General features: G+C 41.5%; 2 protein-coding genes across 4 annotated transcripts; both read left to right on the top strand.

Moving 5' to 3' along the window:
• Nucleotides 1–18183: 18183 nt before the first annotated feature.
• MFAP5 (microfibril associated protein 5) lies at nt 18184–36699 on the top strand. 3 transcript variants are annotated; one of them, XM_079775952.1, is made up of 12 exons: nt 18184–18322; nt 18872–18931; nt 20308–20340; nt 24404–24433; nt 24754–24786; nt 28168–28203; nt 28538–28570; nt 28991–29026; nt 31580–31606; nt 32809–32896; nt 33438–33511; nt 34798–36699. In XM_079775952.1, exons 2-12 carry the CDS (start codon nt 18874–18876, stop codon nt 34908–34910), a joined length of 561 nt encoding a protein of 186 aa, XP_079632078.1. In that variant the 5' UTR covers nt 18184–18322; nt 18872–18873; the 3' UTR covers nt 34911–36699. The 3 variants fall into 3 exon arrangements, with proteins under 3 accessions (XP_079632078.1, XP_079632080.1, XP_079632079.1); XM_079775954.1 differs by lacking the exon at nt 28168–28203; XM_079775953.1 differs by lacking the exon at nt 28991–29026.
• An 11398-nt stretch (nt 36700–48097) lies between these two features.
• Nucleotides 48098–56693, top strand: AICDA (activation induced cytidine deaminase; the record flags this gene model as incomplete). Its single annotated transcript, XM_079773836.1, is given in 6 exon segments — nt 48098–48184; nt 48187–48212; nt 53568–53715; nt 55496–55766; nt 56045–56160; nt 56640–56693. Coding segments are annotated over 6 exon segments (702 nt in total).
• Between the last annotated feature and the right edge of the window lie 672 nt (nt 56694–57365).

Raw genomic sequence — 57365 nt, 5'->3', positions numbered from 1 at the left:
TAAGAGAAAATTTTTATTTAGAAAGTCACAGAGGTAGAAGGAGTGAGCCTTAGAAGTAATGGGCTCAGGAAACAAGTTACACAGGCACAAGAAGGGCTCTTGGAGCTTAGGAAAAAGAAGCCAGGAAGCCATGCCTGGGAGGCGGGGATGGGGAAAGGCATGGTGAAGAGCGAAAGCCACCTGAAGCTGAGTCCTTCGTCCTAAGGGCTTCTAAGGGTAGAGGATTTTATGGAGATCCCAAGGGAGGATCTCAGTAGAGTATTCATCAGCTTTCCAGGTATGTACTTTTAGGGTTGTGGTCTCCACTGTCAATGCAGCTGGCCCTGATGTCAGCCATGGTGTGGCATTGCTGCTCTTCTAGGCCTGGAGCAGAAACACAACTGAGGCCTAGGTGTTATCCCGAGAGGTTAATGCTTAAGGGAATGGTCATGCAAGGGCCCCCATGGGAGTCACATGAGGCCACTCTTCGGCCCCTTGTTCTTCCTTCAAGGGGGTCTACCACATGATTATCAACATGCCAGGGGAGGAAAGGTCAGGAAAAGGTCAGAACCACATGACCAGCCAACTGCTAGGGGAGGAAAGGCTACCCTACAATAGGGGTCCTTGTTTTCCCAGTTTTGCCCATTACTAGGCGCCCAGGGCTTTCAGCCCTGTTGACCTTCTGCACCAGGCCCTTGTCCTTGCTCTGCTCATGCCTGTCTAACTGTCCACCACAATATCCTTTGCACCCTCTGGGGGACTTCTCTTTCGTCCATAAGGTTGTTCAATATTGGCAAGGAATATTTACTGTTTGTACCAGCTGATATTGGAGAACAAATTTTTCTTAATGTAGCTCCGTGGTCAGAAGTTATCCCAATTGGAAGCTGATATTCAGAGCCTGATAGGAACTTTTTTAAGGCCACGTTAATATGAAACTATGTACCCAGAGGGAAAGAAAAACATTCTGAAGCCATTGTGGGAATATTTATAAAAACATTCCAAAGACACAGAGATCTAAATCTAGAGTATAGAAATCTTAACTTCTATCTTATTTGGAAATCTTCCTGATAAAGAGAAGCAAACTGAAAATAATGTAGTTGGGTGGGTGAGTCAGCCTCTCAATATCATTTAGGTTGCAACCAGTTCTTGGAGGAATCAAAAACAATTGTACTTGCCTTATAAATCAAATTTTTATTTTTTTATTTTTATTTTTTCCAGGGCCACATTAGAATTTTAATAGAGAAAAGTAGGAGTACATAAACATTACATATGAAACACAAATTGACATAGCCTAGAATGAAAATGCCTGAGAGAACAAAGTACAAATTCAAGCTTAGAGATTTAGGTACTGGTACTTGATGAAATCACATTATTTCCCAGCAATTCAGTTTCCTCATTTGTGGTTTAGAGTGATAATCAAGTGAGTCAATAAATGAATATATGTATATAAACATACATAAATAATAATATATAAAAATTCTATATACCACCCAGAGCTATTAAAAATACAGATGTTCTCTTCTTAATTTCTTTCAGTCACGTTTCTTTCTTTTGAGCTTTCTCTTATATTTTCGCTTATACATTTCTTGTTTGAATTTCTTTCTCTTTTTTAAAAACCATTGATTTACCTGTTTCTCTGTCATGTTAAATTCAAATGCAAGCGATAGACTAAGTCCTTTTGTGGGGCACTTGTTTAACTTGAATGTTGCCCAGAGAGTGTCCATGAGGGGCTTACTGACTAATCTTTTCTCCAGATATTCTTCCTCACATTCCACTTTTTCTCCTTTTTTCTCTTCCTCCTGTTCCTCTGCCAGTTTCTCTTTTCCATCCTTTTCCATTTCTTCTTCCTTTTCTCCTTCTCCTTCTCTCCAAGTTTTATTTTTCCTTCTTTCATCTTTACTATGACTCCTATTGGATTGCTCTGGATTTTTATCACAAGGCATAACTGGTTGTTTCTGTATAGCAAGATCATGTAGATGGCAAAATTGCTTAAAGAGCAGAGAGGTGGGAAAGGCCATTCGATTTCCAAAATGTGTTTCTTTCTATCACTCCTAAAAATGCTGAAGAGACACACTATGAGCCAAATTAAATAGTATGTCAGTAGCCAGTCTTCTGAGAAGGCCCTCTGGCACGGCTCTGCCTCTTACTCTAGCAGACCACGTAAAGGGGGCTTTCACTTGCTTCTGTCCCAGGGAGCCAGACACCTTCGCTACTTTCGCTCTGGTATCACAGAAAACAATGTGTATAAATCAAATTTTTAAATGAACAGATATGCAGTTCTATGAGCAATATTATGCCTACCTATCCTTTTCACCAATCCCAAAACTCCCCTATTCATCTCAAAAGGCTTGCAGATATTGTAAAAGATCTGGGTTTGGGAAACAAAAAACCTTCTGGGAGAAACTTATATTCTTTATAGGTGGCTTTCAGATTTAAAAATCAACCTGGTCTTCTCTAGGAATGCAGATTTACCTCTTTGAAATGTAACATTCAGATATTTAATGTTAACTATAATTTTTAAAAAATGAAATGCAAACTCAGGGAGGTAATTCTTTTTTGTTGTTGTTGTTTTGTTTTATCCTCACCAGAGGATATTTTTCCATTGCTTTTTAGAGAGAGTGGAAGAGAGAGGGAAAGACAGAGAGAAATATCAATGTGAGAGAAACACATCGATTGATTGCCTCTGCACCCGCCGGGGCTGGGAGGAGACTGCAACAGAGGTACATGTCCTTGACCGGAATGGAACCTGGGACTGGCTAGGGCAGGGAAGTAATTTTTATCAGAGGAGAAAAAAAGAAAGCTATCTAGAAATTAGGCAAATTTTTAAAATCTTAAAAGTCTTCCCCACAAATTTAAGTAAAAAGCTTAAGCCATCTGCCCTAGCCAGTTTGACTTAGTGGATAGTGTGTCGGCCTACAGACTGAAAAGTCCTGGGTTCGATTCCGGTCAACGGCACATGCTTGGGTCGTGGCTCGATCCCCTGTAGGCGTTGTGCAGGAGGCAGCAGATCCATGATTCTCTCTCAACATTGATGTTTCTCTCTCTCCCTTCCTCTCTGAAAAAAATAAATTAAAAATATATATTTAAAAAAAGATAAACATAAAAAAAAAACCACCTTAAGCCATCTGATAAGTACTCTTAACTTATTCCATCAGCCAGAAACACAATTTCGATCCAACTGTTCTTTTATTAAACTAGTGAGTTTGGCATTAGTTTACCGGTCTTATGGCTAAAATTTTAAAACAAAGTTGTAAGATCTCTGTATCTGTCTGTATTTTTATGTATATCACTATAAATATGTTATAAATGTGTGCTTTTTTTTCTATCTTCAAATGGTGTGCAAAAAATAATTTGTAGAAAAGTGTATTTAATTGACTTTTAAAAACCAATGCTTACATAAAATAAATACAGACTTACCTAAGTGTTTTTTTAACTCTCATGTAATCTAGCATAATTTTTGGTAAAGAAAAGTGGTTTTAAGTTTGTTGTTTAATTAAAGCACACATGTTGCCCTGGCTGGATACCTCAGTTGGTTGTCCTGATATGGCAAGGTTAAAGGTTCAGTCCCCGGTCAGGACACATACAAGAATCAACCAATGAATGCATACATAAGTGCAACAACAAATTGATGTCTTTCTTTCTGTCTTCCTTCCTTCCTTTCTTTCTCTCTCTCCCTTCTTCCCTCTCTAAAATCAATAAATACATTTTAAAAAGTAAAAATAAATAAATAAATAAAGCACACACGTAACCATGCAGACACTTCATTTCTTTAATATGACCTTTTTTCACTTCTTTCCTTTTGATTCAGAATGGCCTCATCCAGCACCCTGACCACCTGCTTCCTTCTCTCTTGCATATCCACTCCCTTAATCATTAAGCCCTCGGGACAATGAAGCCTGGTCAGCATCAAACAATGTTGAAACAAAGTCTGGAGCAGGGGTCCTCAAACTTTTTAACAGGGGGCCAGTTCACCGTCCCTCAGAAAGTTGGAAGTCGGGACTATAGTTTAAAAAAAAACTATGAACAAATTCCTATGCACACTGCACATATCTTATTTTGAAGTTAAAAAAAAAAAAAAAAAAAAAAAAAAGGCAAAAACACCTGCATGTGGCCCAAGGGTCGTAGTTTGAGGACACCTGGTCTGGAGTCTAGTGACCACAGAGGAACATAACATCTAGGCTTCAGTTGTGTTTCAGCTCCAAACCCAGGAAAATGGAACCTCCTATTGATCAAATCCTTGCAAAACCAAATAGAATGATACCATGGCTGACAGCAGGACCAGATACAATGAACAACTACCCCCTACCCTAGCACCAGCCAATCAGTAGACACCTTGATCCCCGTCACCACGATTAATGATTTTTCCGCTACATAACCCACTCCCTGGAAGCCATTCAGGAGCCAGACCTTTTTGTACTAATTCACCTGTGACTCTGGGTATGGTGCCACTTCCTCAACTAGTAAATCCTTTCTTTCTCTGCTGCAAGCTCCACTTTGTGTCTTACTGGACTTTGATGCACACAGGCAAACAAGCTCCTTTAGTTCTGTAACAATCTATATATATATATATAAAGCCTAAGCCACCAAACGACCAAATGACTGAACGACTGGTCGACCGGTTGCTATGATGTGCACTGACCACCAGGGGGGGCAGACGCTCAATGCAAGTCAGTGCACTCTCACAGCCAACCTCCTGTGGCCAGCCAACCTTCTGCAGGTTCCTCCCCCGGCCAGCAGGCCCCAATTGGCCCCGATCAGGATTGGGCAAGACAGCCCCAATCCACCCTGATCATTGGGTAGGCTGAGGAACCCCACCCATGCACAAATTTGTGCACTAGGCCTCTAGTGTCTTCATAGTTTTCAGCATTAAAAAAATGCAGACATACAACATTTATTCTATTACCTGGATATACTAATCATAAATTTATGTTATCAAAATTTGTCGCCCTGGCCGGTTTGGCTCAGTGACACTATCTACCTGGAGTTAGTTACTGTCAGATCCCACAAGTTAAGGGCTCAATCCCACAAAATGGCTTCTATTTCAGATGCCAATTGTAAGTCCTGCCTCCCACACTTCTGACCAGCTGGCATAAATCCAGGGCTCTTACAACCCCCTCCACGAGTTCAATAGTTTGCTAGAACAGCTCGTAGAACTCAGGAGAACACTTTATTTCTTATTACCCATTTATTATAAAGTCTACAACTCAGGGACAGCCAAATGAAAGAGATGCATAGGGAAAGGTATGAAAAAGTCTAACACATACTGTTTTATTCCAACCATATATATATTCTGGAAAAAGACAAAACTACAAGGCAGTAAAAAGGTCAGTTGTTATTAGGGCTTAGAGGGGAGGGAAGAACACAGAGTATTTTTAAGTCAGTGAAACAAGTATTCTATACCCTATCTAATAAAAGAGTAATATGCAAATCGACCATCACTCTGCTACATCCACAAGCCACGCCAACCAGCCAATCAGGAGCGAGTATGCAAATTAACCCAACCAAGATGGCTGCAGCCAGGGAGTGAGCAGGAGGCTTGGGTTTCCCTGAAAATGGAGGAAGCCAAGTTTCCGCACACCCTGGCAGGCCCAGGCCTCCCACTCAAGTCTACAAAGTTTCAATTATAGAAGATAAATAAATCCCAGATATCAGGGCCTCTGCTTGGGTCGCTGGGGGGCATGGCCGGCCTGCAAACCACCACAGGCCCCTTGCCCAGGCCACCCCACACCCCAAGGGAACCCCCACCCTGGTCTGGGACACCCTTCAGGGCAAACCAGCTGGCCCCTACCCGTGCACCAGGCTTCTATCCTCCTATCTAATAAAAGAGTAATATGCAAATTGACCATCACTCCAACACACAAGATGGCTGTCCCCATGTGGTCAAAAATGGCTGCTCCCATGTGGACACAAGATGGCCACCACAAGAAGGCCAGCAGGGGAGGGCAGTTGGGAGGGACCAGGCCTGCAAGGGAGGGCAGTTGTGGGCGATCAAGCCTGCAGGGGAGGGCAGTTAGGGGTGACCAGACTGGCAGAGGAGGGAAGTTGGGGGAGACTGGGCCCGCAGGGAAGAGCAGTTGGGGAGACCCAGGCCTGCAGGGGAGGGCAGTTAGGTGCAAACAGGCTGGCAGGGGAGCAGTTAGGCATCAATCAGGCTGGCAGGGGAGTGGTTTGGGGGTGATCAGGCTGGCAGGCAGAAGCTTTTAGGAGCAATCAGGAAGGCAGGCAGGCAAGCAGTTGGGAGCTAGCAGTCCTGGATTGTGAGAGGGATGTCCGACTGCCCGTTTAGGCCCGATCCTACCAGGATCGGGCCTAAACGGGCAGTTGGACATCCCTTGAGGGGTCCCAGATTGGAGAGGCTGCAGGCTGGGCTGAAGAACACACCCCCACCCCGTGCATGAATTTCGTGCACCAGGCCTCTAGTATATATATAAAAGGCTAAGTGACCGGCTGGCCAGTAGCTTTGCACTGACCACCAGGGGGCAGACATTCAACACAGGAGCTGCCAAGTGACAGCAACTTTGCAGAGTGCCCTCTCTCACTCCAGGACTCCTCGGGGGATGTTGGACTGCTGGCTTCGGGCCTGATCCCCGCAGGCCAGGCCGAGGGACACCATGAGTGCACGAATCTGCACCAGGCCTCTAGTGATACTATAATGGTGGATACATGTTATTACACATTCGTCAAAATCCATAGAATGTACAACAGGATGTACCAGAAAGGTACATTTATTATAACAGTTGAACCTACGGTGACACATCATTACTACCCAAAGCCTAGAGTTTACATTAGGGTTCATTTTACTGTTGAACATTGTATGGAGGAGAATGTACATAGATGGGGCAGAGAGTACTAACTAGTATATGGGGATTCTCTGTGCTTTCCACTCAGTTCTGCTATGAACATAAAACTGCTCTAAAAAATAAAGTCTATTTTAAATGAAAGGGGGGAAAAGCAATAGGCTTCAGGGGGGCATGCTTCTCCAGCCATCCTAGAATTGCCTGGGTTAGAATTTGCTGTTTTGGTGGTGATCATGCTTTTCAAACATGTCAATCATTTAGGAGATCCTAAGTTTCTATTTTACTTGTACCCAACAGCTAACTAACTTCTTCATTGTCTTAAGCAGCCATTGCTACTGATGAAAATGGGTTAAATCACTTGTTTCTCATTTGTCAGGGAATAAAGAAAATTCAGAGTCACTTTCCTTTCCCATTAAAGTCTTGATTCCTTGAATGTAGAAACTGTTTCATCTTTTTAAAAATTACCAATACCTGGGGAAGTGCGTGGTGTTGAGAAATGAATGAAATACAGTTCTAAGTCATTAGGAATCTTCCATCCTGTCAGGTATAGCTCAAGAGTCCTTCTAGTTATGAACCAGGTAAACAACAGTCAGTTGAAAGAGTAAATGGGATGTAGGAAAAAGCAACTGTTAAGTACAAAACTGGTCTAGAGAAGTTATTTGTTGCCCTCTTGTGTCCAGTTTTAGGAAATACAGCCTCTCCCCTCTCGCGACGCATCTTTCTGGTGCACAGTGTGTGAGTCTCTGTGCTTGCTTTGGGGTATACAGAGGTAAATAAAGCATCAGTCCACAACAAGCCACACATCGCAGTGGAGACCCTCTGGAAAGTACTCCAAAGGGGATATTACCTAAGATGGATTATAAAGGATGAGTAGAAATTAGGCAGCTGAACAATAAGGATTACGTGGAAATAAGCATTATGGTGGAGGTGTTGCAAATAAAATGTAGCATCTCTAATGACTTACAAGCAAACAAGAGCTTAGAGCTTTTTGCAGAACTGCAAACAATTCATCATGGCTGGAAATCAAAGTGCGAATGTATGGATGGAGTGAAGAGAGTCCTGGTGAAAAGAAATAAAAGTATTATAAATAGCTATGTGTGCCATACAAAGGAGTTCCACCCATATCCTAAAAAGTCTTTAAGACTTTTTTAAAATATATTTTTATTGATTTCAGAGAGGGATGGAGAGGGAGAGAGAGATAGAAACATAAATGATGAGAGAGAATCACCAACTGGCTGCCTCCCGCACCCACTGGGGATCGAGCCCGCAACCCAGACATGTGCCCTTGACCAAAGTCGAACTTGGGACCCCTCAGTCTGCAGGCCAACATTCCATCCACTGAGCCAAACCGGTTAGGGCAAGTCTTTAAGACTTTTAAGCCAGAGAATTATGTAATCATATTCATGCTAGAAATCTTACTCTGGCAATGGAAATAATGAAGAAAATGGACAGATTTGAAAGATAATGAGGTAAAATCAATAGGATTTTGATGACAAGGAGTGAGTGAGTGTGTGTGTGTGTGTGTGTGTGTGTGTGTGTGTGTGTGTGGTGAGGGGGGGGTGCCTAAGGTGAGGGAAAAAGAGAAATTGAGGAAGCTGAATCATATATTTCAGTTGGGTAACTGGGTAAATAGTAGTACCATAGTCCTGGGGTTGGGGGCTGTGCAGGGAACATGATGACTCAATTTTAGACATGCTAAGATATTATAATTTAGCTTGCTCAACATTTATTCAAACTTCCTTCTTGTGTACCTTCCTGCATTACAGAGAGTGGAAAACTAAAAACTACATACCCTTGATTCTACGATAGCTGGAGTTTTTATGTGAATTAGGTTCCAGCAGCCATGAGCACATTCATGAGACTTCATTCAAAATCAAATTATGTGAGGAGAGAGGCAGGGAGTGAGGATCCATCTTGCTGGTATGGATTATAGCAGAGCCAGGGTGGTTGTTCTAGAGTCTGAGTGGAGACATCTCAATTTGGAAGGTGGCCTCCAGCTGGTAGGAGGAGCAATTTAGTCTCTTGATAGCCACTCTTGGAAGCTCAGCCTAGAGACTGTTCTTTTGTTATTGTTGTAGTTAATATATTTTTATTGATTTCACTGGGGAAGGGAGAGGGAGAGAGAATCCTTGATCGGCTGCCTCCTGCATTCCCTCTACTGGGGATTGAGCCTGCAACCCGGGCATGTGCCCCTGACTGGAATCAAACCTGGGACCCTTCAGTCCCCAGGCCAACGCTCTATCCACTGAGCCAAACCAGCTAGGGCTTAGAGCGTGTTCTTGAGCTTTCTCCTGTCTGCTTAAGGATTCTACTCTCTATAATTAAGGTTTGACTGACTCAAGGTGCCTATGGACATCCAAATAGAAATGTGTTCCTGTACATTCTGACAGAGAGCTCAGGAGATCTTGGTACATATCTTGGAGCATCTATACATACAAAAGCCTAATATGCAACTTGTCCCCACGGGAGTTTGACCAGGAGACCTATCGCTTGCTCTGACATGCGCTGACCACCGGGGGGTGGTGCAGAATGAAGGAAGGCCCTGGCCGGCAGCCAGAGCTGGGGAAGGGAGGCCGGCAGCCGGAAGGCCCTGATTGGCCCTGATTGCTGGCCAGGCCTAGAGATCCTACCCGTGCACGAATTTCATGCACCAGCCTCTAGTAAACCAATAAAAAGTAAATAAAGACATCGGAGTGGGTGTGATTAATAAGAATGAGAGCATAGCCTGGCTTAGTGGTTGAGTGTTGACCTATTCCCGGTCAGGGCACATGTCTGGGTTGTGGGCTCAATCCCCAGTAGGGGGCATGCAGGAGGCAGCCAATCAATTATTCTTTCTTATCATTGATGTTTCTATCCCTCTATTCCTCTCCCTTATTCTCTCTGGAAGAAAAAGAATAAGAGTATAGTCAAAAGAGAGGTGGCCAGGGCATGAACTTTGAAAATATCCACATTTAAGTGTAAACAAGAAAAAGAAATGTACAAGAACATTGAGTGAAGCTAAGAGGAAAACAAGGGTGGTGATGTGATAGATCTCAAGGGAAGAGGACATTTCACAAAGGAGGTATTGATCAACAGTGCTTAATGTTGCAGAAAACAAGAAAATAAGACTGAAATTTATCTATAATATTGAGCGTCAAAGAGGTCCTTGTGCGACCGCTTTTCTTAGAGTTGTCAAGAGAAGTGAATTAGGTTTCAGGGTAAGGGCAGGCCACAAATGCCCTTGTTTGGTACTTATCTAGTCCCCTGAAGATTCAGTTTAACTTCAGAGGCACTGTGGTGGATTTGTGAAGGCGATTCGGGGTGGCAACCTAGGTCTGTGCCCAGTCAAACCTGCTTTCCAATGCATATGCATACAAGTCTATATTTAAGCCCCAAACCCCTTTCCGCTTGTGTCCTAGCTAGCCTTGCAAAACCTATTTCCCTGAATGCTTATCTTAACAGGAGCTATAAACCATACACAGCCCCACAATGGGGTCTGACTGCCAGCGCCAGACAGGGTCTTGTTCACTATCTCACTTCCCCCATTACAACCGTCACAGGGGCTGCAAAAGCCGCAAAAAGTCCAAAAGCCTGGTCCATATTTGGGAGACAAAGAAACTAGGGGGGATAAAAGGGAAAGCCCCGCTGCATTTGGTGCTCAGTTTTGGGAACTGAGTCCCCTGAGACACAGCACTGGAGCTCCTGCAATTAAAGTGCATTTTCTGGATCTTCCCAGTGCCTGTTGTGTGTCTTCCCACTGCCTGGTAACTTCTGTAACAGATTAAGGATGCTACACACTTTTTGCCACTCCTCCCATCAAGAGGAGGCATCTTTGTCCTGCCCTTAAATTGGAACTGACTCGGTTCACTTATTTTGACCAATAGAACCTGGCGGAAGTAATGCTAGGTAATTTCTGAGGCTGAATCTTTTTTCTTTTTTTTAATATATTTTGTTGATTTTTTTACCGAGAGGAAGACAGAGGGATAGAGAGTTAGAAACATCGATGATAGAGAAACATCGATGATAGAGAAACATCGATTAGCTGCCTCTTGCACAACCCCTACTGGGGATGTGCCCACAACCAAGGTACATGCCCTTCACCGGAATCGAACCTGGGACCCTTGAGTCCACAGGCCGACGCTCTATCCACTGAGCCAAACCGGTTTCGGCTCTGAGGCTGAATCTTAAGAGATCTGCAGTTTCTTCCCTGGCTTCTTGGAATGCTCCCTCTTTCAACCCACAGCCATGCTGTCAGAAGGCCACGTGAGTCAGGTCGAAATACTACATGGAGAGAACTCTGGCCAGCAGTCCCATCAGAGATTCCTGATGGCAGCCAGCACCAACCAGCCACCTGAGTGAGGCCACTGTGTATCTTTCAGCCAATACCATGAAAAGCAGAATTTCTGCCTGACTGGCGTACAAAATCATGGAAAATAAGAAATCCGTCTTTTAAATCACTAAGTTTGGGTGTGGCTTGTTAACACTATTAAGGTAATTGGGAAGAGGCAAAGATATCAAAGGTTCATGATAACCAAATGGTATGTAGTGTTTGAAAAAGTAACACCATCACCATGTTCAGAACAGCTCTATTAGCCTTATTCACTCATGCCTGAAACTTCACACGGTGCAGGTGATCCAACTAAACAACAAGCAAATTCCAATTTCCCTGTGATGAAATTCAGTTCCAACCTTTATTAATCATCCAATCCATCATTCTGTTTCTAGAAATATATCAATGCCAAATCACTAGAGAAAAAGTCTATCTCCAAAGAACTAATTCCTTAGAAAATGTAAGCAATATAAAAGTGAAATGTTGTCTACTTTATTTCTGCTATATCCCAAGTGCTTATAATGGAAAGGCTAGAGTATAGAAAGTTTTACATGTTTGTTGAATGAATAAATGAATTATTCATGGTTATTGATTCAGGAAGTCACTCCAATGTATAATTTAAGCTCCAAAATAAATTTATTTTATTTTTAAACCATTTTTAAAATTTTTCAATTACAGTTGACATATAATATAACATTAGTTTAGGTGTACACCCCAGTCATTAGACATTATATAACTTAGTGACAATCATGATAAATCTCAGACCCATCTAACACTTAAATAGTTATTAGAATATTATTAATTATGCTGCACTTATGCTGTGCTTTACTAAATTTATTTTATTCTGTCCTAATATTTGCAGAAGCAGTAAATATTATTAAAGTTTGATTCATAGTGAATATTAAAGAATAATTCTGTGGTTTCTACGAATTCTAGAACTTTCTCTCCCTCCCTCTTTTTTTCATTCTTAGTGTCCATGTCTCTCCCTTCTCTCTGTCCTTCTTCCTTATCTCTTCTTTCTTTTAACTTCTCTCTTTTTTCTCTCTGCTTTCCTCTGAATGTACTAATTCCAAAAGGAGCATAATCATACTTATGCTCAGGACCTAGCATATTGTGTTTCATAAACATTAGTTAGTTGTTATTATTAACTAGTATATAATAACTAACATAATTTATAGTCTTTCATATTAATATAATTATATAATTATAACATTATATGCTAGTTATAAATGTATACATGTTATATTTATATAATAGTTGCATAATTATGTACAGTATTATAGTTATAGGACATACTAGTTATCAATTTAGCAGCTTAAAAAAGCAAACATTTATTTTCCCAAAGTTTCTGTTGATTAGGAATCCAAGTACAGTTTAGCTGCATACCTCTGGCTCAGGTTATCTCATAAGGCAACATAAGTCAAGATATTAGCTGGGAAAAGCAAATCTCTTTTTTTTTTTAATTGAATTTATTGGGGTAACATTGGTTAATAAAATTATATAGGTTTCAGCCCTGGCTGTTGTGTTCAGTGGTTAGAACATTGGCCCAGACATCTCTGTCTCAACCCATCCCTTCCACTCTCTCTCTAAAAATCAATGGAAAGAATATCCTCAGGTGAGGATTAACAACAACAAAAACAAATTATATAGGGTTCAGGTGTACAATCCTGTAATACATCATCTGTATATTGCAGTGTGTTCCCCACCCCAAGTCAAGTCTCCTTCCACCACCATTTATCCCCCCCTTTACCCTCTCCTACCTCCCCCCACCTGCTTTTCTTTCTGGTAATCACCTAACAGTTATCTGTCTCTGAGCTTGTTTTTGATTTTTGTTTTTCCTTAGTCCCTTCACCTTTTTCACTCAGCCCCCCAGTCTTCTTCTCCTCAAGACCCAACAGAGAGTATCCACTTCCAAGTTCATTCACATGGCTTTTGACGGGCCTTAGGTGCCTTTGGTTTTATTCTTACCACACGGGCGTTCCTATAGAGTAGCTCACATTGTGGCAGCTGGTTTTGTTCAGAGCAAACAAGCAAGCAAGGGATCAGGAGAGAAGCCCAGAACTAGAAGCCAGTCTCTGTTATCTAATCTGGGAAGATACACCACATCGTCTCTGCTGCATTCTATTTGCTAGTGGTCCCTAAATTCATCCTGCACTCAGGGGGCGAGAATTACACAAGGTGGTAAAGAATAGGAAGTAGGGATCATTGTGCCCAGCACATATAATCTATACAAAATATAAATATATACTAATCACATAAATGTACTGAATAATTTTGATATAATTTTTGAATAATTTTATTAGCTGCTATTATTATTTCTTAACAATTATACAGAATTAATAATTATGTAAACATAAATTCTCCTGGGGTTTTTTTTCTCTCCATATTTGCAAATTCCAGGCTTTCTGTTTTCGTTGGTTTGTTTATGAGTTGCAAGGGAAGGTGGAGATTTTCTTCCTGTTAATGAATTTATAGTATTTGTCCTATTTTGTTTGTGTGTAGCCAGTTTTATCAGTTATTCGAAATTTTTGTTGTGGGTGCTATTTCAGGAACCTTAAACAGAATCCTTAACTTGGACCAAGCATTTTACATTTGCATGGTCAAGGGAATGTGGGTGTAACAATGCAAGACCACCAGAAAATGTACACCATGCAGAATGAGACAAAAGCACTAATTATTGCCCTAGCTGGTTTGGCTCAGTGGAGAGAGTGTCAGCCTGCGAACTGAAAGGTCCCAGGTTCGATTCCGGCCAAGGACACATGCCTGGGTTGCAGGCTCGATCCCCAGTAGGGAGCGTGCAAGAGGCAGCCAATCAATGATTCTCTCACATCATTGATGTTTCTATCTCTCCCTCTCCCTTCCTCTCTGAAATCAATAAAATATATATATATTTTAAAAAGCACTAATTATTGCAGGTATAAGTTAACATATGTTTTACATGCACTGATTTTAATTACAGCCTTCGTGCTAAAATCCCTTGGTTGAAAAAGAAATAAATAAAATCCCGTTGTTCCTGGAATAACTTGCTCACTTCCTCTGCCTAGTTCCCTTCCTTCTGTTCCCCTCCTATCACACTTCAATGCGTTGGCTAGTTGTTCCACTTGCTGTGCTCTCAAATTACTTTCTTCTTTAGAACTTGATCCTCTACTTCTTTGCATTTGACTCAGTTTTTGAATGTTTCTGTCTCGAAATAGGAAGTTACTATTTCAAGTCTTCATCTCAACTCAATTCAAATGTTGAAATTTTGAGTTGTTAAGTACTGATCGTTCTGTCAGCTAGAGATGAGTAAAACTGAGCCTCTGCTATCAAGGAACTCTCAGTCTAATCCGAAATACGAATATGTAAAATCTATATAATAAAAGCCTAAGCAACTGTTACAGCGGAATGACTGGAACGTCCTGTCACTATGATGCGCACTGACCACCGGGGGCAGACGCTCAACGCAGGAGCTGGCCCCTGGTGGTCAGTGCGCTCCCACAGGAGGAGCGCCGCTCAGCCAGAAGCCGGGCTCACGGCTGGCGAGCACAGCAGCAGTGGCGGGAGCCTCTCCCGCCTCCACAGCAGTGCTAAGGAGCAGTGAGCCCAGTGGTAAGGAGCCAGCAGGTGGGTGGTAAGAGCAAGGGGTCCCAGACTGCGAGAGGGCACAGGCCGGGCTGAGGGACCCCCCCACCACCACAGTGCACGATTTCGTGCACCAGGCCTCTAGTAAATAATAAAGCTGATGGCATAATTATAAAAACAAAGAGGTCCCTCGGTAGAGGGGATTGTTAATCCTTCAGAAGCAAGGAGGTCAGGAAAGGTTTCTGGGAAGAGGCAGCACTAAGCTGGGTTGGCATGTCCATATAAGCATTTAGTGACCAGAGTTGGGAAAAGGATATCACAGAAAGAAAGGAACAGAAAGTGTCATGTTCAGAGGCATGAAGAACAGTGTGTTATAACAGGTCTGGGGTGCTAAGAAGCAGAAAGTTCTCCCTTGCCCAAGTTTTCTGAGGACATAGGTTGGCTGCCTCTAAATCCTGTGGTGAGTCCATCTTTTAGGTTTGGCTGTCTCTACTCTGTTGCTTCATTCCTCTATGCACACTGCTTTCTCTCCCCTCCCTCCCCCTCCCCCACCTCATATAAACCCTCCTCCCTTCTTTTCCTTCCTTTTATGGAATATTTTTGTGTGTCTGTTTGGGCCCTGGATTTAATTTAGTTGGATTGGACTGTAGTAATAACGTTTCTGTACATTTGCCCAGAGGCCTTCAACTAATGGGTGTATTCTTACAGGCCAATAAACAGATGAATAAATCCAGTGTGCTGTCTTGTATCTTTGCCTCCCTTCTCTTCCTTTGCACTTTGCTCCATCTCCCATTGCTTGGAGACCTTTTTAGAAAACTAAAATTTTCCTAGGTGACGCAAACATCAGGTTGCCTTCATTAAGTCACTTGTGCACCTGCCAGTCATTTCCGTGGAGGACTTCCCTGTTGCTGGAGAATGTGTTCTCTGCCCATTAGAGACCCAGCCTGTGTCTAATGCGAGTTCTGCTGCCCCGAGGCCTCTTCCCCAGTGTCAGCGAGAACCTCGGAAAATTGTAGGTTCACATCTGTGAATGGCAGTTGCTCATTTTTGACCACTGATGCTGATTATCATGTAATTCCATGATAAACTGATAATGTGATAGAACAGAGGCTGACCAGATCACCTTGGGCAAAGTAAATCGGAGGTTCTCCGAACCTGGAGATCCAAGCCTGGGCTCTAAAAATAAATGGGGAGCTGCCATGAAGGGGGGAAAAAATTTAGCCAAACTACTTTAAAACCAGCTGCACTTCTGCATGCTGATTAAGCCCAAGAATAGATGGGGGTTTCTGTTCTTCAGCCAGTTCTTGCCTTGCTTCGTCTCCTTTCCCTTTCTCCCTGTCTGCCTTCTTCTTCTGCCCTGCTCTAAACATTCTGTTCCATTTTCACTGACCTAACTTCAGACTCCCTCCCAGGACCCCAGGAGAGTGCCCCCTCCTACTGCCTGGGGAGGCTTTCCTGCACTCCAGTCTCTAGCTAGGCCAGCACATTGAGGTCATTGCTCTCCCTGCCAAATGATTGGCCTGAGTTCAGTTTCTCCATCTGTCTGAGCTTCATGGAAAACATGATTGTTGCTCTAGGCTCTTTATTATATGACCTGCCTCAGATTGTCTGCTTTGCATCTGCTTTTTTGTTTTTCCCCCCATCAACACCCCCTGCCTTCCCCCCCCGTGACTCTCCCCAGACTAGAATCACATCTGTTTTCCAGCCTCTGCACCCTCACTGCAGAGCAGATGGAAGGAGAGCAAGTTCTGGGCCAAGCAGATGAGGACAGAGCTGGGTTTGTACTCAGATTTGTTCTAGGGACTCACCAGAATACATGTATCTCAAAAATGACACACAGTTCCTTCAGAGGAGTCAGAGGTGCTATTCACTTATTTCTCATTATATCCATTGCTCTCCCTTCCTTCCAGCTAGACAGCTAGTTATCTTTCTTCTTTCTTCGCTCACTCCCTCCTCCCTTCCTTTACCTTCCTTTCCTCTAGTCTGTAATTTGTTAATACAATCTGCTCTGTGTCCATCCGTACTCTTCTCTAAGTTAGCTCATCAGAGAGATACACAGTGTAGACTACAGGAGTTAACAGATGCCTTGACATTTGACAATTCTAGTGCACATAATATTAACCACTCCTCCTTTTTGAGTTTCTATAATTCAAGTTGATTCTCTCTAAAGTGGAGATATTTTATGGTCTAACCACTAGGGTTTCTATGAATAAGAGCAAATACAAAAGTTTTTAATAAAACTCCTGGATCTGAGAAAGTGTTATCTGTGGGGAAGCATGGGACTTGGTTGGAATGTCTGTAAGGAGGATTCTCTGAAAGGCCGGGGGCCTCTGGGGGGGCCTTGCCGAAGGTGGCAGCCCCTATCTTGGCTTTTCCAAACAAGTTGGACCCCCCGGGGTGTTTTGTTAGAATCTCTATGTTTAGTCTTTAAAGACCGGACCTTATAGAAGCATATACTTTCTCAAGGATACTTACCCTGCTGATTGTATCTAGAAGTTAATTTTAGTTCAAGCTGTTGTGGCAATAAAAGCCTAAGAAGGCAGGCGAACAGGACTGCTTTTTACTTCTAAAGTAAAACAGTCCCTTAGCCCTCTCTTTCATAGAAACGTGTGTCAGAGCAATCTGTTCATCCATCGCTCAGGGTCTGCTGGTCAGCCCTGGCAGTTATCTACATATTACATGATGTGAGGAAAAGCACTGGTGGAGAGTAAGTCAGGCAGAACAAACATAAACTTGGCCCTCGGTTTTCTTTGGGCTCCTGATGGCATTTTGTCCTTAAGATTCCAGACACCAAGATTCTTAGCATAAACTTAGACAAAGCCAAAGACCAAATACAGCTGGCATCTCCTCCCACAGAGCTGCTCCACATTCCAAAATGATTTAGAGGGCACTGTTTCCCTCAACTTTTTCAAACCCTAAGACAGACAGCCCTCCTCTTGGACAAAACTCATGTGGTGTCTGTTTTGGCTTGGATGTGGGAATAAATGGGATTTCTAGAGGAATAAAACAACAACAACAAGAGTCTGAATGAGTGGGTCAAGAAAGAGGCACAGAAATAAGATAAATATAGGGATACAAAGGAATTTGTTGGTCTTTTAGAGATGAATGTCCAAAAAGAACAAAAATGAGAAAGGAAGATGCAAAAATGATTCAAACATGGAAGAGAGTCAGAGATAGGAACATTTTCTGGTGATGTGCAGAAAAACATTCCAAGGATGAGATAGAATCGATTAGGTAAGAAGGAACCCAGGGAATGGGGTGGAGGGTGCCAAGGCCAGATTGCGAGAGGGAAAATAGGCTCCTGGAAGAAAGGCATATGTGGGCTTTGGCCAACCCTTCTAGGGAGCAGCAGTATCTATCACCAATGTGGTAATAACCTTTGGAATGAGGGTGTGAGTGACTACAAATTCCCATCCCCCTTCTCATTTCAGCCTCATTGCCTCATTACACTCCTCTAGCCTGCCTCTCTCTCTCTCTCTCTCTCTCTCTCTCTCTCTCTCTCTCTCTTTCTCTCTCGCTCTCCCTCATCTCATTGTTTCAGGAGGCCAAATTTGAAGTCCTTCCCAGGGAGTGGCCCTCTTCATCTTATTCTCCAGCCAAAGTAGGAATAGCGTGAGAAGGAGAGACACAGTCAGCAGCCAAAGGACTCGGTGGAAAGAGCAGAGGACCATAGACAGTGAGTTGTTTCATTGTATAAAACCCTAAATAAACAGAAGGAGTGTGTATGTGTGTGTGTGTGTATACGTGTGTGTACGTGTGTGTACATTGAAGGGCTGGAGGGGAGCAATTGGGAATCTCATTGGACAATTTAAAATTGAGCAGACATCTCAATTAGCCACCAAATTCAAATGAAAGAAGACACCAAGGTGAGCAGATGACATAATCAAGTCACAGATACCGAAAGAGAAGGAGATCAGACCCTAGGGGTGAAAGAGACCACCGGGCAGGGGCAAACATGGACCATTCAGCATATAAAATGTCCTCTGACTTGGTAGAAAAGAGTAAGGAGAGTGAAAATAATGGTAAGTGACCGAAGAATAGAATTCGAATTGAGAAATAAATGTCAGGGGAAAGATATGAAGAGGGAAAGGGTTTGAGGGATATGGGAGACCAGGAAAGATCCTGGGAAGACAGAGATGTGGGCCACAGACATCCTTTCCTGGAACTGAAATGCTGATGAGTCCCTGAGCGTTACAATCTCTCCTCTCCCCACCGTCCCTGTTAGATATGCTGCTCTTTGGACCCAAGGTGCTGCTATTTCTCACTGCACTCATCATTCCCTCAGGTGAGTCCCTACCTTTATTCTTTTCTCCCTAAGATGCTAGCTCCTCAGCTCTACACATGTCTGGAGGTGTGTGTTACAGAGTGGAACGGAAGGAGGTTGGAGGGGAATTGGGAGAGAAATGCTTGCTCTTGAGTTCTAGAATTGCTATGAAAGAGAAGAACGGAATAGATTTGTGTGGGTTTTTTTAAAAGGCAGAGATATGGAGAGAGATGACCTCAGACTTAGGAAAAGGTATCCTGAGAGTTATGAAATTAAGGTGAAATACATACAAATGCATATTAACCAAAAGAGGCTCACACAGTAAATGCCCAAGTACACAAAAGTACACAAATATCAAGGGAAAAAGAAGCTGACACACACACACATGTACAGACCACCTAATAATGAAGTAGACCAAATTTAAACCCTGTAGAAAAACAGCAACACATACCAAACACTAGCACCAGCATACACACAAGTATATTCACTTGCACAGCAAAAATATGTGCCAAATCTATATACAAAAGTAAAATGATCTTCACAGATTTCACAGAAGCTGGCTAGAAGTTTAGTCATGGAAAATAAACCTTGGATTTAAAAAAAGAATCCTACTCTATTTTTCTCATTCTGCCACATACAGACTGTGAGAAAATAATCTTTTTGGCTTGTACAGTAGTGTAGCTAGTGGTATGGCTGTGGGCATAGAAGGACAGGACAGGGTAGAATTGCTACTGGCTCTCTCTGTGGAACAGGACCCCATTCCTTCTGGCTGGAAATGAGGGCAACAGGGCATGCTGAGTCAGGGCATAACAGAGCAGGGGTTTGTTCTCAGGAATTTGTTGTCTTGCTTAAGTGTTTCCACATTTGTGTGTAGCACTAATGATCTGAGTAATTTTGTATTGAACCATATAAAAATAGAACACAAAAAGATAAAGTACAACCATTTCCCCATCATTTTCTGGTTCATTTTATAAAGGCTTTTTGGGGCCCTAGCTGGTTTGGCTCAGTGAATAAAGTATTGGCCTGCGGACTAAAGGGTCCCGGGTTCCATTCTGGTCAGGGGCATATGCCCTTGTCCAGAAATCAATTTTTTAAAAAAAAAATTTTAGCCCTAACCGGTTTGGCTCAGTGGATAGAGCGTTGGCCTGCAGACTGAGGGGTCCCAAGTTCGATTCCAGTCAAGGGCATGTACCTTGGTTGCGGGCACATCCCCAGTGGGGGGTGTGCAGGAGGCAGCTGATCGATGTTTCTCTCTCATCGGTGTTTCTAACTCTCTGTCCCTCTCCCTTCCTCTCTGTAAGAAATCAATAAAATATATATTTTTTAAAAAAATTAAAGCTTTTTTGGGGTATAGAGCTGGAGTCACTCACATCCCTTTTCTCTTTCCTTTGGTACAGACTGGACACCTCCAGGGGTCAGTGGTCAAGAAGGTAGGTGAACTTTTGGATCTGGGCTTTGTTGAGGTTATGTAAATGAATGGTCAGAATTAAAGAATCTGTAGTACAACAGAGATGTGTTGCCACAGTGTAGGAGATAGGATCTAATTCACCAGTTTCCCTAATCCTATCATCCCATTCATAAAATCTTCTTGTCTTTTTTTTTTTTTTAATCTATGGAAACACTTTTCCTAGGACCTCCTCTATACTCATCTCTTGCTTACACTCTCCTCTGTATACCTCTTATCTCACCCAGAAAATGCCCACTAATCCTAACAGAAAGCTTTTTCTTATCCATATGACAATGAAGAAACTAAAATGCAAAGACAGGATTAGAAATTATCTCAGTACTATAGCCAAGTTGTGGCGCAAGTGAACAGAACTCAAAAGTTTTGGCATCCAAAGGACCACTTCCTTCACCCTAATGAAGGAAATTCCAAGATATTCAACAAAATTATAATTTATCTCTTACTATTCCCAAACCTTGTGAGCACAGCAGTATGTAACTCATTAATGGGTCATAAAATCAAATGAGTGGGTAACAACTGGTATTTTTATAGAATTAGGGTAGACTAAAATAAAAATAGAGTACATGCAAGTCCATTGAAACAGTAAAGTATTATCTTTAAACTTGTTTCAGTTTTATGTGTGCACTGAGGCATGATATAACTTCTTATATCATGAGTTCTGGATGGAAGATAAAAATATAGAAATAAAAACTTCTCTTTTCTGTTGTGAGTAAATAGGTCTGAATCCCTTAATTTCTGAACCTATATCAGATTTCAGTGCTAGCAAAAGGAAAAACCTGGATTCATTTCTTTGGCCTGGGTAAGGTCCAGTCTTGGACCTTATCTTATAACTAGAGGCCTGGTGCACGGATTTGTGCACTGGTGGGGTCCCTCAGCCTGGCCTGCACTCTGTTGCAATCTGTGACCCCTCAGGACATGTTGGACTGCTGGTTTCAGCCCGATCTCCAGCAGTCTGACATCCCCTGAGGGATGTAGTAGTTCGAAAAGTGGCAGGTGGCCAGGGAGGAGCCCGGGGCTGGGTACCTGGCCACTCCCGCTAATCCCAGCCCTGCTGCGCCTGCTGTGGGAGTACACTGACCATCAGGGGGAAGCTCCTGCATTGAGCGTCTGCCCCCTGGTCACTTAGGCTTTTGTATATATAAATATTTATGACTTTGTTTTGTTTTTCAATCAGAAATATTATAAGATGAAAATGTCTCCTTAAAGATTTCTTTCAGAGAACATAAATTCTAGATAAGTATTTATATGGTGATAGCTCATAGAAAAGGGGGGTAAATTGAGGAATATGCAGAGAAGCAGTATTCTGCCCTGAAATCCTGAGGCAGCTGGGATTCACTCTCAACACCCTTGCCCTCACTGCTTCTCTTTGTTTCTGTGAGTGGCTGGACTGGAATATGGCTAGAGAGAAAGGAAACAGGGCCAGATTGGGCTACACCCCAGAGGTTCCACTCCCCTTATAGTCTCCGGAATGATTCAGGTCAGTGGTTTTTTAAATATTCTGTAGGACTGAAAGAAACCTGGATTCCTCTTATCAAGAGTTGCTCTAAAAGAAGAAAGTTTATACTGAGCAGTAAAGATAAAAATGCTCTATTGTCAGATCTGATTATTCTTCTGTCTGGGATTTTTTTAAATGAGGTAAGCTGTTAGCAGGGGAAATTCCTTTATAATGCTTTATTTGTGTTTTTCCTCTACTACAATGATCAATAACTCTGGTGTACTTTATTAAAATGCTATTCTCACTAACTTTAAATCTGACGTTTAGACTCTGAAGTTAAAAAAAAAAAATCAAACCAAATTATGTGAATTTGCTGACCCCTGGTGGGTAAAATAGATTATGACTATAAGCTTTCTACAGTGAAGGATCATTCTAGCTGGGATATTTGCTATTAGATATTAACACTGCTGTGTTATTTTTTTAATCAAAACAAGTTGTTCTAGGAAATACTATTATCTATGGTTTTAAATACAGTTTCTTTATTTATAACAATAGATTCCACCTTAAGACCTGGACCATTTTTATTCCTTCTCCTCCTGCCTGTACTTTTCAATGATCACCTATGAGGCATTGTCTACTAACACAGGCATTTCCCCTCCCCTCCCTTCACCTCGCTTCTCACTGAGCATCATAAAATTACCAACATCACCTTTTGTAAACACGCTTGTACATAAGCATATGAGCAGACTGATATCCAATTACATCAAAGTTATAAACAACAAAATCAGTGTCTTTGGTAAAGATAATTTTCATTTTGAGTAAGCATTGCAAGAAGGTCACCAATCCATTGTACTTATGAGCAAGCTCTATGACCATGTGTAAATTATTTATTCTTCTGGTGCTCAGTTTTATCATCTGTAAAAACAGGGACTTAAACAGTGCCTGGCACATACTTAACTTAGATTATGTAAATGTACTAGAGGCCCCGTGCACGAAATTCGTGCACGGAGGGGGGTTGTCCCTCAGCCCAGCCTGTACCCTCTCCAATCTGGGACCCCTCGAGGGATGTCCGACTGCCCGTTTAGGCCCGATGGGGATCGGGCCTAAACGGGCAGTCGGACATCCCTCTCACAATCCAGGACTGCTGGCTCCCAACTGCTTGCCTGCCTGCCTTCCTGATTGCTCCTAACCGCTTCTGCCTGCCAGCCTGATCACCCCATAACCACTCCGCTGCCAGCCTGTTTGCCCCCAACTTCCCTCCTCTGCTGGCCTGGTCACTCCTAACTGCCCTCTCCTTCAGGGTTGATCACCTCCAACTGCCCTCCCTTGCAGGCCTGGTCCCTCTCAACTGCCCTCCCTTGCAGGCAGGGTGCCTCCCAACTGCCCTCTCCTGCTGGCCATCTTGTGGTGGCCATCTTGTGTCCACATGGGGGCAGGATCTTTGACCACATGGGGGCAGCTATATTGTGTGTTGCAGTGATGATCAATCTGCATATTACTCTTTTATTAGATAGGATAGAGGACTGGTACAGGGGTGGGGGCCAGCTGGTTTGCCCTGAAGGGCGTCCCGGATCAGGTGGGGGTTCCCTTGGAGTGTGGGGCGGCCTGAGCGAGGGGCCTGTGGTGGTTTGCAGGCCGGCCACACCCCCTGGCGACCCAAGCAGAGGCCCTGGTATCTGGAATTTATTTTCCTTCTACAATTGAAACTTTGTAGCCTGGAGCGGAGCCAAGCCTGGGGCTCCCTCCAAGGCCGGCAGCCATTTGTGTTGGGGTTATAATTGAAACTTTGTTGCCTTAAGCGGGTGGGCCCGGCCAGGGTGTGCGGAAAACTTTGCTTCCCCTGTTGCCGGCGGCAACCCTGGCCTGCTCTCTCAAGCTCCATCCTGCCGCCATTTGTTTGAATTTGTTTACCTTCTATAATTGAAACTTTGTAGCTTGAGTGGAGGCTTAGGCCTGGCAAGGGCAGGTGGAAAGCTTGGCTTCCTCTGTTACCTAGGAAACCTTGCTCTCTGTGGCTGTAGCCACCTTGGTTTGGGTTAATTTGCATACTCGCTCTGATTGGATGGTGGCCGTGGCTTGTGGGTGTGTCTGAGGTATGGTCAATTTGCATATTTGTCTATTATTAGATAGGATTATCATCTCTTAGGACAATAAAAATAATAGAAATTATTCCTGAAGCCTAATGCTTAATCAAAGTCCAACGGATAAAGGGGTGTCTGTGGAAGATTATCTGATGGGCATGTAGTTTAACTTATTCATTCCTCTATAATACAGACAAAGGAAAAAAGACATTTTAGGTCAAGGACTACAAGAGTATATTCATGAAAATAGGAAAGTGAGGGTGGGGGGGGCAATGGTAAGATATGTACACATATAATACCTTAATAGAAAAGAAAATAGGAAAGTGACATTTGTTTGGGTTAGTGGGGAAAGGACTTAGAGTGGGAAACAAACAAAGAAAAGCAATTGTGGAATATTTACTCTGTGTTGGCCACTATGCTAGACAATTTCACTTACTGGGAGGGGTAAAAAGGATGCTCAGGGGGGAAAAAATACTCAGAAAATGTTTTCTGATTTTTTTATTTCGCTCCAGCAACTCCAGAAGCATTAACAGAAGATCCTAGTAAGTTTTCCTTTGTTTCTTTCTTTGCTTTCATATTGGGGATAGAAGGATTGACGCTGCAGTCTGTACAAAGAAAGCCTAAAGGAGAGGTTGGTGGGCACTCTGAGTTCATGCAGAGCTCCATTGTCTATCTTAGATGCCACCGATGCTGTAAGCATGCCCAAACCTTTTCTCTCCTCCATTTCCTTCTGTGAAAGTCCCTTACATTTGCCCCCACAGTCCACATTCTTTCACCTCAATCTTTCTTGCCTCCTTTTAGACCATCATCCCGTATCCTGCTTCCCTCGCATTTTTCATTCTCTGTGTTGTTACCATTGCAGGTTTGCTAGTTGGACCCTCTGCAGATGAAACAGGTAACTTTTACTACAGTTCTTTTCCCAGGACCTCCTCTATACCCATCTCTTGCTTACACTCTCCTCTGTACATCTCTTATCTCGCTCAGAAAATGCCCACTAATCCTAACAGAAAGCTTTTTCCTATCCATGTGACAATGGAGAAACTAAAATGCAAAGACAGGATTAGAAATTAGTTCAGTACTATAGCCAAGTTGTGGCACAAGTGAACAGAACTCAAAAGTTTTGGCTTCCAAAGAACCACTTCCTTCACCTTAATGAAGGAAATTCCAAGACATTCAACAAAGTTATAATTTATCTCTTCCTCCAGACATTCAACATATTTATAATTTTATCTCTTACTATTCCCAACCCTTGTGAGCACAGCAGTATGTAACTCATTTTTTTAAAATATATTTTATTGATTTTTTACAGAGAGGAAGAGAGAGGGATAGAGAGTTAGAAACATTGAAGAGAGAAACATCGATCAGCTGCCTCTTGCACACCCCCTACTGGGGATGTGCCCGCAACCAAGGTACATGCCCTTGACTGGAATCGAACCTGGGACCCTTGAGTCCGCAGGCCGACGCTCTATCCACTGAGCCAAACTGGTTTCGGCAGTATGTAACTCATTAATGGGTCATAAAATCAAATGAGTGGGACACAACTGGTATTTTTTATAGAATTAGGATAGATTAAAATAAAAATAGAGTATATTCAAGTACATTAAAACAGTAAAGTATAATCTTTAAACTTGCTTCAGTTTTATGTTTGCACTGGGGCTTGATATAATTTCTTGTATCATTAGTTCTGGATGGAAATAAAAATATAGAAATAAAAACTTTTCTGCCCTAACCGGTTTGGCTCAGTGGATAGAGCATCAGCCTGCAGACTGAAAGGTCCCAGGTTTGATTCCTGTCAAGGGCATGTACCTTGATTGCGGGCACATCCCCAGTAGGAGGTGTGCAGGAGGCAGCTGATCGATGTTTCTAACTCTCTATCCCTCTCCCTTCCGCTCTGTAAAAAAATCAATAAAATATATTTAAAAAAACAACAACAAAAACTTTTCTTTTCTGTTGTGAGTAAATAGGTCTGAATCCCTAAATTTCTGAACCTACATCAGATTTCAGTGCTAGCAAAATGGAAAATCTGGGTTCATCTCGTTGGCCTGAGTAAGGTCCAGTCTTGAACCTTATCTTATAACGAGAGGCCTGGTGCATGGATTTGTGCACTGGTGGGGTCCCTCAGCCTGGCCTGCACCCTGTTGCAATCTGCAACCCCTCAGGGGATATCAGACTGCAGGTTTCAGCCCAATCCCGGCAGTCTGACATCTTCTGAGGGATGTAGTAGTGCGCGAAGCAGCAGGTGGCCAGGGAGGAGCCCGAGGCTCATCCCAGCCCTGCTACAGCTGCTGCTCCTGCTGTGGGAGTGCACTGACCATTACGGGCAAATCCTGTGTTGAGCATCTGCTCCCTGGTGGTCAGTGCATGTCATAGTGACCAGTCGATAGGTCGACCGGTTGAACAGTAGACCAGTCACTTAGGCTTTTATATATCCTACCTAATAAAACAGTAATATGCTAATTGACCATACCTTCGCTATGCCCACAGCCAATCAGGGCGCTATGCAAACTAACCCAGTAAACATGGCGGCCCCCACGTGCTGCCCTGCCCCCCATCACCACGGGAACCAGGGCCGGTGGGAGGCGCCGGCCAAGCCCCAACCCTGAAAGAAGGCGGAAGGCAGTGGCCAGAGCCAAGGCCTGGGTCCCCAGTGCCAGTGGAAAACTGGTGCAGGCAGCCAGGTGATTGAAGGTCTATTGCACGAATCTTCGTGCACGGGCTTCTAGTAGATAGATAGATAGATAGATAGATAGATAGATAGATAGATATTTATGACTTCGTGTTGTTTTTCAATCAGAAATATTATAAAATAAGATGAAAATGTCTCCTTAAAGATTTCTTTCAGAGAACATAAATTCTAGATAAGTATTTATATGGTGATAGCTCATAGAAAAGGGGGGTAAATTGGGGAATATGCAGAGAAGCAGTATTCTGCCCTGAAATCCTGAGGCAGCTGGGATACACTCTCAACACCCTTGCCCTCACTGCTTCTCTTTGTTTCTGTGAGTGGCTGGACTGGAATATGGCTAGAGAGAAAGGAAACAGGGCCAGATTGGGCTACACCCCAGAGGTTCCACTCCCCTCATAGTCTCCGGAATGATTCAGGTCAGTGGTTTTTTAAATATCCTGTAGGACTGAAAGAAACCTGGATTCCTCTTATCAAGAGTTGCTCTAAAAGAAGAAAGTTTATACTGAGCAGTAAAGATAAAAATGTTCTATTGTCAGATCTGATTATTCTTCTGTCTGGAATTTTTGTTTAATGAGGTAAGCAGTTAGCAGGGGAAATTCCTTTATAATGCTTTATTTGTGTTTTTCCTCTACTACAATGATCAATAACTCTGGTGTACTTTATTAAAATGCTATTCTCACTAACTTTAAATCTGACGTTTAGACTCTGAAGTTAAAAAAAGTCAAACCAAATTATGTGAATTTGCTTATCCCTAGTGGGTAAAATAGATTATGACTATAAGCTTTCTACAGTGAAGGATCATTCTAGCTGGGATATTTGCTATTAGATATTAACACTGCTGTGTTATTTTTTTAATCAAAACAAGTTGTTCTAGGAAATGCTATTATTTAGGGTTTTAAACAGTTTTCTTTATTTATCCCAATAGATTCCACCTTAAGACCTGGACCATTTTTATTCCTTCTCCTCCTGCCTGTACTTTTCAATGATCACCTATGAGGCATTGTCTACTAACACAGGCATTTCCCCGCCCCTCCCTTCACCTCGCTTCTCACTGAGCATCATAAAATTACCAACATCACCTTTTGTAAACACGCTTGTATATAAGCATATGAGCAGACTGATATCCAATTACATCAAAGTTATAAATAGCAAAATCAGTGTCTTTGGTAAAGATAAACAGACTTAAACAGTGCCTGGCACATAGTTAATTTAGATTATGTAAATGTATTATCATCTGTTAGGACAATAAAAATAATATAAATTATTCCTGAAGTCTAATGCTTAACCAAAGTCCAACTGAGAAAGGGGTGTCTGTGGAAGATTATCTGATGGGCATGTAGTTTAACTCATTCATTCCTCTATAATACAGACAAAGGAAAAAAGACATTCTAGGTCAAGGACTACAAGAGTATATTCATGAAAATAGGAAAGTGACATTTGTTTGGGTTAGCTGGGAAAGGTCTTAGGCTGGGAAGCAAAGAAAAACAATTGCGGAATACTTACTCTGTGTTGGCCACTGTGCTAGACAATTTCACTTACTGGGAGGGGTAAAAAGAATGCTCAGAAAATGTTTTCTGATTTTTTATTTAGCTCCAGTAACTGTAGAAACATTCACAGAAGATCCTAGTAAGTTTTCCTTTGTTTCTTTCTTTGCTTTCATATTGGGGATAGAAGGATTGATGCTGCAGTCTGTACAAAGAAAGCCTAAAGGAGAGGTTGGTGGGCACTGAGTTCATGCAGAGCTCCATTGTCTATCTTAGATGCCACCGATGCTGTAAGCATGCCCAAACCTTTTCTCTCCTCCATTTCCTTCTGTGAAAGTCCCTTACATTTGCCCCCACAGTCCACATTCTTTCACCTCAATCTTTCTTGCCTCCTTTTAGACCATCATCCCTTATCCTGCTTCCCTTTCTACTTTTCCTACTTGCATTTTTCATTCTCATTGTTGTTATCTTCGCAGATTTGGTAAATGAACCCTCTACAGATGAAACAGGTAACTTTTACTACAGTTCTTTAAAAATGGTATGATTCTCACAATATTTATTCCAGTTCTTGAGTTAATCCTATATTTTTTCTATCTCTGGGAAAGGCATAGAGAAATTGTGGGCATGTTGTTCAGTGACAGTGGGATAAAAAGAGGTCCCCTAGTTCTCTAAAAAGAGGAAACAAAGTGGATTAATAGTTAAAGTAAGTCATGAATGATAAAGGCTCCCCCATATTAGTGTAATGTCAATAGGACAAATATTCTTCAAAAATATTCACAATTACTTCAATTAACTCTATTTCATTGGACATAATACACAAACTCAGCCATAGCCTTGACCTTGACCTAGTATTTCCATTCTCCTTAATTCTGCCTTCCCCCTTGCCAATTCAAAGCCCTCCTCACACCTGCTGTTTTGTGCCTTTTCAGTTCTGGCTGATATCGTACCTTCCACAGATGACCTGGGTGAGTTCAGATCTGGGGTCCCAGGGCCACCGGGGCCATTCTGGGCTTTCCCCAGAGCCTATGATGGAAGGCATTACAGCTGGTGAAGGATCCTAACTACACAGGGTTACAGTTTATTCAATTTAATGACTTTTTTTGATCCCCTAACAAGCATAACTCTGCCAAGTGTTTGATGTACAAAATACCAACCCATGATCTTTTAATGTTTCTAAGACTAAATGAGTAAAACAAAATATATAAACAAAGAAATGTAAGGGGAGATAAAGAAGAACTTTCTAGAAGTAATGGTCAAACTGAATCTTGAAAGAAGAATTGGAGCAAGCCAGGCAATTATGGAAGGGATGTGCGTTCCAACCAAAAGAAATAGCTTTTCAAACATGTGAAAGCAAAATAGAGCTTGGCACACTGGAAAAACTGAGATTTTTTTTTTTTTTTTTTTTAGTGATTAGGGTCAAACCCACAAGGAATAAGTGGTAGGACATGAGAAAAGGAGATCGCAACTAGCATTATTTTAAGCAAATATTTACTGAAAACCTGCTATGTAGGTGCCAGGGATATAAAGGTAAACATAACTAATTTTCTTCTACTAGACATTTTTTGTCTAATAGACAAGATAGACAAGTGAACAGATAAAAAAGAGCCCTTGACTATATTCAAAGTTGGGGGTTAGGAAAGGCTTTTCTAGAGAGCACATTGTCTAAAATGCTTCTTGGAAGACAAGTAGGAGTGAATCAAATGAATAGAAGGGGAAGAGGTAATGAAAATAAAGTGGGCAAAGGCTTAGGGTGGAAACAAAAACCAATCATAGTTTATGCAAAGGAAGGTTCAAATCAGACTGATGAATTGGAAAACCAATGAGGATGACGTTGGGGTAGTCTAAATACTAATGTGTTAAAAGATGGTGGCCTGACTGGGTCGGCATGGCTTAGTGGTTGAGCTTCGATCTGTAAACCAGGAGGTCATGGTGATTCCCGGTTGCAAACTCGTCCCCCAGTAGGAGGCGTGCATTTGATTTCAGAGAGGAAAGGAGAGGGAGAGGGGGAGAGAGAGAGAGAGAGAGAGAGACAGAGAGAGAGAGAGACAGAGAGAGAGAGAGAGAGACATCAATGATGAGAAAGAATCATCGATCAGCTGCCACCTGCACACCCCACACTGGGAATAGAGCTCACAACCTGGTCATGTGCTTTTGACTGGAATCCAACCCAGGTCCTTTCAGTCCACAGGCCAACGCTCTATCCACTGAGCCAAACTGGCTGGGGCTGAAATCAATAATTTTTTTTTTTTTAAAGATGGTGGCCTGAACTAAGGTAAAGATAGTGAGAATTGGATGTGAGCTGCAAGGGGGAGGAGACTGTTGTCATGATGTTCAGCTTTCCATCAGGTAGATGGTGGCTATTGTGTGGATGGTACTACTATTCACTGAAAAACAATTTGAATTGGAAAAAATAATTCCAATTGGGCTGGATGGATTTGAAAAACCCATTAAGTCTTTTATAACATAGTGGCTAGATTTATAGGTCTGAAGCTTAGAAGAGAGATCTGGGCTAGAAGTACAAATCTGAGAATTCTCAGTGTATAAACTTGGAACTGAAACCATGGTATAGATGAAATCACCTAACACACTTCCTATAATATCCTATTAGCAACTCTGCCAATCACATTTTTTACTGATAACTCCCAGTTAGTTAATTCCCTCAAGGTCCATCTTGCTCCTTAATTTGTTCTCCATTCTTCAAATTAGGCCCATATTTAACCAGTGCCTAGGTTAGATTAGGCTATGGCCATGAACCTTGCTATTCTTTATTGAATAAATTTTATCAAAGAATACATGATAGTGTATCTGATTTACAGAGAGGAAATTTTCTTTTTTGAAGAGCTTCTACAGCAAAAATCTTTTCTCTTTTTAGCTCTAGGATGGAACTCTTCTGAGCATGTGGCTCTTTGTTGTGTCTCTACTAAATTTGTTTATTGTCAATAATACAAAATCCTCTCAATATAATAAAATTTTCAACTCCCTAAGAAAGGCAAAATCATATTTACCATCCTAACTTCTAAATCACTGCAATTGTGTGAATCAAAACAAACCATTATGGGTTTGTTTGTTCCTTAGAAGTTGCTAAAGAGTTATTAACTCACTAGAGGCCCGGTGCACAACATTCGTGCACTGGGGGAGTCCCTCAGCCTGGCCTGCGCCCTCTTGCAGTCCAGGACCCCTCAGGGGATGTCCACCTGCCCTGGAGGTGGGAGAGGCTCCACCACCGCCGCTGCGTTCACCAGCTGTCAGCCCAGCTTCTGGCTGAGCAGCGCTCCCCCTGTGGGAGCCCACTAACCAGTAGGGAGTAGCTCCTGCATTGAGCGTCTGCCCCCTGGTGGTCAGTGTGCGTCATAGCAACTGGTCTTTCCGCTGTTTGGTTGATTTGCATATTAGGGTTTTATTATATAGGATTTGTTCCTTATCTACATGGGTGCCCCATATGGGTCTCAAATGAGGTAAATGACAGAGGTAGTAACTTCTAGAACTAATAATAACTGAATAAAATTTCTGCCTTCCAGCCTCGCCCAGTGATAAAAACATCTCAGGTATGATTATCTTTTTCCTAAGCTTTTTTTTTGTCATCCAGAGGATTCCTTATCTCTTTGTTCTTTGGAGGGTATATATTTTCTAGTTTACTACCAATTTTTTCTCAAAGATTATTTTTAGTGTCCTTAATTCTTCCTCCCGCAGCTCCACCCCTGCCTTTTTATATGAGCTTCTGTCCTAAAAGCCATGGTGAAAAAATTTGACCACCCCTTCATGATCTTAAAACAATCCTTTGGACTTTATTTGGTTACGGGGTTGGAAACTGACTGCAAGTACTCAATAGTACTATAGACATCAGGACTAAAATTGCTTTCTCTAATGCAGTGGTTCTCAACCTTTCTAATGCCGTGACCCTTTAATACAGTTCCTCATGTTGTGGTGACCCCCAACCATAAAATTATTTTCGTTGCTACTTCATAACTGTAATTTTGCTACTGTTAATGAATTGTAAAGTAAATATCTGTGTTTTCCGATGGTCTTAGGCTCTACAGCAGCGGTTCTCAACCTGTGGGTCGCGACCCACAGGTTGAGAACTGCTAGCAGGGTCTCCTAAGACCATCGGAAAACACAGATATTTACTTTACAATTCATTAACAGTAGCAAAATTACAGTTATGAAGTAGCAACGAAAATAATTTTATGGTTGGGGGTCACCACAACATGAGGAACTGTATTAAAGGGTCGCAGCATTAGAAAGGTTGAGAACCACTGCTCTAATGTATTGATAATTCTGATGTGCAGCTAGGGTTGAAAACTACTGGGACAGAAAAATAGTTACCCATCTTAGAACTTCCATTTTTCAGAATGGGATTATCAGCATTTTTTGTTTGATATTTCACCTGTATAATATTAGGAGAACTTTTTCCTAGAAAACCCCTCAGAGATTATTTTAGCCACATCTACTTCCAGGTAGGAAAGCACCTAAATTTCATTTTAGTCAATTTCCTATTACTCTGCTTTGGTGAGCAGGAAAGAGATACCCCAACTTACAATGATCTTCTGTAGAGACTACCTTGTATGCTTTTCCCACTTTTTCTCTCCTCCTCCATCCCCTTTTAAAAATTTTTTTTATCTTTATTGTTGTATTACAGATGCCCCCCATTGTTTGTGTGTGTTTTTTCCTCCTCTATCTCTTTAATCCTTTGTTTATATCTCTCATGTTTGTTATGCTTCTCCCTATTTTTTTGTGTGGGTTTCTTCAGAGTGCCGGGATGAAAAATTTGCTTGCACAAGACTCTACTCTGTGCATCGGCCAGTCAAGCAATGCGTTCATCAGTTATGCTTTACCAGGTAAGGGGTTCCAGAATACCCAGAAAGCATCTTCCATGATAATGTTTTCATGTCAGCAACTATTTAATGAGCTCCCACTATGGAATTTCAGTCTTTGGAGGTTCAGAAGATTTTAGCATAATCCTCTAGCTATTACCGAAAGTACCAAATAGAACCTGGATTCTGGATTGAGCTATTCAGAGAACAGCCTGACTAACAAGTCCAGATGCTAGAGGGCAAATAAAAGTAAGGGCTGGAGGAAGGATAGTCATGAGGAAAACACAAGTACGTTGAATTTACCACCTCATAGAAAAAGGCTGAAATGAAAGATCCAAGTCTGAAGTTAGAAAATAGTGGGGAGGAGTTAGTATTAAGCTTGATTCTAGGGAGAGTATGCAAAGTGTCGCTAAGAAGAGTAAGACCATTTTCTGAAATACTTAAGGAAATTCAGATAAGAGTGGGGAATACAGAAATTGAAAAGGCATCCTAGGCCTTGGCTAGTTTTCCCTCTCAACACCTCTTTCTGTCTCCTCCTTTAACCATGACATTGGGACTATGGCAGTTTACGACGCATGTACATCATCAATAATGAGATTTGCTCCCGTCTTGTCTGCAAAGAACATGAAGCTATGAAAGGTAAGATGATGTCCGGGTTAGTAGTGGGGGAAGGGACAGTTATGCGAGGTAAGGAAGGACACAATGCTAATGGACCCCAGGTCTGGCTTTGGTGGCGGGCTTTAGGCCACCCTCTTAACTCACATCAGTCCCTTCTCCTCCAAGTTACCCCAAGTAAGGAATCTAAGTAAAGCACCATGCTTAATACATAAACATAACCCTACAAAAAGTACCCACCAGATCTCTTTCCAATTAGATAGTAACTCCAAATCTCTCCTGTATATAGTCAGAGCTCTGGCTGCTTTGAAGATCATTCACTGGGGTTCTAGGTAAAAAGGCCAAGTCAATCATTACTTATAGTAGATTTTACTAGTCTGCAGCCATGTTTGTAACTACAAAAAAAAAAAAACTGCACAAAACATTAATTTGGAGACAGTGATGTTTGGGTAGGCCTTTAATTAAATTAGAAATAGATTGGACATTTAGAAACTGGCTACCTTATAAACAGTCCACCGCTTACAAGCACCCTTTATATTGCTCATTGTGAAATTTCCGAGGTAGAGGAAGGTAGAAAGACTTCATAACAACAATTAAGAGGGTCGAAAGTGAGTGACCATGTGTGATGGGAACAAAGATTCTTCTGACCTTCCCCATCGCCTGCCCCCAAAGGTGGCTGTGGTTGGCGAGTGCACCACAGACAAGCCACTTCTGACTAAGCAGCCCGCCTTGTGCCGAGTTCCTGACTAAGAGCTGTACTGAACTTCGGAGAAGGAAACTTGCTGCTTGTCCCCACTGGCTCTGTGCAAGCCACCTGCAAGGGAAGCACCTTGAGATTGAGGTTGAGTATTTGGGACGCTAGGCACTTTCAAGGGTCTCTGGGGACTTAGTCAAGTCAGCTATTTGCACATAGTAAACACTTAGGTATCTATTGAGTGACTGAAGCTCATTTTTTGGTTATTCAAAAGTCCATGAATAGAAAAAGTGGGAGCTAGGTGTAGAAAGGAAACTAACATTTACTGACCACCTGTGCTAGGTACTTTGCATACATTATTCCATTTTAATACAACTAAACTGTTGAGGCAGGTATTTTAATGCTTATTTTATAGAAAGGATATTGAAGTTCAGAAAAATTAAGAAAACTTTCTAGTAAGTCTCTAGTGGCAAATAAGTGGTAGAGCTGTGATTCTAACTCAGATCTATTCCTCCCCAACCTTTTCACTCCACCACACTGGTCTTCTCTTCCCCTTAAAACATCAGCCCTTTATCTTCCCGCATTCTAATCCCATCATGCTCTGCTTCTCTTCTAGATGAGCTTTGCCGCCAGATGGCTGGTCTGCCCCCAAGGCGACTCCGGCGTTCCAACTACTTCCGACTTCCTCCCTGTGAAAACGTAAATTTGCAGAGACCCAATGGTCTGTGATCATCAAGGAAAAGGAAAAAAGGAAAAAAATGTATGGGTGGGATGAAGAGAATGCTCTAGGAAGAGGGAACTCCTTGTCTAACCATTGTTAGCTAACCCATACATTAGTATTTCTTAGACCAAACCCTTCGCAATGTTTAGCTTTTGCCCCTACTCCCTGATGTTTCACCCAGACTGAAACATTGATCTCATTTTTGGTACTTACAATACAAAGTCTATATTATTGCATGGTTTTACTGCTTCCCAATATCATAGACATAGTAGATAAATGATGACTAGGCAGTTTAAATGCAACTTCAAGGGAAAGTAAACTTAAAGTTAATAATATTTACTATTGAAGCTGTCTGAGATAGTTCTTAGGGTGGAAGAGAAATTATCATGGTCTATTTTGGCTAGCCATAGAACTTCATTTACTTTCCTTACAAGAGTTTCCTATATTAACTACCCTTTTGTCTATAAAACTATAGTCCTCTTTACTCTTATTTTAACTATTTTTCTGACTATCATAACATTTACTTGGCAGGTTCTCTTTATGAAAAAGATCATGACAATTTTTGTAACCCTAGAAAATTCTCCAGAGCCAATATTTATACAATCATACTAACAATATATAAAGACCCCAAATGTTGCCTTCTGCTAAGCTCAGAGGCTGAGGCTAAAGAGAGGAGTATGCCAGGTATAGAACTTGGACCCATGATTCCCTATTCAATTGTTGATGTGGTTGTCCAGTCGGCAAATAGGGCTTGAAAGTAAGTCTCATTTTCTTACTCATTTTTGGTAGAATTGGGGTTAGTCCACCTCCACAGGTGAATTAGATGACTAATGTCAAACCATGTCACTGGTCTGAGTTTTTGTGAGTTGTTGCCTCTTCCATTCTCACCTCTTACCAAAATCTGTAGGTATTATTATTCAGATAGATTCTGGAATAGCCTCATTTGGGGCCTAAGAAGGGCATTCAGACCTGGACTTTAAACAGGCAGGCGCAAAGTTTACCTAATGGTTTATAGAAAAAGAATAAAAGAAGCATAATATTTAGACAACCCACACTCTTATCCTGGATCTAGCAGGAACTAGGTAGCCTCAGATAAGTCATGTTTCCTCTCTAGGCCCTGGTTTAATTCCCCTACTTTTAACAGGAGAAGGTTTAATGTACATTAGTTTCTTTTAATTCTATGATTCTCAAAATTTAAATGTATTGTTAATATTTCTTGAAGCCTAGAGATGCAGTCTAACTCACAACAAACATGTCTGCTTTAGAAGGTGGGGGTGGGGGGAATAGCCTGTATTAATTAAATGGACAACAGTCCACAATATAATAGAACAAAATTTCACTACAAGTGACAAATTATATATTATGGGCCTTCTATCTGAATAACTTCTATCTGAGTAACCTTCTTAAAAAGCCAATAGAATTCAAGTAGGAGCTAGGGGAATCTGAGATAACCAGTTATATATGATAGAGCACCACTTGTAGGGAGCGAATTTCTGTCATATTGCTGAGAAAACTACCTGAGGATTGGATTCTTGCTGTTAAGAAGCAATTTAGTTTAAGGGGATTTGCACAGTTTACTAAAGAAAAATGTTAGGAAAAAGCCCCAAAGCATGTAATCTCTGCTCCACAGCCTCTACAAGTAAATGTACTGACATATAGACAGACATATTAAATGCATATTGTAGCCTCTGTAGAGAAATCTTATGGGCACAGAGTTTCAAAGAATCATGTCAAAATGTCTTCATGAACTTGACCCTCCTACAGCATATTGAACGAGAGGTAGCATTCCCCACCAGAAAGCACCTCAATCCCAGTATTGTGTATATTGCAAATTAAACATTTTAAAACAATTGTTCCAAATTTTCTTCTCAGAAGAGAGAAGTGTGTGTGTGTGTGTGTGTGTGTGTGTGTGTGTATGTGTGTTATTTCTTTTTCTATTTTATGTTTAAAAAGAAGACCTGAATTTATGATTTTATTCCATTTTGGAAACTAAATAACAATGTTGCTCAAATTTCTCTATCCCACTATCGTCTCTTGTATCCTTCTTCACTCCATAACTTTACTGTCAGTCCTCCAACATTCCAAATTTATTTACTTTCCTCCTGATACCCTTCCTCAGTTCACCGGAAAATTGTTTCTTTTCTGCCCCCTTCTGGACCAACTGTCTTGCAAGGTGAAGTTTCCTGCTTTATTTTCACTTCTCCTTTGCATGATCAAATTCCTGTGTTTTGCCATTTCTCATTTTTCTTATGTTCCCTACCTGTTTTCCTCTTCTTGATAAGTAAACCAATTTCTCTAACTCACTTCCCAGCCTTTTTCCTCCTCTTTATAAAATACTCTTCTCCCTTATAGCTTCCCCCTAAAAATGGCCCCAGGTCAAAGCTTCTGAGGAGTTGTTTTTGGTACCACTTCTTAACCTCTGTACTCTCTTCTCCATGGGCAGAATTCTATTCACCTCCTTTCTGTTTGTTGTTTGTTTGTAGGGTGGTTTGTTGTTGTTGTTGTTGTTGTTGTGTTGGTTTTTTTTTTTTGTGTGTGTGTGTGTGTGTGTGTGTGTGTATGTGTGTGTTTTGTTTAAGCCTTGACCCATTGTGAGACAGGCTAGTAAGCCAGAACAAACAGAATAGGGAAACTGAGACAGATAGTTAAACAGTAGTTTGCAGCCACCTAGAAAATCTAGATGCCAAGCAGTTTGCAACCATTTAGTAAATCCTGTCTTCCATAAACCAGGGACACTTTAAAAGTGAATGGTTTGTACTTCTCCTCCCCAATCAAAGGGTAAATGACCTAAATCACTCTATTCAGGGAGATGGATAGCAGAAATCCAATTAGTGCCATTTCCCAATATCTGTCCATTTCCCAAGGATAGATGAAGAGAATAAACCTTATTTTAGTACATCAGCATAAAGCTGATGAATATTCTACTGAGATCTCCCTTTAAGAACTCTGTCCTAGCTGGTTTGGCTCAGTGGATAAAGAGTTGGCCTGCAGACTGAAGGGTCACGGGTTCAATTCCTGTCAAGAGCACATGCCCAGGTTGCAGGCAAAGTCCCTAGTACGGGGTGTGCAAGAGGCAGCCGATCAATGATTCTCTCTCCTCATTGATGTTTCTATCTCTCTCTCCCTCTCCCTTCCTCTCTGAAATCCAATAAAAATATACTAAAAAAGACACATACAAAACAAAACAAAACAAAACAAAACAAAACAAAACAAAAAAACCCTACTCTAAATGCACAGCCTTTAAAACCCCTCAAAACAAAGGTCCAGAGTGCACTCTCCTTCCCAGGAGCATGCCCATGCCTCCTCCACAGGAGTGCATCTCCTAAACTCTAAGGGACCCCACGAGGCCTGCAACCAGGTCAGCAATGGGCAATGACAGTTCATCCCAGGCAAACCCCCTGAACCTGTCCTCAAAATCCCTTTATCTCTGACTTTTAAAAATATTTTTTTATTTCAGATTAGAAGGGAGAGAGAGACAGAAACATCAATGAGAATCATTGATCGGCTCCCCACTGGGAATTGAGCCCAAAACCCGGGCATGTGCCCTGACCAGGAATCGAACCAGGACCTCCTGGTTCATAGGTCAACAGCTACCACTGAGCCAACCAGCCGGGCTTCTCTGACTTCTTAGTGAGCCAAAGCAGACCAGTCCAGGTTAATTTCTCCAGCCCTTTCTTATTTTGTGCCTCAAACTTTTACCTGGACTCCAGTTGTGAAATTTTTTCTTCAGGAAGTCAAGAACCCACACACTGGGAACCTACCAGCTGGCCCCAGGCAGACCCTCTCAGGGCCAGGTTCCATTCCCAGTAACAACTGCAGGTTCCCAATGGTCTAGTTTTTACCCCTTGTTCCTCCCACAAAAAGATTTGAAAACCTTTTACTCTTTAAGGTATTAATGTTATCCTTTTTTCTGGTCAATGCAAATGATAGTCTTCTTAAGCAAGGAACTTAAATTTTGATGAGAAAGAATTACGTGAACCAAAACAATGGATTTGTAATGTTGGAATTAAAGAGTTTGGTTAAAAGTTAGGCAATTTGAATGCCTTCCTGATACCTTGAAGAGAAGAGCAGGCTTATCTGCCTACTATAAGATTCACCCTTATTTTCTCTTCCAAAATTGAATAGATCCTGCTGTGAGCCTAACTTTTTCCATATTTCATGCTTGTAACAGAAGAAAGTTCTCCTTGAATGAACAAGTAAGTTCTGGAAATTCAAGTGTGCTCTGCACTCTCTAAATATAGTTCTATGCACACTTTCTCTGAGTATTCTTTTGACTTATAGACAGATGGTGCAAAGCCCAGCTGGTCTCCCACTTCTGGACCTTATTTATGATGACATCAAGCAGTATATGCTGCTAGCCACAAGCTCCACCCTCCTCTTTTCTGTGCTGTGGCAAAAGTTGAATGTTTGACCAAATACTTTACACCTGGTCAGAATGTGCAAGCGATCTGCAACCTCTACGGTTCTTCCTTCCTTCTGTACTGCTGTAGCACAGTGAAGAAAGAAATCAAAGAAACAAAAAAGAAGATAGCAGAGCTCTAAACAAGAGGGATGCAGAGATGGGAGAGTGATGACAGGTGGCCATCAGGGCAGGGGAACCAGGAGGCCAGAAGCCGGGAATTCACAAATCCGTATGGGAGAAGGGAATTTGGAAAGTGTGGTGAAGGGATCTGAGAGGTTTGGAACCTAATGGGGTAGAATGGGAGGATATTGGGACCACAGCCGAAGAGAGGCGGGGCTATCCTTATAGTTCTGTCAATTCAGGGAGGCAAAGATTTGGCTAAAGATGCAACATCCCAATAAAAATTGAAATCCTTGTATCTTTTAGTGATTTCACCAACCAAACATCAGTGAAAGTGACTTGTTGCATTTCTCTGTGGAGGAGAAGCAGGTGGCCACAGTGTGTGTGTGTGTTTTTTCTCAAGCCAGTCAAGCAAAGCCAGAGGCATCAGTCAAACGACAACTTCTGGGCAGAACCTAAGTTGAAAAAGCAAATGTTTATATAAATAGAGGTGCAAAGCTCATATCTTCCTGTTGACAAATCGAGCTTCACTTCACTTCAAACCATCACATTAAAAAAAAAAAAATAGCTGATAATGGCTTGCTTTTTTTTTTTTTCAATTTGTCCCATCACTCAGTAAGGTTCTAGTATTTTCCTAACCCAGGGGTCCTGCAGTTTTTTCTCCTTTTCTTTCTCTCGTGTTTTTCTCTTTCCTTTCCCTTTTCCTTTGTTTTGTTTGTTTACTTAGCGATACATCTACTAGTATACTGTGTAGCTTCATGAAGTACTTCATTAAATTTAGAAAATAATCCATAAAGATTGAATTCAGAATGATCTCAAATTTGTGGGAGATTCACCTCCCCCAATAACCCCTTAATAAAAGATAATGATGAGCTTTGAGCAGATATATGGAAATATTACAATGGAAACAACCTAAATTGTATTTAAGGGATTGATGGCCATTGAGGTATCAACCTACATCATTGTCATTATATAGTGATCCCTAATATGTTGTTCTGTCCCGAATGGTCAAAGCCAGGAGTTACAATGAAGGGTAAATAAGAACTGCACAGGAAAACATTGCTTCCATTTGTATAAAATTACATCCACATATGTATCCCTCCACTCTTGAAAATAGATGATATTTTTGGGGAGAAGGGAGATAAAGTAATATTAATACAAATAAACTTATGAAATGTGTAATGCTAACATCAAAGTCAATAGGTATTGAAAACAGGAATTACTACAAAAATGTTCAGATAAAATTATGAATGACAGCTGCTTAATTAATTTAGAGAAACCAATTTCTTTGTTGAAAAGTAATCCCTAATTTCATAAGGTTAAACCACTATGCTCTTTTATGTTGCCATTATCTTAGAGAAACTGAGATAGATCTGACATTCTATATAATAAAAGCCCAGTGACCGAATGGCGGAACGACCAGAACAACCGCTCGACCAGTCACTATGATGCACACTGACCACCAGGGGGCAGACGCTTAACACAGGAGTTGCCCCCAGGTGGTCAGTGCACTCCCACAGTGGGGATGAGCAACTGCTCCCACAGTGGGCCTATTCCCGCAGGCCACGTCCCCCCCCACCCCCCAGTGCATGAATCCCGTGCAATGGGCCCCTAGAAGTATAATAATTGAGCATTAAGATATAATTCATAAATTCAACTATAAATTAAATCATAAAGCATAACTCATAAGAATTACTATATGTTCTAATAACATAGAGCAGGGATAATTTCTCTCTTGCCATACAGAAACTAAAAAATATATCATTTATGCAAAGAACATCTAGACCTCAAATCAACATAGCTCTAAGATAATAAAACATATTTATATCATCCTGTTCATCTTAATATATAAAAGAATTGGTTGGTCCCCTGGCAGGGTAGCTTAGTTGGCTAGAGCATTTTCCCCATATGCCAAGGTTGTAGGTTCGTTTCCCAGTGAGGGCACATACAAAAATTAATCAATGAATGCATAAATAAGTGGAACAACAAATTGACCTCTCTCTTTAATAAATTTTAAAAGTATTTGTGTTCATTTCAGGGCCAGTCCTGTCATAGTACTCACAAATTATGTGATCTTAAATGAATAACTTCTCAACTGTAAATTGCTGGCAACACATCTGTGATTCTGAGAAGTAACAAGATCAGGTTTTCAAAGGTTTCACACCTATAATATTATACAGTTAATAAAACTATAGGACATTTTTTTCTACTTAGGCTGACTGGTTTCTCTCCAACTGTTCTTGAATAGGCTGACTCTTCTATTTTTTCTCTTATGACAAAACAGAGGTGATTCTTGCTGGTTAACCAGTGAGTATGCAGGTTTGGAAACCAGCAAGGGGTGACAGTACTAGTTTCTCTACAGTTCAAGGTTTCTAATTAAATTTTTTTTTCAGCATCCAAAAACGTTTTAAGCCCTAGCTGATTTGGCCTGTGGGCTGAAGGGTCCCATGTTCAATTTCGGCCAAGGGCACATGCCTGTGTTGCGGGCTCGTTCCTTAGTGGGGGGCATGCAGAAGACAGCCGGTCAATGATTTTCTCCCATCATTGATGTTTCTATTTCTCTCTCCCTCTCCCTTCCCCTCTGAAATTGATAAAAATATATATTTTTTTAAAAAAACATTTTATTAACAGAGCAGGATCTGGGTTTAGTTTTTGTAGGTACAGTTGACCTGTCGGCCTCTGGTGTACTTGAACTTGTGGCCCTTGGGTGTCCGACAGGTTTCAGTTCCTTGAAGTCTCTGACTAATCAGGAATTCTTTTTTAACTGAGGTGAAATTCACATAATATAAATTACGTAACCATACATTATTGTATAACTACCACTTCCAAAACTTTATCACCCCAAAAGAAAACCCCTATCCATTAGCCTATTCTCTCCTCCCTCCAGTCCCTGAGCAACCACCAATCTGCTTTCTGCCTCTCTGGATTTAGCAATTCTGGATATTTCATATAGAAGGAATCATATACTATGTGGCCTTTTGCCATAATCAAGATTTTTAGGATTATCTGTATGGGGCATACATTACTAATTACAGAGCATATCCTGGCTAATTGTCTCAATAGGGTGAACTCTGACTTTACTTTTTTGATGCTGTAGCCATACCTCCTTTAAGGAACCTGGGGATGTAGGTCTAATGTTACCAGGATGCGTGGGAGGCAGGGCCATCCTATATAATAAAAGGCTAATATGCAAATCAACTGAATGGCGGAATGACCGGTCACTATGACATGCACTAACCACCTGGGGGCAGACGCTCAATGCAGGAGCTGCCCCCTGGTGGTCAGTGCGCTCCCACAGGGGGAGCACTGCTCAGCCAGAAGCCAGGCTCACAACTGGCAAGTGCAGTGATGGTGGCGGGAGCCTCTCCTGCCTCCACAGCAGTGCTAAGGATTTCCAACTGACAGCTTGGGCCCGCTCCCCATGGGGAGCGGGCCCAAGCTGTCAGTCGGACAACCCCCAAGGGCTCCTGGACTGTGAGAGGGCTCAAGCCGGGCTGAGGGACCCCCTCCCAAGTGCAAGAATTTTGTGCATTGGGCCTCTAGTGTTGAATAAATTAACCAAAGTGCTGAGTGTACTGAGTGAGTTGGTGGTGTTTTGTGTAATTGTGCAGTGGTATTTGATTCTTCCTATCCACCTCTGGTAACAAAGTGAAGAGATCCTCATTAGCCAATGTGTGTGGGGGAATGGGCATCGAGGGAGAGGAGGAGGAAATCCAGCTTAATTATGTATTAAAGAAATCAGGGCTGCTGATACAGTCAGGCACTTCCTGACAATGGGAACTCATTCTGAGAAAAAAGTGTTGTTTGGTGATTTCATAGCCTGTACAGCACGTCACTACACAAAACAATGCGAGATTAAATCATGCACAAGAGAAAATGATGCAATTAAGAAACTCTGTAAACAGGAGACTGTATGAGGCTGCTAACAGTGTAACATGGCATGTTGTTTGCAGCAAACTTTTTTCATAAGTACAAAAAGTACACTCTAAAATAATGGTAGCCTGGCCAGTGTGGCTCAGCATCGACCAATGAGCCAAGAGGTCACTAGTTGATTCCTGGACAGGGTACATGCCCGGGTTGTGGGCTCAATCCCCAGTAGGAGGTGTGCAGGGGCCAGCTGATCAATGTTTCTATCTCTCTATCCCTCTCCCTTCCTCTCTCTCTAAAATCAATAAAAAACATATAAAATTAAGATAATGATAAAAGGTGTAGCATAGTAAATACAACCGGCAACATAGTCATTATCAAGAGACCCAAGGAGGAAGAATTTGTCAATATGATGCCAGGACATCCTACAGCAGGGTGTGATCTGATTCCAATGACTGTTGGGACTATTCAGACAGAAATATAGTGTGAGAACCTGAAAACTACTCACTCACAGTTTATTACTAATCAGAAAACTTTGAACCATGGGAACAGATAACTTGTTGCTGATCATAATTTATGTTTTAATGTCTGGTTTTCTAAATATAAGAGTTACTAGAGGCCTGTTGCAGGAAGATTCCTGGAAGAATAGGGCTTCCTGTGGCCAGAGCGAAGAAGAAAAGGGAACTTCGCTCCTGTCTCCGCCACCCCACTTGCTTCCCTCCCATCTCCGCCGCTCTGCTTGCTTCTCCGCAGCTTCGCTCCCTTCTGCAGCACTTGGCTTCCTTCTACGCTGTCTTCAGTCTTTGCTTCATGCCTGTGTATGCAAATTAACTGCCATCTTTGCTCGGTTAATTTGTGTACTTGCTTTGATTGGCTGGCGGGCATATCGGAGGGATGGTCAATTTGCATGTTTCTCTTTTATTAGTGTAGATTGTAAGAGAACTAGAGGCCCAGTGCACGAATTCGTGCATGGGTGGGGTCCGGCCAACCTGCTGAGATCGGGCCAATAGGGCTGGGCCAGCTGGGGGGAGGGGCCACAGGCAGTTGGCCAGCCGGCCCCACCCCCTGGTTGAACTCCTGGTCAAACTCCTGGTCAAGGGGACAATTTGCATATTGGCCTTTTATTACATAGGCTACTTTGTGAAAACAGTTGTTCTTTATAGAATATCTTCCATGCACTAGGCAACATGTGAGTCACTCGTTTGCATTAATTTTAACAATCCTGCAAGATAATTGTCTCAACTCTGATCCTCAGTGCCTGAAAATTAGGATAATAATCCCTACCTGTTGGACTTAAATGAGATAATAATACTCAATATGCTTAGCACAGAACCTGGCATAGTAAAGGTTAGCTGTTATCACAATTATTTGTTCACATTTTACACATGGAAAAAATAAAACCTAGGGTATTAGGCAACAGTCAAAGACACTTTAGTCTAGATAAAACTCAAGGGTTAATGTGCTTGATTATAAAACCGAACTTTTCCCACTACCCTCTACTACATTTTGTATGTGCATGATCAATGAAGCCCCTTTAGTTATTTTTCTCATCAAAAATAACTCTTTCTTTAGCCCTTTGCCCATGCTAGGCTTTTGATGAATGCTTGCTTAGTTCTCTCTTAACCTCAGTAAGTCCTAGGCAGCTGCATAGCAGAAGTTGAGTGAGTAATTCCTGTATTTGATTAAAGATCTGTCCCTCAACTTCTTCATACCCCAGTAATGTAGCTGGCAGTAAGCTGAGAAAAACAAAAATCAGGAAAAGCAGAAGTTGAAGCACTCCAAAAATCAGACTTTCACCCACACAGACTCTTTTTTGGGACTCTTTCAAAAACAACAAAGTATCATATTGAACAATCTACCTGGTGTCCAAAAATAGTGGGCTGGGGAGTCAATGTCTGAGCATCTTGGCTTTCAGACACAGGAATGTACACCCTGGAGGAGTCCCAGGGGGCCCTTCTGGACTCACATACTGGCCATAATGAAACCTCACCTCGTGTTTTTCATGGTGAAGGTTAGCAGTGGTGAAGTCCAGGTGTCCAAGGCTTACCTCACCACCAGAGGCACAATTTCCAAGTCAGGTTGCTTTTGCTAAAAATAAGCTAACCAGGTTGTCCTGGGGTTTTTCAAGAGAAGTTGGTAAGGGGAGAGGGTAGTTAGTGAGAAAAGTAACTTTTAAAAATAGCTGAGTGAAACCCCATAAAATTGTTTATTTCAAATACCCAGGAATGCAAAATGCTATTATAAAAGATGTACTTCTTCCTTTAAAAGAAAAGTGAACAAGAGAATACAACTTTTGGAGAAATAAAAGTTATTTTCTTATGCTGGACAAATCATACCTCTTTAATAACTTTTTTCTTTTTTTAATATATTTTTATTGATTTCAGATAGGAAGGGAGAGGGAGAGATAGAAACATCAATGATGAGAGAATCATCGATTGGCTGCCTCCTGCACGCCCCCTATAGGGTATTGAGCCCACAACCAGGGCATGTGCCCTGACCAGGAATCGAACTGTGATCTCCTGGTTCATAGGTTGACACTCAACCACTGAGCCAAATATTATTATAATAAAAAATACTGGTTTCTCCTAATCTTTGGACAATTTATGTTTTAGGATAGCATGAGATGTTTACCCGGGTTTTGACTAACTCCTAGATATATTGTCAGGCATATGTCTGTCTACAGACATGTATATACTATTTAAAGAAGAACTGGGCTAGCTAATTAAAAACTAAGGTTCCTTCAACTTTGAGATGCTATGATTTTGTAATTAACATTCTTTTATATTGTCATTAAAGTATTGTCTATTTTTGTTGTTGTAATTCCTCACCTGAGGATATTTTCCATTGAATTTTAGAGAGAATAGAAGGGAGAGGGAGAGACAGAGAGAAACATCATCGATGTGAGAGAGACACATCAATTGGTTGCCTACTGCATGCACCCTGACCAGGGGTAGAGTTCAAGCCTGCAACTGAGGTAGGTGCCCTTGACCGGAATCAAACCCACAAAACTTCAGTCTGTGGGCTGATGCTCTATCCACTGAGCCAAGCCGGCTAGGGTGGTATTGTCCATTTTTAAAGCTTTTAGCAAAATTATAAACTCCTTGAGAACCATAATGTACAACATTGTTCCCCTTCAAAGCTTAGCCTTATGCTTTCTCATAATAGGTCTCCAATAAATAGTAAATGAATGAATTTCAGTTTTCAAAGATGGCGTTTATTAATCACTTATAAAAGCACTTTCTGAATTGCCCCCAATGGGGTACAACATCAAAATAAACACAACAGAACCTTTTGCTTTCCAGAACTTTCATTTTCAAATACTAAATATCTAAAACATATATGTTGGACTCTTCTTTATGTAGTCTATGTACTAAAAGGTAAGATTTTCAAAAAAGAAGGTATTATACAAGAATGTATGTTGAGTATTTTGTGTGTGTTTATTAGATTTTGCCAACACAAAATCAAATCTACTTTATAAAATGGGATAAATAAATATCCATAGATAATTCTGCTTCAGAAACAATTTGGAGACATTAACTCAATGGCCACCTTTCTAATATTCTCTCCCATACTGCCTGGTCTTATGTTTCCCAATATGCATAATTTTATTTCCCTTTGGATGAGGTTCATGAGATTCATCATTGAACTGAGAGATGAAGAAAACATTCCAGCTAAAGATGTGGTCAACAGATACTTTTAATATGTTCTTTAAAAATTGATTTTTAGATAGAGAAGAAGGGAGAGGGAGCGATGGAAACATCAATGAGAGAGAAATATTGATCTGCTGCCTCCTGCATGCCCCCTACTGGGGATCAAGCACACAACACAGGCATATGCCCTGACCGGGAATTGAACCAAGACCTCTTGGTGCATGGGAGGATGCTCAATCCACTGAGCCACACCAGCAGGGCCAGATGCTCTTTTGATAAAACAAAGAGCTTAAAGTCCATGTTTCTATTAGATTTAGATTTAATTACTTGTTTGACCAACTGTCTAAATTTTTTGTGAGAGAAAAGTTATATCTTGCATAAGCCATTTATTGAGTTTGCCTGATATATGCAGCCAATGTTTGGAAAGGTTTATTCTGGTTGCTGCGTGGAAAACAGACAGTAACTGAAGAAGGACGGAAGCAGGAAGACCAGTTGGGAGGCTCAATGCAATAATTCAGGCTGCTTGGACCTGGAGGTGGTGAAAAGTGGCCCACTTTGTAATCAGAGTTGTTAGCAAGATTTGCTAATAGATGGGGCATGGGATTTAAAAGGAATAGAGCAATCAAGCAAGACTGCCAGCCCTGGCTGGGTAACTCAGTTGGTTTACAGCATCAGAAATCAGGGGTTTGGGAGGCAAAAATTTCCATGTCCTAAGTCCTACATAACTGAGTGAGCTAACTTAGTCACAAACCAGAACTATTAGTGGACTTCTCTATTGATTCAGAGACATTGTGTAACTAAATGAGGAAATAGATGCTTTCAGCTCACAGAACACAAGATGCTATTTAAATGAACATTACTAGTATTATGCTTTCTAAATTCAAGATATTACTTATTACCATAATTATAATTTACTAAGTGTCTACCGCTACTGTCTCCTGATCTGTTACCTGTGGAGCATGGACTGGGTTTTTAGAGAGGCAGACCAAAAGAAACCTACACATTAAGCAGAATGGCCCTCAATCATTTTACCCACGTGACTCTGCCTATGTCAGCCCCACCCATCTTCACTGGACCCAAACAGGAGGAGGGCCTTCAGGGTACCTGGTGGTGATGCCGTGGAGGGAGGAGCCCAAAATGGTAAGCTCAAATTTGAATGTGTAGGGCCAATGCATTATCAGTCAGTGAAGCAGCCGTGCTTGAGGCAAGCTTTCCTCGGCCTAAGACTTTTGGGGAGCCACGGAAGACACTCTGGAATCCACCATGGACAGGTAAAAGGACGGTCTCCGGGGTAGCTGCACTGGCTTTCCTCCCAGAGCAGATCTGAGTGATGAGATTGGTACCTGTCCCTTTCCTATCACCATCTGATTCACAAGATCTGCCTGGTCAACATGCAGATTTATTTCTCTGGCTCTGTCTCATCTGTTCAGCTCTCTCTCTCTCTCTCTCTCTCTCTCTCTCTCTCTCTCTCTCTCTCTCTCTCTCTCTCTCTCTCTCCATATTCAAAAGAGCTTTTATGACCATGTATTGACTTGTTCTGAGATTTGTACTGCAGTTATAACTAGTTTGTGGTAATTATATCAACACAGTAAATGGTTATAGACTCAAATCATGAAAAGAAAACAGCAATACTACACTAAAAACAGGAGTGGCCATTGCAGTAAGTAGTCGACTATAAAAAATCGCTTGAAGGTAAACTTTCCTAGGGAGATTCTACTGAATAACTTAGTTACATAGTGAGGAAATTATTTTTTAAATGTCAATATTCAAAATTAATTACTTAAAAGTCACTGTGATTGTGTCTATAATAAGGAGGAAAATTCAGTCAAGCAAATTATTTAATGTGTTATGTCCAATTGTTAGGCAGTTAATGGCATTTTTATTATTTACCTAGTCTTTCAATCTCTTCAGATGTGGCTGAACTTACTTCTTCTATGTGTATTCTGTAAGATTTTTCACAATGTCTTCGCATGCAGTTTATGTCAGTTAAATTACTATCACAGAACTTAGTCTATTCTTGCTTTTATGATTACTATAAATGTTATGAGAATGATACCTAATCTATATACTTTATCTCAATTTACCTCTATTATAAAGAATGTACACAACACAATTAAGACTTTTAATGGCAGAGTGTTTTTCAGAAAATTCTTTCTTGTTCTTTTTTTTTTTTTTTTTTTTTTTTTACTCTCATCCAAGGATATTTTTTTCATTGATTTCCAGAGAGAGTGGAAGGGAGAGAGGAGGGGAGGAGAGACAGAGAGAGAGAAATATTGATGTGAAAGAGACACACTGATTAGTTGCTTCCTGCATGCACCCCTACTGGAGCTGGGGAACCTGCAACTGAGGTATGTGCCCTGACCAGGAATCAAACCCGGGACCCTTGGGTCCACAGGCTGGCACACTAACCATTGAGAAAACCAGCCAGGGCAGAAAATTTTCTTGAGAGCAAACATGTTGAATGAATGTCTGCTCAGTTTCAGTGAAATTTTGAAAACTAATCTGAGGTACAGGTCAGAGGTAAAGGACTTAGTAGAGATGCTTGTGTATAAGGAAATGCAAAACAGTGGTAAAAATCAGTAGTAGAAATTCAGAGAAAGACAAATAAAAAAGGAGAAAAGATGCAATTCAATAGGAGGAAAAGGGAAATATGTAATTATCATTCAGGAAAATAATATCTGCAGAGCCCATTAGTGACGGCACAGGGCAGGAGAGGAGGGCTTTGTCACGGTTATTTTTAACCTGTCTGCCTCCAGGTTTGCATTGCTGGGGATGCTGCTAGTGTTCTGCCTCAGGGAGCACAGCTGTGCCAACAGCTGTCAATCTGGAGGCCTAAAAACTGCCTCTGCAAAGTCCTTTGTGCCCAGAAAAGAAACCAAGAGAAGAACACGGTGCTGGAGACAGGCTCCTACCTACAGTTGGAGGGAAGTGATGGATCAAGAAAGTTGATTAAGCCAAAACCGGTTTGACTGAGTGGATAGAGCGTCGGCCTTCGGACTCAAGGGTCCCAGGTTCGATTCCGGTCAAGGGCATGTACCTTGGTTGCGGGCACATCCCCAGTAGGGGGTGTGCAAGAGGCAGCTGATCGATGTTTCTCTCTCATCGATGTTTCTAACTCTCTATTCCTCTCTCTTCCTCTCTGTAAAAAATCAATAAAATATATTTTAAAAAATAAAAATAAATTAAAAAAAGGAAGTTGATTAATAGGTCATGATCATGCAATTCACTGCATTGTGACAGGGAACTTCTGACAGAAACAATGAAGAGCTATTGCCTTTTCCTGTGGAGTGGGAAGTAAAAGCCCATCTGAATTCCTTTACCTATGTCATGTCATTTTCTATAACTTTCAGAACACTTTGTCCGCATGGTAAGGGGTCCCTGCCACAATGGCTTCATTGCATGATAATAGTTACCATACCCCCTCCTCCTGCCCCACTCCAGCCTTTCTCCTCCACTCAGCCCAGAAGGGTAGGTTAAATCTAAAAGGAATTTATTAGTATGAGATTATTAGTACGAGATGATGCTTAATCTATTTGAAACTGATTGGGCCTCAAAGAGAGAATTTTTTTTTCTTTCTCTTCAGTATTTATTAAGCACTTATTATGTATTCAACTTACCTATGTTATGGGTTATTAGATGATAAGTATGTAACAACAGTAATAGTAATGATTATCATAATAAATCACTTTCATTTTAAGATAAAGCCAATTATCAGATCTTTGTTACCATCCATTTCAGATCTCTGCCAAATGTGCATTTTTAATTCTAAAATAATATAACTGCCTGATTTTTCTATTGTTTGCCATACACAATGTGTATATTGGTAATAAATTTAGTTCTCTGCCTCAGGATTTAAAGAGTATTCCAATAAGCTCATTTAAATTGTTGCAGCTATAAAAAGCTCCTGTCCTTGTTTATTAACTTAGTAAGATTGACATTTGAGTACTTAACTTTTAAATTTAGGATATACCACATGTATCACTTTATTAAAATAAATATTCTCAACGCATGTCCACACAAAGACTGGTACATGAATGTTTGCAGAAGCTTTATGCACAGTAGCCCCAAAGTAGAAACAATCCACAGGTCCATCATCAGGGGAGTGAATCAACAAAATGTGCTATATCCCTGCGGTGGAATATTACTGTGCACTGGAAAGGAACAACCGACTGATACATGCAACATCATGAATAAATCTCAAGGTCATTAAGACAAGTGAAAGAAATCGGACACAAAGGAAGGGACAATGTATGAATCATATGAAATTCTGGAAAAATGAGAAGTAATTTATAGTTACAGAAATCAGACTATCAGTTGCCTGTGGGAGAAGGGAAGAACCAATGGGAAAAAGAGAATGAGGAAACTTTGGGGGAGGGGTACCCTAGCAATGTTCTGTATCTTGATTGTGGTAGCAGCTTGGAGTATTTACATCTGCCAGTATTCATAGAACTGTACATTTTAAATAGGTGAAATATGTAAATTATACTTCAATGTAAAAAAAAAAAAGTAAAAAAAAGTTTCAATTCTCTTGCCAGCAAACGGTATTCAAATCCCTGACTGGGTGTTTATTTTTACAAATTCTTTGCACTTCTGCCTAATGCCATTAGGTGGCAGCATTATTTTCACAAATTGGATAAATACATTTCTGAAAAAGACTAGGACAAAAACCAGACACTATGAGTGCTTTGGGATCAACCACACTGTATCCTGTGTTATGTTCACAATTGCAAAGAATTTTGAGTTAGAAGAGAGTATTTCTACACATTCAATTCAATATAGTGCTTATGACATGCAAGACACTGTCCTAGGAACTAGGTAACAGAAAAAGGACTGGTCCCTGTGTGTGAACATAGCATAATATTTAGATCACATTGTCAAGTTAAAAAAGCAGCAGAATACAAAAATTACACATGAAATCAGTCTAATCAAAATCATGTATATGTAATCTTGCAAAAGACCAGAAGGAAAAACATAATTTTAACAGTAATTGTCATTAGACACTGATATTTCAAATTGTAAAATTCTTTAATATTTTAAATTTTATAACTTTCTACTTTTCTGTAGTATTCAAGGTGACAACCATCAAATATTGCTCTTATACTTTTAATTATACATATATACATATATACATATAAAAATATATATACACATATATATGTGTGTGTGTGTGTATATATATTACACTTTCAAAACAGAGTCTAGCCTGGCTGGTGTGTCTCAGTGGTTGAGCATTGACCCATGAACCAGGAGTTCATGGTTCAATTCCTGGTCAGGGCACATGCCCAGGTTTCGGGCTCAATAACAAGTAGGGGGCATGCAATAAGCAGTGGATCAATGATTCTCTCTCATCGGATTAATGATTCTCTCTCATCATTGATGTTCCTATCTCTCTCTCCCTTCCTCTCTCTGAAATCAGTAAAAACTATTAAAAGAAAACAGAGTCTAATTGGAGAGACAGATATCAGCAAGCAATTGATAACAAAGGAGGAATGCTTTGATAGCAACAAGGTGGGGGGACAATGGGAAACTACAGAAGGGTTCTTGTTATCATTTGATTTTTGCCTAGTAATCTTGGGATCGTGGTGGTCAGAAAGATCTTACTAGAACAAGTTGAAACTGTGGTTAGGCTTTGAAGGATAGGTAGGTTTTGCCCAATAGAAAAGGGTAGGGGAGCTCTTAGTCAGAGGAAGTGCCATCAGCAAGATATCTAGAAGTAAAGAGGAAAGGAGATTAGTGCCAAGGGTCCCGCTGCAGGAGGGGGCCTAACGTGGCGGGGAAAGGGGGAAATAGTAGGAAAGGAGGCCAGAAATGTTGATTGATGTCCAATGTAAAAACTGGCCTAACTACCACATTAAAGAGTGTGGAGTTTATCCTGTGTGCCAAACAGAACCCGTGGTTAGGGGTGTTTCAGCATGGGAATGACATGGCCACACCTGGGCTTTGGTGAGATCACTCTGGCACGGCATGGAAAATGTTACTGTGGAGGGACTTGGGAGGCAGAGAGACCAGTTAAGAGGCCAGGGTAACAGATCAAGTGAAAGAAGATGAGGGGTTAGACTGATGTAGAGAACAGAGAATAGAGCAGGTACAAATTTAAGAAATACCTGGAGGTTTGAATCAATACATTTAGATCATTAAATATGAGGAGTGAAGAGGGAGAAGAAGCAAAGATGATCCCGGTATTATCTGAGATGGGGAAATCCGAGGAGAGGCAGGACATGCAGAAAGAGGGCAGGTTAGGAATACTGTTTTGACCATCTTGAGTTTGAAGTACGGATTGGGCTTTTTAGGTTAAGATTGCAAGGGCAACCTGAAAATATAATTATGGGACTGAGGAACAAGTTTGTCTTCCAAATTATCAGCATCTAGAAGACAGCTGTTGGGAGGAGATGGTCCTGTGAGCTCAAATAGCTTTGGGGTCCTTGCTGTCTCTCAACGCGTCTTACATATAAACATGAGAAGGAGTTTATCATGGATTCCAAGCTCAGGAGGTCTCAGGCTTCCAGGAAATGAAACAAGAGCATCTTCTCTGGTTTGGCCCAAGTAATTGCAGGTTTTAAAACAGCTGAAGGAAAGCCGTGAGTGACCAGAGAATGAGCTGTACCCCTTCCTCCTCTCTCCCACAGCCTCCTGATGAAGCAGAGGAAGTTTCTTTACCACTTCAAAAACGTCCGCTGGGCAAAGGGCCGCCATGAGACCTACTTGTGCTATGTGGTGAAGCGGCGAGACAGTGCCACCTCCTTTTCATTGGACTTCGGTCACCTTCGAAACAAGGTATCAATTAATATTTGCTTCCCAGATCATTAAAAGCTAACACTTTTAATGAGTGTGAGCGCTTTTAGAGCCACCTACCTGCTGACGGTACTACTTGCAGTCTGTTTTTCATTTGTCCCCACTAGATTCCTCAAATCTATTTTTTTTCTTTTTTACATGTCCCTGCAACCATAATAGATATGCCCCCAAAGATGTCATTTAATGTCCTCTTCATCATGTCGGGCACATTAATGCCACACCTTCTTTCAATGCCAAGAATAACTGCCCCCAAACGTTCCTCCCCTAACCCCAGCATCCAAATTGCCTTTGAGATTAAGGAAGAAATCAAAGGTAAGAGCCTTTGGATTTGGGGGGATATTATCAGCTCATTCAAGCTAAATTTTAAGTGTGGAAAACAAATTGTGTCTTTAGAATTTTTGAAAATTAAGGGGGAAATTTTTATGAAAAATGATGGAGGACCAATTCTGTTTTCCAAATGATTTCTATTCTCTCCTGCTCACACGGAGCATAGGCCAGGGAGTACATGGCGCATGGCACACCCCAGAAACAGGGAAGCCTCAATTGGTTGGTTAAATCAATCTCTCAGCATCTAGAACATTTGAGAATTGCATTTCCAGGAAACTTCTTCACCCCAATCCCGATGGGTTTGCATAATCTTCTGCCAATGAATACATCCTCCCTCGTAACATCTGGTCTTGGATTCCCAGAGAAGAACCCATGGGTGGAATGGCACTGATTAGCGCTTACTTTGCTATTTAGTTCTCTTTGCCTCCCTGTATTGTGTAAACTATCTCACCACAATTGTTTTACATTCTAATCTCTTCTAATTGGTGATATGACTAACTATAGAAGGCTTGGTTGATACCAACCCTTTACTTCTCTCTCATGTAATCCTCATAACACTGGCCTGGCCTATTTTATTTACTTTTTAAAATTACAATTTATTTCCTTTATTTTTAATCTTTATTATTGGAAGCATTACATATGTCCCCATTTTTCTCCCCTTTGACCCCTTCTAGCCTGCACACACCTTCACCAGGCTATTGTCTGTGTCCATGGGTTATGCATATGTGCATACAAGTTTGTTGGTGAATCTTTTCTCACCCGCCCCGCCTATTTTACTGATAAGACTAGAAGATCCAAGAATTGGGTGACGACTTAGTCACATGAGGGGCAATGGAACCAAGGTCTTCAGATTCTGGGACTTAATAACTTCTCCGCAATACGAAGTAGACTTGCTATGTCTGACTATTGCGGATATTATTACAATCACAGGGACCATACAATGAGCAAACATATTATTTAATTTGCTCTTGCAACACTCACTGTCTGCCTCACCATAACCCATCTTACCTTTTCCAGCTCTCCCACCCATATATTTCCCACCTAGTGGTCCTGTGTATTTGATGTGTGTGCATGTACACTTCATGTGTGTGTTTGTAACATCACTAGGCACTTACCAGCCATTTTCCTCCTCCTCAAAGGCACAAAACTAACTTCACAAACACAAATTAAATCTCAGTAGAGATTGTGAGTTGCTACTCCATTCAAACTCAACTCATTTGGTCCTCCCCACGGGACAGAAAACCCACAGCCTTTCCCCACTCCGCAGGGCCATGGCTCACCTCTGTGCTTTTTCGGGCAGTTGTTTAACCTTTTAGCAACCTAAGGACAAAACTGTAGACGCTCCAAAAAGGATCCTCGTGGGAGGGAGATGAATTAATGCCTGCAAAGCTATGGGCACAGTAAGCAGGCGCCGAGTCCTCTGCTCTCTCCCCAGTCGGGCTGCCACGTGGAATTGCTCTTCCTGCGCTACATCTCCGACTGGGACCTGGACCCTGGCCGGTGCTACCGCGTCACCTGGTTCACCTCTTGGAGTCCCTGCTACGACTGTGCCCGGCACGTGGCTGACTTTCTCAGGGGGAACCCCAACCTCAGTCTCCGGATCTTCACCGCACGCCTCTACTTCTGCGAGGACCGCAAGGCTGAGCCCGAGGGCCTGCGGAGGCTGCACCGCGCGGGGGTCCAGATCGCCATCATGACCTTCAAAGGTACTAGTAGGAGGGGGACCTTTTTGCCCGGCTCAGGGCAACAGCTGTCATTCAGGATGGCAAGTCAGACTGAAACGAGTGACGGGGGAAACTCAAGGGACGGAAGATTGTACCAGGATTCTAGTTCACTTTTGGAGCCAAAAATTACCAACTAGAATTGGAGGAAAAGAATGGCTTGGACACAAGAATGAGAATTAAAGAGAGGCTGGGGATTTCTTGATTTCCTCTTGATTTGGGATCTGAGCTATAACGGCCACCCCTCCCCCTTCCTTTTACAGATTATTTTTATTGCTGGAATACGTTCGTGGAAAATCGTGAAAGAACTTTCAGAGCCTGGGAGGGGCTGCATGAAAACTCAGTGCGTCTGTCCAGGCAGCTTCGACGCATCCTTTTGGTAAGGGGCTCCTTTGCTTCTCGTTTTCTTTCTCAGTCATCTTTCCCTGGAGCTATTTTCTTTGCTTCTATTTCTTACATTTTCCTGTGTGTGTGTGTGTGTGTGTGTGTGTGTGTTTGTACACTTCATGTGTGCGTTTGTGCATTTATCAGTCTCTCCTTATTTTTCTTCTGATGAAAACCTTATTTTCTCTGTGTGTGTGTGTGGTTTTTTTTTTATTATTGTTGTCATTTCTCCTACTGTTGAGTCTGCTCTTCTGTTTCACAATTCAGAGCCCTCTGCTAAGATGCCCTTCCCTTCCCTTCTCCTTCCTCACTCGCATGTCTTTGTTCTGTTAGACTCTCCCCAGCATTTATTTCCCTGCAGGTAAAATTCCCCCCTCTCCTCTTCCCAGCTCCTCTTCCTCCTCCCTCCCAACTCAGTTTCTTCCAAAATGTCACAAAGTCACCCGCTCAGTTTATTTCTCTCTTTCTCTACAGCCCCTATATGAAGTTGATGATTTACGAGATGCATTTCGTACTTTGGGACTTTGATACCAACCTCCGAGAATGCCACGTACAATGAAATATCCCTGAAGATAGTGGATAAAAGAATAGTCCTTCCAGACTTCTGTTTTTCTTCAACTCTTAATGTTTTAGAGTTTAGAGAAATAATATTCATATATCTGACTTTAAACATATATATGTCTTGAAAATAGAGAAGGAATGGAGGCCCAGCAGAGTAATGTTGCAACTGGTGCTGATTTTAATGCAACTGCGTCCCCTATTGGGAAATGACAGAACTGCAGAGTCTGGGAACACCTAACGTGTCAACATTCTATGACATTTTAGGCAAGGAGAAAGCAGAAGATAAATCCTTAAAAGCATGGTGAGAGGATAAAGTGTTTTCAGAATCAATATCCTTTTTCATTTGATTCATTCTGAGTTTTCAATGATATCAGTGACAGATTTTTCCACTCTTTTCCTTTGGGGTGCACTTTCAAGTGAACAAGCTTCTATTAGGCCATGATCTACAGAACCTCTTCATGAGAAACTCTGGGTGAAACTCTAGGCCATCTCTTTAAAAGAATTAATATTCAAGCATGTGCTGTATGTTTTAATTGTCTGAGGCATATTTTTATGTTTGCTTATAAGAGGATTTTTTTCTTGGTATGGAATATCATGGTCACCTTCAGGCTATCCTCCTATATAATAAAAGACTAATAT

The sequence above is a fragment of the Cnephaeus nilssonii genome (assembly GCF_951640355.1).
Source record: "Cnephaeus nilssonii genome assembly, chromosome: 6".
Classification (NCBI taxonomy): domain Eukaryota; kingdom Metazoa; phylum Chordata; class Mammalia; order Chiroptera; family Vespertilionidae; genus Cnephaeus; species Cnephaeus nilssonii.
This window is presented reverse-complemented; position numbering and strand designations above follow the sequence as displayed.

Excerpts from the sequence above, each read along its gene's own strand:
- MFAP5 (XM_079775952.1), top strand. The coding sequence starts at position 18,874 with ATGCTGCTCTTTGGACCCAAGGTGCTGCTATTTCTCACTGCACTCATC. Across the intron at positions 18,932-20,307 it reads TGCACTCATCATTCCCTCAG|ACTGGACACCTCCAGGGGTC; the intron begins GTGAGTCCCTAC and ends CCTTTGGTACAG. Across the intron at positions 29,027-31,579 it reads ACCTTCCACAGATGACCTGG|CCTCGCCCAGTGATAAAAAC; the intron begins GTGAGTTCAGAT and ends TCTGCCTTCCAG.